The sequence below is a fragment of the Nelumbo lutea genome, chromosome 6 (assembly GCF_056320005.1).
Source record: "Nelumbo lutea isolate HS-2025 chromosome 6, American lotus-T2T, whole genome shotgun sequence".
NCBI classification, from domain to species: domain Eukaryota; kingdom Viridiplantae; phylum Streptophyta; class Magnoliopsida; order Proteales; family Nelumbonaceae; genus Nelumbo; species Nelumbo lutea.
In genome coordinates, this window is record NC_142689.1 from 67300568 (window position 1) to 67372656 (window position 72089).

General features: G+C 40.8%; 3 protein-coding genes across 3 annotated transcripts; 2 read left to right on the forward strand and 1 right to left on the reverse strand.

Annotated features, from left to right (window-relative positions):
• The first annotated feature begins 11142 nt into the window (after positions 1–11142).
• On the forward strand, positions 11143–12477 carry LOC148849388 (SEC14 cytosolic factor family protein / phosphoglyceride transfer family protein). Its single transcript, XM_088948924.1, has 3 exons — positions 11143–11416; positions 11537–11801; positions 12007–12477. The coding sequence occupies exons 1-3, from the start codon at positions 11293–11295 to the stop codon at positions 12224–12226; spliced, it is 609 nt and encodes a 202-aa protein (XP_088805050.1). The 5' UTR covers positions 11143–11292; the 3' UTR covers positions 12227–12477.
• A 13545-nt stretch (positions 12478–26022) lies between these two features.
• Positions 26023–46987, reverse strand: DPMS1 (Nucleotide-diphospho-sugar transferases superfamily protein). Its single transcript, XM_088949657.1, has 8 exons — positions 46639–46987; positions 42992–43091; positions 42835–42868; positions 42685–42761; positions 40093–40118; positions 27443–27607; positions 27251–27365; positions 26023–26330 (listed from the first exon to the last, which is right to left on the reverse strand). Exons 1-8 carry the CDS (start codon positions 46737–46739, stop codon positions 26226–26228), a joined length of 723 nt encoding a protein of 240 aa, XP_088805783.1. The 5' UTR covers positions 46740–46987; the 3' UTR covers positions 26023–26225.
• Positions 46988–58720: 11733 nt separating this feature from the next.
• Positions 58721–59233, forward strand: LOC148849390 (uncharacterized). Its single transcript, XM_088951409.1, has one exon. The coding sequence runs from the start codon at positions 58721–58723 to the stop codon at positions 59231–59233; it is 513 nt and encodes a 170-aa protein (XP_088807535.1).
• Positions 59234–72089: the final 12856 nt, after the last annotated feature.

A 72089-nucleotide genomic window follows, 5' to 3' on the forward strand; every position in this document is an offset into this window, starting at 1 on the left:
TAAAAAATCAAACAAACGTTCAAACACAAAGTATTGATGGGATGTAATTCAACAAAATGTGAATCTGACTAAGACAAATGACTCAAGGTTGTAGTCTAAGAACTATGGAGTGATTAGCGATTGGGGCACATCTAACTGATCCATACAACTATTAAAAATAGTAGAATGATAGTGTAAAATTTTTGTTTGATTAAAATATTCCTATTTCTGAATTTGGTCTCTCTCATTAATTCACATCAAGTCTTATATAAAGTACTAATTCTTATTCTCTCTCATTAAATTCTATATTTGAACTATTTTTTTCACTAATAAATCTTATATTATTATTTTTTGCTTCAAATAATTAAAGTATGTCATTTATATACAAAATTTTTAGCAATTAATATAAAACCAATGTTTAAAACCAACCAAAAAATATAAAAATTAAAAATAATGATAAATAAATATTATTTTACACACAAAAATATAAAAAAAATATTGAAAATTTAGAAACATATCATCATTATCATCATCTAAAATTGCCACATACAAAACACGTACTCACTAGTCACCACAAAAAAGTGCAAATGCTTATTTCTTTAGTAAAATCTGGGATATTATCCAAATTAATCCCCTTCACTCGACCTGTATCGAATATTGCTAGATCAACTTCAAATCTGAACCGTTTAATGCTCAGCACTACTAGATCATCAATTATATGGACCCTTATAATTTATATATTGTTTCCCAGTAATTTGTAAAATTAGATTCTCACGTGAAATTAGGCATGGGATCAGGGATAACGTTTCTTTTTCATTTTATATTTTGTATTTTCTTAAGGTTATGTTTTAGAAATAAATCGTTTGAGAAATAAGGACTTATTTGGATTTTGGACAAGTATTTCGTAGTGTTTGGGGGCCTTTCCCAAACCACATATATATATATATATATATATATATGTTTGGTGAGCTACTTAACCAAGTTACTTTTTTCGGAAATGACGATTATAACCTAAATTAACAAATGCATATATATATATATATATATATATATATTGAACTATTTTGATGAAAATGGTAATTTTAACCCTCATGACACACATGGGCCCTTGTGTTATACATGTGGCATTATTAAATAATTTATTTTAAATAAGAAAATGCAATAAATAACAAAAAAATAAGGATTTTGTACAAAATAAAATCAATTATAATTTTAAAATAATGACAAAAACAGTAAACAAGACAAGAAAATCATTTTCTTTGACCAAATTGCCCCTTTTTGAGATGCCTAAAGTTACTATTCATTGTCTTTCTCCTCTCAACACTCAGACACAAAACTCGATGGGGTAAGTCTTCCTCCTATCTCTTCTCCTACTCCCTCTTCTCTCACTCTATTTGACTTCTCTCTTCCCCTCTCCCTTCGTTCCCCCCCTCTCTTTCTCTCTCTAGATTCCTCTCTCTCTCTCTCTCTCTCTTCCTTCCTCTGCCTTTCCCTATCTCTGCCCACCGCTATAACTCAAGCCAGCAATGGTCCGGTGGTTTTTTCTCCTTTTGGGATTCAAGTTGAGTTGAGTAAGATGATAGCTCAGGAGATCATGGACGCCAAGGCTCTTGCAGCCTCTAAGAGCCATAGTGAGGTTGAGAGGAAACGAAGGGAGAGAATCAACACCCACCAGGCTAAATTGTGCAGTTTGCTTCCTAGCACCACCACAGTAAGTAGTTAAACAACGAAAAAGCAAGAAAACACTCGGTTTCTTCACGCCTGCAACATGTCATGTTTCAATCTTTTTAATTTATTGATTTTCTTTACCTTTTTGTTAAATACTATCTTGACCTGTTTGATTCAAAGATCTCTTTTCAATGTTATATTTTTTCTAAACATCCTCCTCCTTGACCTCGACGTCTTTTCTTCAATTCTTTCCATCAAGAAAAATTTGTCTTGTGTTCTACCCGAGCACATGTGAACTTACTACTTGTCACCTCGTCCTGGATACAAACTGTTGCACGAACTCCCTAATAAGGTCAAAGCTTGGAAGATGCATTACTTTGTGGTCCGCAACATCAAGGGATGGCCCTTCCCGACTCATTGGAGGGCAGCCATTCAAGACCCCAACGTTAGACTAGACCTGAAGACAATGGAGGAGGTTTGGTATTGGGTGGAGTTCGGCCTAAAGTTCGAAGAATTCGTGACCGAGGAGAAGCTCGTGCAGACCGGCCCGAATCCTCCTGGTAGGTCACTGTTTGTTGTACCTTTTCTATTCATTTCTTTGGTACTATATCTGACTTATATCGTTTTCATCGCAGCTGCCATGGACAACATCCTTGCCGATGAGCTCTTCGGGAGCATGAAGAAGGGGAAGAAGAAGAAGAGAGCCTCCAAAAAGGCTCACGTCGAGAGTGAAGCAGCCAGGATTGAAGTTGTTGTTCTTGAGCTCGAGCACCCACGAATTATCGAGCAGCCTCCCGTGACCGATCTGGTCGAGGAGGACTCGAGCAAGCCCACCCCACCCCGCATGCCCAAGGAGGCTACATCTTTAGAGCCCGTCCTAGCGGCTGCCACTTCTCCAGGTAGCAATGCTCCAATTCAGAGCATTTTGACTCACAAGTTCAGCCTTCTCGAGAGCAAGGATGTGGTGTTCACTCATTGGGTTGACTTGCCTGTCGCTCAGCTCGGGGCCCGTACGGCTACGCACTGTATGGTGGTACGTTCTTGAACTTGTCTTTCAAATTGTCACGTACTTAAGATTTTTTTGTATACTGATACTAGTTTTCTTCTCTTGACAGGTGAACTCCTCCATCCATGCCTTGGCTTATCAGTCTGAGGTGAACTTGAAGCATGCTCTCGAAGCCAAGGAGTCTTCCTGAAATGCCCACACCGAACTAAACTTAGCTCGCAATGAAATCAACCAACTGAAGAACAACGTGCGAGCTAAGAAGGAGCTGCTAACTCTGTTGATGTCAGAGAAGAAGGAGCTCGAGGAGCGTGAAACGACATTGAAGAGGAAGGTCGAGAACCTCGAGGCCAACATGAAGGAACGAATCGAGCTACTACTTCAAGCGATGGAGGAGGCCAAGGTTAAGGCTATTGAGCAGTATAAGTCCTCAGTGGAGCTTCAATAAAAGGCTGGTCGAGGTAGGGACAACAGGTTACCGCAAGGGGTTCAAACTCAGCAGGTGGTTGACTTGGCGTGAGTTTCCCCACCTCGACCTCAGCGCCATAACCACATCGAAGATCAACAAGGAGATGGCCATCAAAGCTGCCAAAGATCCGGACTCCGAAGCGGAGAGTGATGATGACCTGCTTGTCGAGGAGGAGGAGACCGGTGCTGGTGAGGACTGTATGGAGACAGATCCTCCTGCCGAAGTCTCCAGTAAGGATGAAGAGCCCCAAACTCACGGGCCTCCGAGCTCGGTAAGTATAGGTTGTTGCCGAGCTGGTGAGCTCGACACTCGTAGGAATGATCTAATTACCATTGTATGCTAGGGTGATCAGACACTGTAGAGGACATACCCAATCTATCTATGCATGGGTCGCTTATTTGCCTAAATGTTGGTTATCCCTAAGTGCCGAAATAACGAGCTTGACTTCATGTGGGATTAACCTTACATTGTTGCACGCCGAGGTGAATTAGACACCGTAGGGTTTGCACTCGAGTTGTCTATGCCTCATAGGCGACTAAGACTTTTCTACCTATGCCGAAGAGGCAAGAAGGACTTGTCAGCTTATGCCGAAGAGGCGACTAGGATTTGTTGTAGTAACGAGGTCTTCTATCAGCTTGACTCCATAGCCCTTAGGCTTCTGGGAGTGACTCATAGTCCTCTCTCCAATCAGTCATCTTTCTTGACTAGTTCGGTGGTCACATAGACTTGAAGAAATTTTGCCTTTGAGTTATGAATTCATAAATAGTACCTTCTTAGGTTATCGATATTCCATGCTCGTGGTACTTGTTTTCCTTCCAAAGTCTCAAGCTCATTTGTGCCTTTCCTGAATACCTGCTTTACTCGGTATGGACCTTCCCAATTCGGTCCAACCTTGCCAACACCAGGCTCGGGTACCATAACCTTCTGAAGAACTAAGTCATCGACGCGGAAGTGTCATTTTCTGACCCAAATGTTATAGTACCGCGATACTCTTTGTTGGTAAATTGCGATCCGAATGTAAGCTAGGTCTTGTACCTCCTCTATTAGGTCTAGGTTGGTATGGAGCTTCTCATCATTCGTTTCTTCATCATAAGCCTCCAATCGTAATGTTGGCACCTCTGTTTCCGTCGGGATCACCGCTTCTACACCATATGCGAGGTTGAAAGGGGTCTCTCCTGTCGCGGTCTTAATAGTAGTTCAGTAGGCCCAAAGGACACTGGCAATTCATCCACTCACAACCCCTTGGCTCGAGCTAAGTGGGCTTTCAATCCATGAAGTATCGCTCCGTTAGTAACTTCTGCTTGCCAGTTCGCCTGGGGGTGTGCCATCGAGGTAAAATTTTGTTGAATCCCCATTTCGACACACCAGTTTTGAAACTTAATATCTTCGAACTGCTTCCCATTGTCGGATATCAACACTTGAGGTAGTCCGAAGCGACATACTATGCTTTTCCAGAAGAAATTCTGTATGTTGCGGGTTGTAATCGTTACCAAGGGTTCGATTCCCCACTGCACGAATGACCACGGGCTAGTGAGGTATTTCAAATCAGTAGCGGGTTAATGGTGAATGTTGGCATGCCTCTGACACTTGTCACACTTTTTGGCGAGCTCGAGTGCATCTGCCTTCATCGTGGGCCAGTAATAGCCTTGCCTCAACACTTTCTATGCGAGAGCTCTGCCCCCCTAGTGTTCGTCGTACAAGCCTTCATGGGTGTTGCGAAGTACATGCTAAGTTTTTTAGGGTCGCAAGCAGCACAGGTAAGTGAGCGTGAAAGATCTTCTGTACAGTTGTCCATCTATCAGAACATACTTAGCTGACTAGAGCTCTACCCTCGGGCTGCGTTGTGTTCTGTAGGTAGGGTCCTATGGAGCAGATAACTCACGAGTGGGTTGATCCATCTCGGTTCCGCTTGTGATACAAGAGCGACCTCTTCTGTCCACCCGAGAATGCTAGGCCGAGGTAAGTCCTTTATGTACAGTTCGCATGGTGTTACTGCTCGTGCTAGCTAGTCGCGATAAGGCGTCGACCTAAGCGTTCTTAGACCTCAAAATTTGTCTGATAAATTAGGAGACGAAGCTACAAAGGATCTCTCTGACTTTGGCCAAGTCACAGGCTTCGTGCTCACCAATGGCTTGGTTAACCACTAGTTGTGAGTCATTGCATACGATGAGGTGATTTGCTTTCATTTCCCTTGCTGAGGTTAACTCGACGACCAATGATTCATATTCTGCCTCATTGTTTGATGTCTCAAATCCGAACCAGAGAACATATTTCAGCTTCACCTCGCTTGGGTCATACAATATCAGTCTTGCACCGCTTCCCTGTTGGTTGGACAAGACGTTGACGTGGAGTATCCAGGGCTCCCGTCGTGTCATCGAGCTCGGTCATCTTAGGGGTCACTGTGCTAAGTGTGCATTCTGCTACAAAATCGTCCAAGACTTGAGCTTTGATTACTGGTCGAGGCTCATACCAGATATCGTATTCGCTTAGTTCGATGGACCACTTCGTTAATCTCCTAGACACCTCTGGTTTGAGAAAATCTACCTTAGAGGTTTGTTGGTGAGAATGACGATAGTGTGGGCCTGGAAGTACGGGCAAAGTTTTTGGGCTATTATGATTAATGTGTACGCTAGTTTCTCGATCTCCGGATATCTAGTTTCTGCATCCTGCAAAATTTTGCTAACATAGTAGATGGGTCGTTGGACCCAATCTACTTCTTTGATTAGTATCGAACTAATCACTTCATCGCTCGCAGAGAGGTATAGCTTTAACACATCCCCTTCTTCGGGTCGAGTTAAAACTAGGGCGGTACCTAAGTATCTTTCTAGCTTGTCAAAAGCGAGCTGACACTTTTCAATCCATTTGAAGTCCTTACTCTTTTTTATAGCTTTAAAAAAGGGTAAGCACCAATCTGCTGATTTGGACATGAATCTGCTCAGGGCGACTATCCGGCCAGTCAACCTCTGAACCTCTTTTATTTTGCGGGGTGGTCTCATATCTAGAATGGCTTTTATTTTGTCTGGGTTGGCCTTGATGCCACGTCGGTTGACTATATAGCCTAGAAATTTACCCGAAGTGACTTCGAAGACGCACTTATTTGGATTTAACATCATGTTATATCTTCGTAAAATTTGAAAAACATTCTTTAAATCATTAAACAAAGAATTTGAAAACTGGGTCTTCACGACCATGTCATCAATATAACATTCTACTTTATTGCCGATTAACAGCTCAAAAATCTTATTTACAAGGCGCTGAAATGTTGCCCCAACATTTTTTAATTCGAAGTGCATGACTAGTATAACCCGAGCTCAGTTATGAAGGCGGTCTTCTCTTCGTCAGCAGGATCCATCCTAATCTGGTTGTAACCGGAATAGGCGCCCAGGAAGCTTAGCAACTCATGCCCTGAGGTCGCGTCAACTAGGCGATCGATCTTTTTTAGCGAGAACCAATCTTTCGGGCAGGCTCTGTTCAAGTTGGTGTAATCGATGCACATGCGCCACTTGCCATTGGCTTTTTTCACAAGAACTGGGTTAACTACCCAACTCGGGTAATGGACTTCCCTGATGAAGTCTGCCGTGAGGAGCTTCCTAACCTCATCATCGACTACCCTCCAACATTCCAGGGTGAGGTTGCGCTTCTTCTGCCTTATTGTCCTGACTAAAGGGTTGGTATTAAGTTTGTGAGCTATAATTTTTAATCAATTTCGGGCATTTCTGCCGCGGACCAAGCAAAAATGTCTAAATTTTCAAGTAAGAAACTTACTACCTGGGAACAAAGTTCGTTGATCGAGGCATCGATCATGAGAGTCTTGGTCGGTTCGTTAGCAGAGACTGGTATGTGGACCATCTCCTCTTTCGGGGCAGCTCGCTCATCGGTATACTCCGCTGGTCGCTCGAGCTTGACATCCTCTACTAGCTTTGCTTTTCCTTTTAGAGCAGCCATGTAGCACTTGCGTGATTCAAGCTGGTCACCTCGCACGACTCCCACTTCGTAATCAGTTGGGAACTTCATCGCCAAATAGTAAGTGGATACTATCACACGTAGACCATGCGTGATGGGCCGACCTACTATGGCGTTGTAGGGCAAGGGAGTCGTGACTACTAGGAATGTGTGCTCAAATCACACGATGTTTGGCCACATGTCAACTTCCACGGGTACTATGATTTGACCAAGAGGTCTGACCTCCTCGCCTCTGAACCCTACCAAAGGAGTATCTGCTGGTTTCAGGTTGCTCTGTTGTAACTATAGTTTGTCGAAGGTCTCCTTGAAGAGTATATCTGTCGAGCTGTCTAAGTCTACTAAGATGTGCTTTACCTTGAAGTCATTAATTCTTAGCTTCACCACTAGGGCATCATCGTGAGGGTCCTGGATCCCACGCGCATCGTCCTCAATGAAGTATATCGGTTCTTCAAGTAGAGGTCGCTTTGGCGGATTTTCCTTCTCGTTCTCTAGTTTGCGGACCGAGGTCCTCCCAACTGCTGATGTGCATCCGGTGATGATGGATCCGTCGGTGATCATGTTAATTACCCCGTTGATCAGTCTTTCCTCTGGCAACTATCGTGGTGGTTGCTCATTCTACCTGTTGACCCCGGGGCCATTCCTCCTCTGGTCCCCCTGTTGATCTGCTTGTTCCCTCTCTTCTCGCAAGATGAAGTTCTTCAAGTATCCGTGGCAGATAAGTTCCTCGATCTCGTCGCGGAGATTCATGCAATTCTTTGTGCTGTGTCCATGATCTCAATGGAAATGATAGTAAACATTTGGGTTTCTTGTTGCTGGGTCTCCCCTTAGCCTAAGAGGCCATTTGATGAAGGAGGAGTCCTTAATAGCCATTAAGATCTCTCCTCGCTTAGCGTTCAGATGCTTGTAGCTCGTTCTCTCCACAGGTGGGGTCCTGAAGCATCGACCTGACTTGCGAGCTCGAGAGGGGGACCGACTTCTTGACTTGCTTCTTCCCCTGCTCGGGGACTTGCTTTTCTTCCTTTCCTGCCCCCCATTGCTCGTTCATTCATTTTCTCTCTTCCTCTTTTTCGGCGGTGGGTTGTCGATCTTTTGATTGATCTCCTCCTCGGTTCTGATGAATTGATATGCTAACTTAAGAAATTCAGTGATGTCCTTTGGTTTGTTAGCTACCACATGCAACTTAAACTCTATGGGTGATTCCTTTCTTTGTTGCAGTGAAGCGCACTGCCGGATCGAGGTCTGGTATCTGTAAGCATCGTTGAAGCACTTTATATAGCTTCTGATTGATTCTCCTTCTCTCTAAACCATGTTCAAAAAGCTTTCCTGTGATTTCAGACACTTCTTGTTAGTGAAGAAACAAGTCGGCAAACTGGGACCAGCTTTTGATGGAGCTTGGCTTAAGGTTTTGGTACCAAGTTCGTACTACCCCCTTAAACGTAGTGGAGAAGGCCACACACATGCAGGAGTCATCAACCCCATCTAGGTGCATTTGAGACTGGAAAGAGTCCACATGGTCATTGGTGTCAAACGACCCATCATACTTGTCTAATGGGGGCATCTTAAAATCTTTTGGCATTGGAGTTGCCAAGAGCTCGAGAGACAAAGGGGATGACCAGAAAAGTAGTGGAGGCGCAGTCTTTGTAGCCACTGAGCTCGCTTCTTCCTTTCCTTTGGTTTGCTCTTCTTGCTGGCCTGGCTTCGCTGGTGGGCTGTTCCTGGGCAAGGGGCGGTGTGTTTTGGGACGTCACTATTGCTGCTTCTTCACCGGCTCGGCGTTGGTGTTGTTGACTTCAGTCTGGTCTGGTACTTTGGCCTTGTTACGAGGTAGATCCCAGTTCCTTCTTATTGGATTCTCTTTGTTGTGAGGATCGAACTGGATGTCGCGAGGGACGGAGAGGCCTTGTCTCAAGTTCGTACCTTGAACCCCAAACTGGTAATTATCTATTTGTGAACTATCATTTTCTTGCTAGGAACACCGAGGTGAATTGGGCTGACTATCTCTAGACCTGTTTCTGAGATTTTCTTGTGAGACTGGAGGAGTGTGCTGACCATCTCTCCTTCAACGGGGTGAAACTTGACTCCTAAGAGGAATCGGTACTTGTGAGGTCTCTTTGCCCAGATGGGGAGAATGGCTAATGTTCTAGTTAGTTCCAGGCCAATTCAGGTTCTGGCCCTTACAGGGCCTTGGGTGCCAAGGTGGAACCGGCTACTAGTTTGGCTGTAGTGGAGGGAATAGGTGTTGATACTGCTAGTACGAATAATATTGTTGGTACTGCTGGAACTGTTGGACCTGCTGCATCTGGATCTGAATTGCCTGGATGCATTGAATGAGGTCATGAAACTAGGAATGCCCGATTCCGGGGGGAACCACAGATGGCTCAGAGAAAGTCGCGCCTACCACTGGAGGAAGTGGGACCCTCACTTGCGTAGTGCTCGGTGGTGCGGACAGTGACAGGACTCCAGACGCTGTGAGCGGAATAGTGAACTGGCCGATGCATACCGTAGGACCTTGGGGGAAGGTTGATTGCTGGGCTTTCCCCCCGGTGACGTTCATCTCAACACTTTTTCCGGTGTGGCTGGAAGATGCCATTGCGGTTGAGATTAAGTTTGAAACTGTAAAGAGATAGGGATGACCTTTCGATTGTTTCCCACTGACGACGCCAATTGATGGTGCGCGATCTGGCTACTACTAGCTGGAGGGCGATCCGAACTCCAATTGGGCGACGAGCTGGATCAATCTGCAAAATAGTGGATCAGAGAACCCGGGGTAGCTAACCCAGCGAGGTCGCTCCGATGTTTAAGTCAGTACTTATGCTATGAATGCGAGCTGAATGGTTGAGAGCTTGAGTTCTAGTGGGTAGAGTAATCACGCGTACTTTTGCCTTGAAGTTTCATGTCTTTATATACTGGAGTAGTCGTGGGCCTTACGAAAGAGCTCCAGGATCTCCGGGCTGTGGAGATAAGGTTTGTTCTATTTTTTGAAGGAGAGTAGTATGTTGATAAGGTTTATTGTTTACCTCCAGTTCAGGCAGAGCCGAGACGAGTTCTTATCGTGATCTCGGGAAAATTGGGATTTGTTGGCTCATCATGATCTCGAGAGATTTGGGATCTATTGGGGAGGCCTTTGGAGTCGGTTATGTAGCGTTTCGATTCATTAGCTCCAAGTTGGAACTTCGATTCTTTAGTCTCGATCTGGATTGAGTGTCGAGGTGCTTCTACACTGAGGTGGGTTTTGGGCCGAGGTGGCTGAATACCCGAACTCCGAATGTTGCAAACTGGGTTCACTTGGCTGAGTTATCACCCCTCGTATCCCCTTCTTGGTAGGTCGTGCCAAATCACCCTTCATCATCCTTAATAGAGCAGCTTCTGCCAATAACATAAATACAATCTTAAGAAAAAACATAAATTAAAGGGCCTTAGGCCAATAATACTAACTAATAACGTTAAATAAAAAAAACAAAAAACTGCTGAATCTCAACAAATATATTAAATAGATTTTTATTAAATGTATAATGGCTCAACAAATATATTAAATAAAATTATAATAAATGCATAATGTTTTCAACAGATTTATTATAATCCGGTCTATTAGATGAAACCCGATTGTCCTATGAACCGGCAGATTGGGTTCTGGGTCTAAAATTAGAGGTCTGATTTGGTTCCGGTTCCTTTAATATTTATTGTAACGTCGATTCCGATTATACCCGGGGCCCGACCCGTTTACAGTCCAATGCACGAAGATCCGGACAATCGTAAAATGAAAAAGTTTAAATTCTTAAATTAGAAGAAACCTAATCACACCCAAAAATCAAAATTATTGGACGGTGGGTCCCTAAGAAAAGGCGTAGTTATAGCTGTAGACTTGTAGTCGGAAACTAGTTATCGCAGAAAGAGATCGGACGGTCAAGAGCGCAAATAGATGAGGATAGGGGCCCACACGCGCCCATGAAACGGAGCGGTTGGGTCAGACAGATATATTCATCTCGGTCCAAAAAGGAAGATGCTTGAGAATATGCCTTAAAATTTTTCAAATTTAATTTTATCACGAAAAAAAAAAACCGGATAATAAGTGCCCCTCCTCCGATGCTGTTATAAAAACCCCTCTCAAATCCCTACCCGTCACGGCTTCCTTCCTTCCGTTCTCTCTCATAGTCATCATAGCGTTGGATTCCTTCATTTTCTGAACAAGGCGAAGCTATTAGCCCTAGCCATGCATACTTACGCCTCTTCCCCTGAACAAGAACAGTTCATCGATAAACTGGAGATTTTCAAGATCCAAGGCAGGGATAAGCGTGGGCGAAAGGTGCTTCGCATCATAGGGAAGTTCTTTCCTGGTAAGATTTCTTTTTCGTTTTGTTTTTTTTTTTTTTTTTCTTTCTAGTAGAATGGTTTATTGTTAAATCGATTGAATCTTAATAGTTTTTTCAATTTTTCTTTGGTTGATTGATGATTAGCTCGAATTGTGAGCGCGGAGGTTCTGAACAAGTATCTGGAGGAGAAAATCTTTCCTCAGTTGGGGGAACGGCCATTCTCGGTGGTTTACGTGCACACCAATGTTCAGAGGAGCGAAAACTTCCCTGGAATCTCGACTCTGCGATCAATCTACGAGGCTCTCCCTGTCAACGTCAAAGAGAATCTCGAAGCCGTTTATTTTGTTCACCCGGGCCTCCAGTCCAGGCTTTTCCTCGCTACCTTCGGTCGTTTTCTCTTCAGCGGAGGGTAAAACATCTCCTCCACTTCTCCTAGTCTTCTTGCCCACATCCCCAGCGCATCTTAGAATTCAACCTAGCTGCCGTTTCTGTTTTTTGCACCTAGATCTACTGCGGGCAGTTACTTTCACAGTTCCACCCTTTTTTATCTCGCATTGATTTGAATCCACGGCGCAAGTTAGTGATTTCCGTTGTACTTGTTTTGTCTCTTTTAGGTTGTACGGGAAGCTGAAATATGTTAGCAGGCTGGAATTTCTGTGGGAACACGTCCGGAGAAACGAAATCGAGATCCCGGACTTCGTATACGATCACGACGAGGAGCTGGAGTACCGTCCGATGATGGATTATGGGTTGGAGAGTGACCACCCGAGAGTGTACGGCGCACCGACGGTTGATTCTCCGGTGTCTATGTACTCGATGAGATGTATCTCATAATAGAATGCGGAGAGGGGGCAGCGGTGGTGAGGAGTGGAGTGGTGAAGGTTTTGAAACTTGAAAAAAAGTCTTGTCTGAGGGCTGGATTCGATTTTCTCTGCAACTTCTGCTAGTCTGCTAGGGATTAGATGGATAGGGTTGTCCTTTCTGGAATTGTTTAGGGGAATTTCGAGGATATACAGAACTGTAAATATAAAAAAATTGTATTAATCACTGTGGTAATAGACAGGAAAGAACCCTGCTTTCTGACACCTCTGTGGCAATCGGGTGATTCCCTCTTCTCTTTTGTTTCCTTCAAAAAACGTAACAAAAGAAGGCCTCGACTGGAAAGCGAAAGGCGTTGGCTTCTTGAGTCTCGATTGCCGATATTCTTGTACTCCAGTTTGGAGGTTGCTTTGGGTTTGCCTTTGCACGTTACCTGTTGCTGTTTGTTGCAGTTGACGAGTTTGCAAGAGGAAAGAATTCTGCTTTAAGTGAACGAAAGGACCGCGGATTTGTCATTTAATAAGCGTGATTTTGGAGTTTAAATAATTAATGAGATTGGGAGAAAAGAAAACTGGGCAAAAGAATCACGGGATATAAACGGCCAAACCCTTTCGGAGTCTGGAATCCAACTTCTTACACGAATCTTGCCACGTGGACAACCATTATTCCATTCCAGCATGGTAAAACAGAAAAAGAAACAAACAAACACCAAACCAGGCCGTTTTTCTTTAGTATTCCAGTGAGCCAAGAGATTCTGAATCGAGGTCCAAGGAATCAATGGAAAAGATTGAAGTATGAATCCCGGCTGGGAATGCATATTCGACGTCGGACGGTCGGAGGGATGTCTATCAGTCTTTGTCCGGGAAAAGTAAAGGAGAGATGACTTTTATCTGTTTATCGAAACCATTGGACCGATGACGTGAACCACTATTACCTGACCAGGGGCTGCGCTTTTTTCAATACACCGACTCAGACCGGATGATTCGGACAATGCTTTATTGACTCGAACAAATCGTTGACCAACGATAAGGCTTGGCTAGTCTGGAGCTTTGTGTGCATGACACATTAGCATGGTGTGTGGGGTAAAAAGTAATTAAATCAATATTCTTTTAATTTGAAAGACAAAGAAAGATTTAGATAGTGTCATGTGCAGGAAGATTCAAAATAGCGACGGGAGAACTGCCACATCTTTTGCAGGTTTCTCAGAAACTATGGTGTTTGAGAGTTTGGACCGATGCGGGTTTCTCGGAAATTAGTGCCAAAAGTTTCTGATTGTTTTGATGGTTGATTGGCTGATTCTTGAATCGATAAAAAATGATTATTAAAATAGGAGAATGACGGTTCAGCGCAAGTTCAGAATTTTTAAGCAAGGTACAGTTAGGGTGGGTGCCAGCTTGAAATTAATGTATAGTATTGGGGTTTTGACATTTTGAATGTTCATATTAAAATTGGGCTGAAAAGCAAAATGTCTAAAACCCACCATCAGAACCAGATCTTTTCAGGCTCATTTCTATTATCGAACAAATTCATAATGTATTTTAAAGGGAATTTGTCTAAAATTCACTTTGAATTTTCAGTACTTTTCTTAAATTCATTACAATTTTTTAAAATGTCTAAAACTCACTATGTCACTAACTTGACTTTAAATAGATTAATGGCTAATGAGCATTAATATATTACCATTTTAATCTTAATAGAAAATAGAAAATATATAAAATAAATTAACAGATGTTAATATATAACTATTTTAATATTTAGACATAAAAAAGAAAAAAGTTCAAAAAAATATTTTTAAATATAAAATACATAAAAACGTAGAAATTACAAAAAATATGAAAAAAAATACAAATTGCAAACAAAATAAAAATTATTTTCAAATTATAGAAACTATAGAAATTGAAAAACGAAATCAGAAAGTAAAAATTGTAGAAAAAACACCAAAAATAATAGAAAAACACAGAAATTGAAAATAAATAACAAAAATACAAGAAAATTTATAATTTGTAGAAAATAGAAAAATGTAAAAAAAACATAAATTATAACAAAACATTAAAAATGCAAAAAAAGAAACAAGAACATTGAAAACTGAAAAAGACCATTTTCCTCTAACTCACCATTTAAGGGTTATTTGGTCATGAAAATTGTTATTTATGTTGACATGGACACCTCTGTTAAGAAGCATTAACGGTGCACTAATAGAAGGTGAATTTTGAAAAAATAAAAACTTAGTATCATTGTGAATTTTAAATATTTTGAAAAGTTATGATGAGTTTAAGAGAAATATTGAAAATTCATTTAGACAATTTCCCATTTCTAAATTCTAAGAAATCAGCTGACATGGCAGCAATAATACTAAACAAATAACTTTTTAAATTTCTAAAAAATCAATGATCTTAAATCACTGATTTTTGAGAAATTTCATCGGAAGAATAATATTGGTCCCAAACATCTCTCTAGTGCCTGTTTGGAAGGGGCCCATTTGGAGGGGCTTTTATTATTAGCGTTGTATGGGGTCCACCTTGCAACGCCAGAAGCCCTGCACCTTCGTGTGTAAATACAGACAGCCGTTGGACTATGTCTGGATTCAAATATGATTCGTTAATAAGAATCTTATTCATCTGATTTTTAGATTAGACTGGGATGAGAATTTGGATATTGAATATTATTTAGTAAATTAAAATTTCTTAAACCATCCTTATCATTTACCTAATTGATTAATTCCATCGTTTATATATTATCTTAAAGTAATTCAAGTTTTTTAATAATTGGCATCACCAATAAATAATAATGAAAAAATAAAATGTTAAATTTACCCTTTACTGCTCTTCGGATTTTTTTAAAATAAGATGGAAATCCATCTGATAAAAATTTTTGTCGGTGAAACCATTCAAGCTCACCGATCTTGAACGAGATTGACACCATATTGAGTCGCAATCGGCCCTTTTAGCTACTCTTCAAATTAGCTTCCTTCCTCCACCGTTTGAACCAGATACAAACCCAGAAAGCAATACATAAGAAAAGCAGCAAATTCAACATCAGTCAAGACAAAAACAAGAGCCAATTGCTTCTTGCCATGATTTTTAAAATCGAACTGGACCAGACGGTTGAACTGAAAAAACCAGAAACCAGTCTGACAAATTGTGGAGATTCGCAATGGAAAGGGGAAGCTCAACGCAGAAGATGAGTTGCGATGAGGTCCCAAAGAAAGAGGGAATTGCGATGAAGTCACGACCAAGATGAGAAATAGAGTGTCTAAAGACTTTTATTCCATGTATTAAATACAAGGGAGGCTTTTATAGGTGATGGGAGTGTCGGTTTAGTTCCGATCTTGAATTCTTCAATCTTGTACTGTCTTTGCTAGGTCAGCACAATCGCCTAACTGTCAGCACAATTTTGTATTGGGCGATTAATCATTTAAACGGTTTTAATTATTTTTTATTTTTTATCAAAACGGGTCAATCATTTGATTCGAACGATCAGACCATTTGACCCAATAACCCACCCCTGACCGATTCAGTCTCCAGGTCGATTTTAAAAACTATGCTTCTTGCTATCTGCAGAACCTTGAACCTTGAACCTTGAATCTAAGAAATAGAAGCAAAATAATGCATGAACCTTGAACCTAGAACCCGACAACGACGCAGGTGGTGCCGATGCTGAGGTTCGTGTCAGACTCTCACCCATCTCTCAAATAGCTGCTCTCCAACTTGAGAAAAAATGATGATACAATTTTGAAGAAAAATCAATAAAATAATCCAGACATCTTGAAGACACGAAAAAAATACATGCAAGAACTTAATGCAAAACAAATTGGTTTAGGATAATTGAAGAGCATGTGATATTGAAGGAAAACGAACCTATTTCAGCATCACCCAGAAATGATGCTGATATGGGAACTGTAGACATGAAATGAGGTAGAGAGCCTACCTCTAATGTAGCGCTTAGGACACTGGTTTTGCTTCGGAGAGATTGAACCAACTGGAAAAGGCAAATGTGCCTGGAAGATGATGGATTTTGGTTCTGTTTCAAATGTGCTTTGAAACAGAGACAATTTAGGATTTTGGCTCTCCTAACGTGAATGCTAAAATCTGCAAAAAAAAAATCACATTTTGGCTCTTTTTTATTTTCGTTGCTTCATTTTTTGAGAAAAATTAGGATTTTACTTCTTTTAACGTGAATGCTAAAACCTGCGAAAAAAAATCGTATTTTGGCTCGTTTTGTTTTCGTTGCTTCTTCCTTCGAGAGTGGGAATGGAGATATTCTCTGCTCTCTGATCTCTACCTCTCAATATAGAGGAGGCTGGAGGCTTATCCTGTTTACGAGTGTGAGAGAGAGAGATGAAGATCTAAACTCAACAGTTTTGTTGATCTCTTTGATTCCGCCAAATCTCCCCGCCGCTGGACGATGAGCATTGCTAAGGTGAAGGTAGTGGAGGAACATTATGACGGTAAAGAGGGATGAAGGATAATATTAGGTTTTAGAAAAAAAAAATTATTACTCATGTGATATCACATGTATACAGAGGAGTAGAACTAAAATAATATATAAATAATAAGGATAGAATTACCATAAGAATAATTTAAAAGATTTGCCCTTAAAATAATCATATAATAATATATCTTTGACTATTTAGTCAACGTACGAAATTAAAAATTATTGATTCCGGATCCGATCATATTGAATCGGATTGCGATAACATTTTCAAATGGAATCGCCTTATTGGGAACGGATGGAGATACACCCCTACATGCTATAACCTCTGAGGCAGGTTTTCTTCCATTTTTTCCCTGTATTTCTATTCAATGTGTGACGGGTGTGCTAGGCGGTGTTTGGCATAAAAAAAAGGTAAGAAAAGGATAGGAAAACCGGTACAAAATTACATTCTCAACATATACTAATAGATATTTACACACGTATAAAGGGATACGTGTGCAAGGAAAAAAGTCCATGAGATCTGAACTCACTTGTCACAAATTCACAACGTCCTATTAGGAAAAGGATTGGGTTCATAATGAAAAAAAAATAGAAAAGTAATAAATGATGGGTTAATAATAATAAAAAAATAAGGTAAAAAGGATGGGAGAATATTACACATCTTGGAATGAAAGTCACCTAAAACTAAAACTAGAAGTAAAATGCTGTGGGAACACAGTTCTAGTATTGGTATATTTTATCAATGCATTACGTATTCATTATTATATTTAAAACTTGTCTGTCAACAAACAAAATGCACCAGTGGTCTAGTGGTAGAATAGTACACTATCACGGTACAGACCCGGGTTCGGTTCCCGGCTGGTGCATGAAAATTTAGTATTTTTACGTGACACCAAAGATAGATATCATGTACCCTGGCTTCATAGATATTCTGTGCGTGTGACCAAATTCTGTTGCTTTTTTTTTTTGGCTCAATAGATATTGTATCTATTTGGTATTGCTTCCATTTATTAAATAAATATTTGTACTTGATTTGTTTTTAAAATTGAGAAAATTACTTGATAAACTGTTTATGGACAATTAGGCGTCATTAGGCGATCAACACAATAGTGAAAAAACGTTCAACCGTTGAGGGAAGTGGTAAAATAAAGTTTTCCCCAATAGTTGGTGCGTTCAAAACCCACTTTTATGAATATCAATACGTACAAATGAATATGATGGAAAAAATATTGATTTGGCAATGCTTTAATAAACACCTATCACGAAACACTCATAGAATAAAGCACATGCATTATGTGTATGCATGACCAAATTCTACTGTTTTTCTTTCTTTTTTTTTTTAAGTTTAACACGGAAAGGTTTTGACTAAGGGTGGAGTTAGTTTTTCTTGAGAGGGCCCAAAAACTAAGGAGTACAAACACAAATATATATAATGCAAATACATACAAAACAATACAAAATATAAGGTTTTGCACTCTACATATTTGCATTTGTACTCCTTCCAAACGAGATTAATAAATAACAGAGAGGGAAGGGGGGCTAAAAACTACTAAACATGGTTAAAGGGGCCAAAATATATGTGGGATTTAAATGGATATTATGGTGAGTTTAGGCTGGGGGCATGGCTCTCCTCCACCACCTCCTGGCCCTGCCCTTGGTTTGACAGATAAAAACCCCTGTGAATTTTTGATTAAAACCCAGCTCATTGATTGGTTAGTACTTTTGTGATGCCAGCTGATTATAAGTTTTTACTGTATTATCTCCTTCCGACATAATAGTTGAACCCTTATATAATATTTTAGCTAGTAACATAAGATTGTACATAACAAGGTTTCAGTTTGACATTTTAAAAGCTTTTTTTTTTCTTTTTTTTTTTGAGTTGGAAAGGCTTGAAGCCAACTTTCATTCACGTATAAAATCTTGATTTACACTAATTTCATTGGGAGATAAATCAGAATTAGGCAGAAGAGAAATACAAGAGGGAGTGTGACCCACCCAAAAGTAATGACTATTTACACCAATTTTAACAAGTTTATGAACAATACTGTTGAAGTTCCTATGGACATGATAAACCAAGACTAAATCAAAGCAAAGGAGAAACTGCTGCATGGAGTCCATAATATGTGTATGGACCACGGTGAAAGGGAAGATTCCACTATATATATATATATATTTCAAAACTTATGATCAAGGGACTGTTTGTAACATGAATGTTTTTATTTTCATTTATTTTTAAAATTGTCAAGGCTTAGTTTCGAAGGAATACAAATACAAATACATACAAAATAATACAAAATACAAGGTTTTGCACTCTATATATTTGCATTTGTACTCCTTCCAAATAGAGTCCAAGTTATATATATATATATATATATATTTCAAAACTTATGATCAAGGGACTGTTTGTAACATGAATGTTTTTATTTTCATTTATTTTTAAAATTGTCAAGGCTTAGTTTCGAAGGAATACAAATACAAATACATACAAAATAATACAAAATACAAGGTTTTGCACTCTATATATTTGCATTTGTACTCCTTCCAAATAGAGTCCAAGTTAATAAGAAGAAATTGAACCATGTTTTTGTTGTGCTTTTGTTTTGAGAAATAAAAGTTTTGTAAATCATCCAAATAAAAGTTTTCCTTAAGGCTCAATTTGAGAAGAGTGTAAATACAAATATGTTCAGTACAAAGCCTTACATGTGGTATTTCTAAACCTTATATTTGTACTATACATATTTGTATTTGTACTCTTTCCAAACTAAGTCCAAGGCTCGATTTGGAAGGAATACAAATACAAATATGTATAATACAAAACCTTGTATTTTGTATATATTTGCATAGTACATATTTGTATTTGTACACCTTCCTTCCAAACTGAGCCTAAAGCTTAGTTTGGGAGGAATACAAATACAAATATGTAGAGTGCAAAACCTTATATTTTGTATGTATTTGTATTGTACATATTTATATTTTCACTCCTAAACTAAGCTTAAGGTTTAGTTTGAAAATAATACAAATACAAATATGTAGAGTGCAAAACCTTGTATTTTGCATGGCATCACCCCTGAATTGGTATGCTTCCCACTTTATGACCCTAGCTCCCAAGAGGCTGAGGTTATCCCCTACCATCATACTTTCACAACCTAGTACAACCCCTCAATTTTTCATAGTAAAGTTCAGATAATGTCTCTATCGATTCGTATGTATAAATATTAAATCCACTCTCCAGGATGTTGTCTCAGAATTCATGAGCCCTCAAATGCCTGTAAACATGAAAGGAATGACTGAGTAGTGTCATTTTCCAAGATATCCTCAAGGTTTTTAAAACCAAATCGAACAATAAACCGGTCAGGGTGTGGTTCCTGGGTCAAATTTTTGATTGTTCTAATCGAACAGACGACCCATTTTGACAAATAAAAAAAAAAAAAAAAAAGCCAAAACCATTGGACAATTCGAATGGTTTGATCACCCGGGTCAACGGTTTAATGACCAAAACAATGATTTTTGACGAAATAATGGTTATGGGGTAAAACAGAATGATCACCTGACCGGTTCCCGGTTTTTCCAGTCCGATTTTGAAAACCATGGATATCCTTATAGTTTCATTACTTTACTTACTAAAACCTACTTTTTTTTATACAATGAAAAGATTACAACCAACAAGAAAGGGCTCTTCTAGCAGTGTTGAGAAAGATAATGAAGCTAAGATCCCACGGATAACCATTCACAGACTCTTCATCTCTGGATGCACCTCTATTTGCTGTGCTAACCAATCGACAGCTTGATTGCCTTTCAGTGGACGTGTACGTAGAAAAATTTTGCATGCATGTCACGAGCTAGCATCTTGCATTCATCTAGGATGAATCAACACATTCAGGGTGCCTCTGGTGTTCCTTATAGAATCTTGATCACTTCAATCACTACAAATGGGTATGGGCTTAGTATAACTAAAAGCTGGGCCAATTTATTGTGGGCTTGAAGGAATGCCCAGTGCCCACATTTGACATTTCTGCTATTAAGATGGAAGTTTTTCCAATACTTCCCATCTTTTTTTTTTCATCAATACCCCTTTGTGATTTTTAACTACATAGCCAAAGCCACATCTCTGCTATTAAGTGGTCCATTTGATCCACTTTAAATCTTAATTTGTCTCCGATAGAGCCCTCTAGACCAATATCCTTATTGGATTCAATGTACTCCATGGTGTAGTTCCAAGCCTTAGCTACGAGGTCTCGGGGGTCATTTCAAGGTTCAGAAAGATTTTATCATTCCTACAAATTTTCCCACAAGAACCAGAATACAGAAGCAATTCTTTCAAAATACCATTGAACCATCCAGTGACCCTTATTCTCGATGGCTCTAGTCCACCAGTCTATTAGATTCTATTTTGGGTCAGCCATTTGGTTACCCAAGTCTTGCTCCGTTAGTCTCCATACCTGTGAAGCCACAAGATGTGATCTTGATCCTCCTCTTGACCGCAAAAGGAGCATTGGGTATTTATATTTAGACCCTTGTGAGCTAGGTTTTCCTTGGCTGGGATTTTGTTTAATATTAAAAGTCGAAGAAAAGCCTTGATTTTTTTTGGACAAATGAGTTTCCTATAACTTTGAACCAATCTCACAAAGGTAGGCTCAATCGTGATATTCTCTCAAAGAATATTGTAGGTAGATTTCATTGAGATTTTTTCCATTTGTATTTGGTCCCCATATGATCTCATCCCCTTCATTGTTTAATGGGAGATGAATATCTTTGATTTGTTGGACCATCTTGAGGTAAGATTTCCTCTAGTTTGGGGAGTTATAGTTCTTGATAGTTATTATCTCATTTAAAGGTCTCTTGTTTGCCCACATATCTTTCTAGAATCCGTAGTTTGATCCATTTTCGATTTTCCATCCGATGCCTTTAATTAGATTTTTTTTTTCTTTTTTGCGTTGGTTCTTTTTTCCTCCTCTTTTAGGTATTTCTTCTTGACCACTTGAACCCATAGGTTATTTTCGTCCTTAATAATTTTCCACTCTAGCTTCATCATGTTTGCTTTATTCATATGGGTTAGTTTCCTTAGGCCTAAACCCCCATTTGTTTTATCCATACAGACCAGATCCCATTTGGTTACAACAAGGTCTCTTCATTTTTTCGGTAAGTTATTTATCCGAGTAAATGCAATTACCTGTGTAAGTTTTTTCTTGAAAACGCTTACCCGAGTAAGTGCATTTATCCATGTTCTTTTATTTCTCAGGTAAATAGGGTAATAACCATTTTACTCATATAAATTCATTATTAAAAGGGGCATTTTTGTTTCATTCAAGTGTTGGAAACTTTCCTCATAGGAGATGGGTATCACTTGCCCAAGTGATACCCAGGAAAATAAACTTTCCCTGATCCCCACATTAATCTGAAAAACGAACATGATATTCTTGGTCAATGAGAATCCCGTTGACCAACTTTCCCCCCTCTCAAAATCCAAAAAAAGAACACCCCCCAAAAGTTTTATTGGTCAATTTGAAATTCTAAAGAAAATTTCTTTGAGCTTTATCTATTTCTTTAGCTAATTCTTTTGGGAAGCTAGAGCTGCTCATATAGCATTGGGCCAAATTACCCACTATTGATTTTAGGAGGGTTACTCTTCCACCTAGTAAGAAAGATTTTCTCTTCCATCCTTCAAGTTTTCCTTTTATTTTTCTAGAACTTTTCTGAAAGTTTCTTTTATTTTTCTAGAACTATTTATGATGGGGGCTCTAGGATATTTTTGTTTTCATTAGATCTTGAGCAATCTTTGGAACCTACTTGGCACATATTTCGAGAACATCTTAGTAGATTGGGTTTATAGAAGATAAGGGTAACTTTTTTTTTTCAAAAATATCAAGGACAATGACATTGTTCATTGTATTTCTCTGCCCTTCATTCTTTGCTTTCTCAGTCTCTCGCACTTAGAAACCCAAACAAAAAAGAGAACCGAAACATAGCGACGGCGCCATTTCTTTCTGTCTCACTCTCTTAGTCTCTCGTTGTTGAGACTTCTTTATGTCTCTGTCCTACCTCCACGATCTCTACCAATACATGGATGCTGCCTTCATCGACCAAAGCGATTTTTGCATATGGTACAGAAATACAGCGATTGCGCCATTTCCCGCGAGAACCTCCGTTAATGCGTCGACCAACTTGGCCTTTGTTCTCCTTCACCGAACACAACGAATAAAGAGCCGTTAATGCGTCCTTTTTTTCCTACGAGAATCACTATTGATGCATCGACCAACTCAGACTTTGTTCTCCTTCACCGAACACAACGAATAAAGAGCTGTTAATGAGTCCTTTTTTTCCTACGAGAACCGTCGTTCTCCAATAGGTATACTAGAAGTGGGACGACGCCATTTCCCGCAAGAACCGCCGTTAATGCGCCATTCACCAAGGTTTCAAATCCTGCCTATTCGGATGAATACAGAAGCAGACAAAGGCGATGAACAATGTCATTGCCTTTCCTTGATATTTTCCAAAAAAAATTATATTATTTTTATTATTTTATAAAATGATTATCTTTTATTAATATTCAAGACAAAAAGTTGCCCTTATCTGCTAGAAACCCTAGTAGATTTCTCAAAGTTTGGTTTTCGTCCCAATGTTTAGTATAGTCTTCCCGGATGTCCTTGACTAAGTGATAAGCCTCAGGATTTGCTTTTGCAAAAATTAAGCATTCATCCGCCAATTGTAAAATTGGAATTGTTGGTCGATTTTTGGAGGTTTTGAATCCATTTATCAAAACTTGATAAGAGATCACACTCCATAATCCATTTGACCCATTTTGGGTGGAAACCAAATTTATTCAAGATTTCTTCTAAATAGTCCAATTCTAACTTATAGTAAACCTTCTCCATATCAGTTTTGAAGGCAATATTTCCTATTTTTCCCTTTCTCCTCGTAGAATGAAAATTTTGATGTGATATGAGGACATTATTCGTGTAAACAATAATTTTTGCAATTATTTTTTAAATAATATTGCATAAGTTAGTTGGCCTATATTAATATGGAAATACAAAATTATGAACCTTAGGGATTAGTGCCAGGAAGGTTCTGTTTAAATCTTGAGTCATTTTCTCCGAATGAAAAAAGGCTCTAACTACTTCCTTTCTGGTATCCCGATTTTTTATTTTATTTTTTAAATCATGCATTTAAACCATCTGGTCTCGATGCCTTAGAATCTCCCATGTAATTTAGGGCCTCGATGATTTCTTATTCTTGAACTTCTTTTAGTAGTTCGGCATTTTCCTCATCTATCGCTGTTATGCTTGAAATAGTACCTTCGCGCCTTAAAAAAAAAAAAAAAATAGTACCTTCTCTTTTGAATCTTTTTATACATTTGACTAAATTGACTAAACAAGAACCCTATTATCTGATTCTTGTTTCTTTTAGTTAAGGGCTTAAGGCAGTTGTGTAAAAATTTAGCCTTCTTATCACCACATTTAATCTAATCATTCCTCGACTTTTGGGCAAAAAAAGTTCCTCTTTTTCTAAAATTTTGTTTTATCTCTTTTGGAGGGCTCCTTATTTCGAAGGATTCAATTCTTTGGTCTTTTCTCTCTTTATTTTTGACAATTTTGAATTTCCTCAATAATGTTTTGTTTTTGAATGAAAATGATTTCAAAAGGGATTTTATTCCACTCCCTTAGAGATTTTGCAATCATTTGGACTTTAGATGGAATTGTTGCCCCTTGGATCCTTTACTTGAAACATTCTTGCTGCGTTTGGAAATGATGCAAATGGAGTGTAAATCCCGGTTAAAGTAAATTTATACTCCGGTTCACTTTTGCCTGTGTTTGGCAACAAATGACGCGTTTGGAAACGATGCAAATGGAGTGTAAATCCCGGTTAAGGTAAATTTGCACTCTGGTTCACTTTTGCCTGTGTTTGGCAACAAATGACAGACCAATGCATATTTACACTGATAATAAGATGTAAAACTACATGAATAAAAAAGAAGTAAATTTGCATTCAAGTGGGCTTTTGATAAAAAAAAAAAAAGCATATGCTTTATTGGAATTCATGTTTGCATCCATTACAACTAAAAGTGTTTTGTAAGAAGGTAGTTTTGTCGGTGCAAAACTAACCCAATTTTACAATTTATATGAACCATTTTACACTCTACATATTTGCATTCACACTTATTTGGGTTATTTCCAAATGCAGCCTCTAGGATTCCTTAATAACTTCTTTGAGGGAACCTATTAGCTCTATCAAGTGAGAGTGTATTCATCAAATTTGATAATGGTGCCAATTTCCTCTAGGATAATTTCGGAATACTTTTGATCCCAATATTTGAGGGGAAGCCTAGGGATCCTAACCCAGATACTTGCTAAGTTTAGTTGGGAACTGAATGGGTTAAATTCCACTCTCCATTTTGCTAGGATCAGATGATTCCCGTTGATGAACAATGGGCTATTCCCCAATACAGTCAGTCTTCTTTGGAGGCAATCAGGTAAATGATAGTAAGAAAAAACCATTACCTAGAAGCTTGATTGATAGACGATAGGTAATGTTCCAAGAAGATTCAGCTCTGTGCATTATTGCATCAATTGAGGTTTTTCCTCCATGCACCATGGAATGCAGACAAAGCACCCATTTGTTGTGATCATTTTGGATCTTCCTTACGTCTAGGTCCACCAGAGTTGTCCTTTTCCATTCTTCGTTCGAGTTGTCGATGAAAATCACTTCCATTTTTTTTCTTCCTTTTCTCTTTATCAAACAATTCAACCAATTAATCGGGAATTTTCCCTTTAGTTGCGTTTTAAAATTGAGGGACCAAAATGACAAAGCCTAAATTATAAGGTATTAATCGAGAATTTTCCCTTTATCTAATTAAGGGACTGAGGAACAGAGACAATTCCATTGCTCATCACTGTTTACCTATTCACGGGCCGGGCTTTAGGCCTGACTTTACACTGTTGGGCTCGGGCTTCGGGCTCGGTCTCGGGCTTCGGGCCTGGCCCATTGAAATTTTGCCAAAAACCAAGCCCGAGCCCAGCCCATGAACAGGTATACAAGTCATCAATCATCACTTTTACCTGTTCACGGGCCAGGCTTTAGGCCTGACTTAATACTGTCGGGCTTGGGCTTCGGGCCAGGCCCATTGAAATTGACAAAAGCCAAATCTAAGCCCCGCCCATGAACAGCTATACAAGTCATCAGTCATCACTTTGCATTAGGAATTTTAAACACACCCGACCTAAAGTACAGGGGGAAGGAACGCCTGACCCCTACAGTTCGCATAAACACATACTTTGCACATACACGCTAAGCAAAATGGGTGATTCATTTGTACCCATTTTGCTTTAGTGTGTATAAGAAAAAAAAAACTTTTGTGAGAACATTAGGGAAGCGCAGAATTATGCAATTAAATTGTACACATTGGCTACCTAAATGAGGAGGCAATTCATAAAACTGAATCCAGAAATGAAAACATTAGGCAAAAAGCAGTAAGAAACCTGGTAGAGGAGAATGTTTCAAAAATTGGTTAAGGAGACTCCTATTGTTTACTTTGGTAAAGAACAAAAAAAGGGATAAGTAAAATAATATCCGCTTCAGTTTTTTATGTTGTAACCAGTAGATATGCAAGGCCCTTCAGATATTCAACTATTTCAGATCCTCCCAGCTTTGAACTCCCATAAACTCTATCAACAAAAGTAATGGGTACCTGTGCACATACACAAGCTCCAAGCTTTATATGTGAAGAAAAACAGACTTGAACCACTAATAATAGTCAAAATAAAATTAAATTCATATACGATAAATGCAACATTATAACACATGCAAAAATATCTAAACGATAGCCCAATTTTTAGGGATCAAAATTAAAAAAAATTAAAAAAAAAAACTGCCTGTCTAGAACTTCCATATTTGATGCTGTTTCCGTAGCAGTATACAAGTGCAACCTCTATAAATGGTGATATAGACAAGACGGGATCTGCTCCTCACACTCGGGCGCCTCACATGCACATCCACCGTGCATTGGGAACATCTCCCGTGAATAATAACTTAAAGTATGGGAGATATTCCCAATGCATGGTAGGATGTGTTTGTGAGGCGCGTGTGAGGCCCCTTTTGTGAGGAGTAGATTAGGTCTCGATATAGACCTCGTTAGGACATGTGGCTAGACAGAGAGGCAATGTAAAGTTAAATTTGGTTTATTCTGTAGAACAAGGAAACGTTTCTATCTAATTTAGGCAGACTACATATAAGTAGGGCCAAAGGGCCATTACCCCTAATGTTGGTTTTGGCATCCAATACATGTATCAGTAAGCAAATCTATATATGAAATGTAACCGCAGGCCTAATTGCAAGTAGAATGTAATAACTAGGGCTAGGCGAGGCTTTTTTTTCAAGGCCTCAACTTGGTTAAGGTTTACCTAACCTTTTCATCATTCTACATGTCCAGGTTAAATCAGTACATGGAATTTTGAGTTACCACACTGAACTCTTTTCTCAATATATACCAGAAAAGTACTTATGAAGTTGCTGAACATTAGGCTAGCCAAAGCTCTACAGCTCTGATGAATCATTCATTGTCAATATTCAACCTGAAAGAGTCGCATTAAAAAGATACTAAAAGCATACCTCTTCAATATGGTACCCTTTTCTGGAAGCACGGACAATCATTTCCATCTGAAAGACATATCCCTTGCTAACACAGGAGTTAATGACATCCTCAAGGACAGATCTTCGATAAAGCCTTCAAGACAACCGAGAAATGTTAGTTTTTCAATCCTAGGCCTTGAGCAGGACCTGCTTATACTGAAACTGATTTACCGGAAAGATCCAGTCAAATCTGACACGCCAGGCCATAGAAGTGTTTGGGCAAGTACATTGGCTCCTCTACTTGTCAATTTGCGCATAAGGGTCCACCCATGCACACCACCACCTCCAACATATCGAGTCCCAGTAACTATACTTGCACCAGTCTCTTTTTGCTTCCTAAGAAATGTGTATACAAAAACACAAGTCAAATATTTATTTTTCAACCAGGTGATAGAAACCTATACCGACTCCTGAACTTTTGTTTTCTCTACTACATGATAAAACATTCAAATAATAATGCTAACCTATTGAATTTGCATATAAACAGAAAAGGTAAGGGGAAAGCAACAAGCAAGGCCAAAAATTAATTCATGTGCCAGTATAGATAGGAGAACTTAGTGAGGAAGGAGCTCCATGGAGGGAAGGACGGTTAATCGCAAGTACAGAATGGCTCAATTTGATTGAGACTCCAAAATCTATCTACTTGTCGTATATCTGCATGGAACAGAATCATGAAATTCCACAGGAATTTGTTGCTAAAATTAGCTTTTTGGTGGGCAATGGGGAAAGGGGATTTCAGGAAGATTAATAGCTTGGTGGATCTGTGTAATTTATGTCCAAGGTCCTATCATCTTTAGCTCCAAGGATACTGGCTAGCCATTGTTTTGAAAAGGAGAGTAGGGAAAGCATCGTGTGGTGTGGTACCAATGATTTAAAAAGCAATCCCTTAATAAAGAACTGGAAAAATGTACCACATTGTCATGTTGCCTAGAAGAAGCAATAGCAGACCCATCTGAGGCAGATTATAATGGTGGAAGAAATGTTATGAATGGAACTTTTGGTGAGACCTTTCCATAATGTTCTCTTTAGAGGGCAAGTAGAACACTCAGAGGATGGAGGTGTGGATAAACACCAGATCTCCAAGAATGGGAAACTCTGCTTGTCAGTCTCTTTGGATAGTTTTTTTATGGTCACCTAAATAGAAGGGGGTATAGGATGGTAATTAGGTGTGTACTCTATAGTCGGGAAGTAGAAAGTAAATTACAATTAACTATATTGATATAAAAAATATGGAGGTGCCTTTCCACTAGAACCCTTCACCAAAAGTGGAGACAAAAAAAAAATGATGTTTGTTATAAATCATTTCAAAGCTCGCTGAAATCCAAATCTGGAATCCCTGATTTTCTCATAGAGAGTGATTGAACAATGATCAAGACAAAACAGAAAGGTATTTGCTTGACTTCATAGAGACGGCCCTTCCAAAATCTTTATTGACTTGAAGGCATATCCCTAGTAAGAGCACTTGGGGCTGTATCCAGTCTACTCCCAAGACTCCAAATAGCTGGGACCAACATTGGATAATGGCCTCTTTTATAGATGATATCTATAGCTCTACATCAATCATGGCAATTGAACTTATACCATTTGCATTGGTTAAGGGTGAATTGATTAGGCATATATCAAAGGAGGTTTGATGGTTTCTTTGATTGATTAAACCGGATAGAACAAAAATACAGGGGATAGAAACACATAAAAGCACTAGAAAGTAGAAAGTTCAAAACAATATTGAAACAAAAAATGGGTTACAATTTTAGAAAAGATAGGAATAGAAATACAGAAGTAGTCATATTATTCAAACAATTCTCTATGTACTGGTTTAATTATCTATTAACAAATTAATCAAAAAAATTATCTATTAACAAAGAGGGGTCAAACAGAATGTCACCTAGAAAATTAGAGACAAGCAATGTCCTTCAAGAGTATTTCAAAAGCAAGACATACCATTAAAAATGATGAAGAATGGGACAGATGCAACATTGGGCATACTTCACAAAGTCGAATTTTGGACATCGAAGAAATAAAACATCTATAATATGACCTTCAGTGAAGATGGGGATGTTGAGATTGAAGGTTGATAAGATGGGGAGAGATGAAACCAGAAATGTAGTGGAGAAAGCCTAGTTGGAAGTCTCACCAATTAAACTTCCCCTGAGGCATCTGACAAACATTTAAACCACCCCTATGTTATCTTAAAGGACTAAAAGTACCCTTCTCAGAGTTTCAAGCCATTACCTCTGATGGAATCAACTCAAATTCAATTATATCCCTGTCAGAGAAGCTCACTGTTCATCTTTCCTCCCCTTCTACATTTAGTCAATGATGGAGAATAGAGAGAGAGAGAGAGAGAGAGGGAGAGAGAGAGGGAGAGAGAGAGGCAAAATGGAGTTATGACACTTAGAGCTCAGTGGCTTGAGTTTGAAGCCTCTGTTCTGCTCTTGTTGTCCTTGGACCAGGTACAGTTGTTGACGCCATCAATGGTGTCAAAGGTGCAACTCAGCGATGGGCCCCCTGGGTTCCGATTGTTCCTTTGGGATATAAACCTGTAAAGCCTGCGTCATTCTTTCTAGGCTTTCAAAGCCTTTAAATGGAGGCGGGGTTCTGGATTTTGGCAATTCTGGTTTGAGAGAGGTGTTAGCTTGTTGATTATGCAACTGAAAGGTTGCTTGAAAAGTGGCCTAGTCCCCCCCCCCCCCCCATCTTTCTGTTACTGACCGGTAATGTTGAAAGAAACAGGGAAGATCAACAACATGACAGAAAAGGGGAAGTACCAACACTGATTACCGGTTGTTCAGGTGCCTCCTGTGGAGATATATTGTCATATTCCAGCATCAGGTGTAAGCTTGTTGAATATGCAACTGAAGGTTTGCTTGAAGGGTGGCCTGGCTCCCCTGCATTTCTGGTAATGACAGGTAATGTCGGAGGAAACAGGGAAGAAGGCCAACAACATGATGTAGAAAAGGAGAAGGTAACATTGATTCCCAGTTGTTCAGGTGCCTCCTGTGGAGATATATTTGTCATATTCCAGCATCAGTGGAGCTCTTACACTACACCCTCCCCACCTCCTGGTAATCACTTTGCCACACTCTTTACTTCCACCACTTTCTGACTTTCCTCTCACCCAGAAACTCTATTGCCTGAGGTTGCACTCGAGGACAAACACCAAGTAAATTTCACAGTTGGAAAATCTATAGAAAGAAAATTAAAAAACTGTTGTTTTGTTTCACTGAACGTTCTGGCATTTCAGAAGTAGAGACTTTGTAAGTTGTTTCCTTTTCTTTTTATCTCACTTTTTCTGCAACAAAAAAAAAAAAAAGTTATTGACTGACTTTTCCTTGTTCCTTTCCCCTTTCGTGATTTTTTTTCTTATCTTTTGTTTGCTTTGCTGTGGAAATTCATTCATTTCAATCTCTGAAATGGATTTTTGTTACATTTCTGTATTTGCTAATTGGTGTTCTAAGATCAGTTTCCCTGCTTCTTTATGTTCCACTTTAGATCCTATGCAGCTATTTTTTCTTTCTTATCTTTAATTTTATCTTCCTGATCAGGTTTCTGTTCATTGTTACATCGGTACTTCATTTAACAATGGCTGTATAGATTAAATTTTCATCTCTACAAAATCAAAAGTTTTTTCTCAATCGGTCCTTTCTTTTCATTTTAATTTCATTTATTTGTTTTTGTGTGATTTTCTTAGGAACTGTTATCTTTAGTATGCTGTTCATTGGTGTTTCAGAGACATTGATGAAGTAAAAGGTCTGATTCAAATTAATATTGCTACATTAGGTGAACTGGGTTTGTGCAAAAGTTTTCCAGGTAAAGTTCTTTTTTTTTTTTTTGAAAAAAGGTAAGGTAACTTTTATTGATGAAGAAACAGCATACAAATTACAAAGGGCCTTTCCACTAAGGCCCAAAACCAAGAGTATCCCCAGCCAGCAGCTGGGCTCCTAAAGTCCTTGGTTGAATTCCTTTCGCAGCAGCCTTCCAGGATATTAGCTTTTCAAATGTATAGGAAATAGTTGATCCATTCACTATGTTTGTTTTGGAATATTTTGTTATTCCTTTCGGCCCAAATAGTACTTAATACCGCAGCTGGGATGGAAGATCAAACACTCTTTGTGATCTTGGACTGTCCCTAAAGTTCCCAACACCACAAAAGATCACACACAGTCGCTCGCATTGCCCAGTGGAGCTGCCAAAGAGACAAGAAATGGCTCCAGATTGCATAAGACAGAGCAGTGCAGAAAAAGGTGGTTATTCTCCTCTTCCACTTGATTGCAGAACACACAACACAGGTTCTAGAGCTGGATTCCTCTACTCACCCGATTGTTTTTGCTGAGACATTTGTTTAAAGACATTTGTTTTAGGTGAGAAATTTATCTTTGACTAACCAAATAACAAGCATGTTATATCACATGAAAACAGAAGATGATGGACAACTAACAGAAGGGTACTATGTGTCCAGTGACATCACGCGATAAGGGATGTTAGAGTCCTTCAGGAAATAGAGTGGAGGTTCAAATATTTGTAAGATACCTCAGGGGTGGTTTTTAAGTTCTTTTCCTTTTTTAATAAAAACACGGCCTTCAGCAAAGTCATATTACACATTAAGCTAGGTAGGTGATAATGATGATGGAACATATTTCACAGAAATTTCAGGGATTTTTCTTAAATAATTAAGGAAAGCATTCTTAATTTCTGGAACTTCTTTAGTTTTTGTTTCATTCTCCACCAGCACCTCTCTCTCTCTCTCTCTTCTTTTCAATTTATCCCTTGTTTTACTTGTATACATTCTCCATTTCCCCATTTGTGCATTTTTTCTTTCATTTTTAATTGATGCATTTCTGGAACTTCATTAGTTGTTTTTTATTGGTTTGCTTTTCAATCTGTCGATGGATTCTGATGAGGGCAGATTTGGCCCTCCAGTAAAATTGTGACACGTGGCACCTCGTGACAACTAGGAAAACACCCAGCCAACAAACTTACGAAGTTGGTGACCCACCCAGGCACCTGTCTGGCCGGCCTGGCGCGACCTGCGCGCGGCGCGCACGAACTGCACGGCGCGCGCGCGGCCTGCGCGAACTGCGCGCGGCCTAGCACGCAGCCTGCGCGAACTGTGCACGGCCTGCACGACCTGGCCGACCTGGACCAGCCTAGCGCATGATCCGGCCAAGGCGCTAGCTTGACGACCTGATCTAGACACTGACCCGCCGACTGACACAGGCGCCAGCTTGACGACCTGATCTAGGCACTGTCCCGCCGACTGACATAGGCGCCGACCTGACGACCTGGCCTAAACACTGACCCGCCGACTGACGCAGGCACCCCTTTGACAACCCGGCCCAGGCGCCGACCTGGCCGCCTGACACAAGCGCCAGCCTGACGACCTCGAGGAGTTCACCACCGTACCCCGGTTCTGACCGGATGCGACGAGTCTTACCGTTTAGAGGCTTTTCACCCACCTAACCCGCGAAGACTCCGGTATATAAAGACCTCACCCCCCAAAGGGGAAGGGGATGGAAAAGAAAGGGAAGTAACCCTGCTCTCTAGCTCTCTCATATTATCTTTAAAGCTCTCTACAATAAGAGTGCTAACTTAAGCATCGGAGAGCCCCCACCGGGAAAGTACCCCCGGGACCTCTGATTCAGTTTCGCAGGTCCTTCAGCTCCCGCCACTTACGAAGAGGAGGAAAAGATGCAGTTCTCGGAAGTCCCTCAGCTCCCCCCACCTACAAGGAGGAAGAGATGGAGTTCTCGGAGGTCCCTCAACTCCCGCCACCTACAAGGAGGAGGAAAAGATGGAGTTCTTGGAGGTCCCTTAGCTCCCGCCACCTACAAAGAGGAGGAAAAGATGGAGTTCTCGCAGGTCTCTCAGCTCCCGCCACCTACAAAGAGGAGGAAAAGATGAAGTTCTCGCAGGTCCCTCATCTCCCGCAGCCTACAAAGGAAAGAAGACCGCCTCATGCTGAGGGCAGTCGGATTGCACCGCACCAGGGAGCTCCAACATTCTCTAAGGCATCGACCGCCTAGTAGGGAGTTCGCCACCAAGGCAGTTCGCCCCCAGGCAGTTCGCCACCAGGGAGTTAGCCTCCAAGGCAGTTCGCCCCCAAGCAGTTCACCACCAAGGCAGTTCGCCCCCAGGCAGTTCGCCACCAAGGCAGTTCGCCCCCAGGTAGTTCGCCACCAGGGAGTTCGCCACCAGGCAGTTCGCCACCAAGTAGCTCGTCACTAAGGTACGCCACCACCGGGTCGAATAACGAGGTACTTTGCCAAAAAATTTTACATCACAAAACATTGGTACGTGGCCGAAAATGGTTACATCAGATTCATTGGTCTATCTTCTTTTTCGTTGCAGTCCCCTTTTTTGAGGAAAGCAATGTCATCAGTTCTAGTTTTTGTTTTATTTTATGTTTAACCATCAAAGGGCAAAACCAGAATTACAAAATAAAATAACAAGCATGTTATATCACATCAAAACAGAAGATGATGGATGACTAACAGGAGGGTACTATTTGTCCAGTGACATCACGCGATAAGGGATGTTAGAGTCCTTCAGGAAATAGAGTGGAGGTTCAAACATTTGTAAGATACCTCAGGGGTGGTTTTTAATTTTTTTTTTCCCTTTTTAATAAAAGCATGGCCTTCAGCAAAGTCATATTACACATAAAGCTAGGTAGGTGATAATGATGATGGAACATATTTCACAGAAATTTCAATGAATTTTCTTAAATAATTAAGGAAAGCATTCTTAATTTCTGGAACTTCATTAGTTTTTGTTTCATTCTCCACCAGCACCTCTCTCTCTCTCTCTCTCTCTCTCTCTTCTTTTCAATTTATCCCTTGTTTTACTTGTATACATTCTCCACTTCCCCATTTGTACATTTTTTCTTTCATTTTTAATTGATGCATTTCTGGAACTTCATTAGTTGTTGTTTATTGGTTTTTTTTCAATCTGTTGATGGATTCATTGATCTATCTTCTTTTTCGTTGCAGTCCCCTTTTTTGAGGAAAGCAATGCCATCAGTTCTAGCTTTTGTTTTATTTTATGTTTAACCATCAAAGGGAAAAACCAGAATTACAAAATAAAATAACAAGCATGTTATATCACATCAAAACAGAAGATGATGGATGACTAACAGAAGGGTACTATGTGTCCAGTGACATCACGCAATAAGGGATGTTAAAGTCCTTCAGGAAATAGAGTGGAGGTTCAAATATTTGTAAGATACCTCATTTAAGTTTTTTTCCCCTTTTTAATAAAAACATGGCCTTCAGCAAAGTCATATTACAAAGCTAGGTAGCTGATAATGATAATGGAACATATTTCATAGAAATTTCAGGGAATTTTCTTAAATATTTAAGGAAAGTGTTGAATTGGGCCTAGTTGTTTTTTATTCTTATTTTAAGCTATTTAGTTAGGAAGTTGTTGGGCTTTAGGCCCATTAGTTTATGTTTTTAAGTTGTGACTGTTCAGCTATTAGTAGCCGCCCTACTAAGGGCATCCTTGTAATATCTCATCCTTTAAGTATAAATATAATGAGGGGTTGGCGGCTAGGGTTAATTCAAGAATCCTGGTTGACTTCGTACTCTTTTCTCCCTCTCTTATCTTCTCTACTACTGAAATCTTTATCTTCCTCCCATTTTCCTTTCATAAGAAATTCAACTAAATCTACAATCAGTGATTTCTACTTGGTATCAGAGCAGGCCGAAGGTTCCTTGAGTTGTTTCCTCGTGCAGCCCTAGATCGGCCGACTGCATGGTGATTTAAGAGGCTGATTAAAGTTCTTAGGTAAGCCCAGTTTTTGGATTTTTTTGGTAGATTTGTGTGCCCTGTAGCTGGTCTAGGGTTTCTCATCAAAATCAGGAAAAACTGGAGAGAGGGGAAGAGTCTTGTTTTTGTTGGACTCTTCAATTTTGACCTAGGAAGTAGGAAGTGGCGCCCTAATTTTTTAGGGTTCCTTGGAGTTTTCTATAAGGGGCGGTTCAAGTCCTGCCTGATGTGGAGGCTTGTAGAGAGAGCGGCTGCCTCTTCTCTCTCTTCTCCCGTCCCATAGAAAATGAATCTTTTGTGGGAAGACAGTCTAGGACACCAGAAAGGTGTTGTTGGTTCCAGAAGTGTTTCGTTTGATCTTGTTACATATTTCAGTTATTTTCTTTACATTTTTTGAGAAGCATTGAGGGTCACGGAGTTGAAAATAAGCCCGAGAGTGAAATAGGATCAGTGGGAGGAGGTGTTGGAGACCTTTTCGGGACTAGGACAATTACTACAGTTAGGTTGGATGGTGCAAATTACTTAGAATGGTCACAATCTGCTAAGATGGCCATTGGTGCTCGTGGGAAATTAGGGTATATCACTGGGGTGAGGAAGTGAAACCCGAAACTAGCAACTCCTAGTGGGTACAGGAGAATTATATGGTGATGACTTGGTTGTATAATTCCATGTTGCCCCATATGGGATGGGATTGCAGAAACCTATTCACAGAGAGAGAATGTTGCTAGGGCTTATCAGTTGAGAAATCAGATTATTTCTACAAGGCAGGGAGATAAACCTGTTGCAGCCTATTTTTCAGCCCTTAAAACCCTGTGGCAAGAGATGGACCATTTAGGGACATTTGCTTGGTAAACCACTAAGGATGCAGCTACCTATCAGAAACATCTAGATAAGTATAGGGCGTTTGAATTTCTTGTTGTCCTTAATCCTGAGTATGATATTACAAGACAACATCTTCTTTCCAGGGACAGTGTTACCCTCTCCCAGGCATATGCCTGTGTCAGGGGATGAGAGATGTGATAATGAAAAATCATGTTTCTGATCAGTCTACCATAGTGAGTACTATGAAACCTAAACAAAGTGGAGATCGGGGTGGCAGTGAAATCAAGACGGAAGATAAAAGAGATTTGATCTGTGACTACTATAAGAAGCCTAAACACACAAGAGATACTTGCTGGAAACTTCACCCACACCTTGTGCCAGCTAGACTGAAAAATAAGAAGGGAAATGCACACATGGCAGTCACTGGTGACATTCCGGCCCCACCTACTACAGCTGCTTTGGAGTCTACTGCAGTTGCTGCAGTAAGAGCCGAACTTGAGAGGTATGGGCAACTTTTGAACCAGCGGGATACAACCAGTTCCAGTTCAGCAGCAAGCGGACAACAAGGTGCAGGTGGCACTAGTGGAGTCCACTCTACTACCTTTGCTCACACAGGTAGTTCACACGTCACTGCAAATTATGTTCCTACTTCAGGTAGGGAGGGACCTCCTTGGATTATAGATTTTGGAGCCTCAAAGCACATGACCCATAGCTCTACTATTTTTTCTTCTTACCAACTCTGTTCTGGCAGAGATAGGGTCTCCACAGCTTATGGATCCCATGTTTCTATTGCTAGGAAGGGATCTATCAAGATTAGTGATTCTATTTCTCTACCCTCAGTCCTTCATGTTCCTAGATTGAGCACTAATTTGTTATCTGTTAGTAGTTTGATTAGGAACCTGCTGCTCAGTAATTTTTTCTCCTGGTCATTGTATTTTGCAAGATCTGGATTCAAAGAGGACGATTGGGAGTGGTCGTCAAGTGAATGGGATCTACCTCCTGGATGTTCTTCCTCCTCATCAGAGTCATTATGTCAACAGGGATAGTGAGTCAAGGTCTATTAGTTTGTCATGTTTGGAGTGTGAAGGTTGTCAACTTGGAAAGCATTGTAGACATTCATTTAAACCTAGTAATAAAAGGTGTTCTTCTTCTTTTGATGTTATTCATTCAGATGTGTGGGGACCTTACCATGTTCCTTCTATGGGAGGCTATCGATATTTTCTCTTATTTGTGGATGATTTCTCACGATACTCTTGGATTTACCTAATGAGATCCCGCGATGAAGTACCATCCTTAGTGAGGCAATTTCATCATATGGTGCTAACACAGTTTGGAACAAGAATAAAGGTGTTCAAATCAGACAATGCCAGGGAATATTTTGAAAAACACCTTGCTTCATATCTATTAGAATATGGTGTTGTCCATCCGAGCAGTTGTCCCTACAGTCCACAGCAGAATGGTGTTGCAGAAAGGAAGAATAGACACATTGTTGAGATTGCAAGAAGCAATGATGAGCACATCTACAATTCCAGTTCGGTTTTGGGGTGATGCAGTTCCCACAGCAGTATATCTGATTAACAGGATGCCCTCTCGTATACTTGGATTCAACACCCCATTCAGTCTCTTTTTCCTGAGGGGGAGATGTTTCATATTCCTCTCAGGGTGTTTGTGTGTGTCTGTTTTGCACATGTCATTGGTCCTCACTGCTCAAAGCTTGATCCCAAGGCAAAGAAGTGTGTCTTCCTTGGATATGCAGAAAATCAAAAAGGGTATTGCTGCTATGATCCAGTCTCTGGGAGCCGGTATGTTACCATGGATGTCACTTTTTTTTAATCCACACACTTCCTTGGTATGTCCTCAGGGGGAGTGTTTTGAGGAAGTGAGTCAGCAGTCTATTCCTCTCCCAGTTCCAGTCCCAGTGTCTACTCTTGTGCTTGACCATCCTGTGTCACCTACCTTACCACCTCCTTTGCGTCCTGCTTCTCAGCATTACTTACGACAGAGACTTTACGAGGAAGTTGATTCCATTGCAGCAGAACTCACATCACTTTCTGTCGATTCCTTGGAGACTCCAGATTCGGCTGGCATGGATTCAGGTATTCCTCTTGGTCCCGCTACTGTTTCAGTTCCCATTGATTCTACTAACCCTGTTACAGATAACCTTGATCTTCCTATTGCTCTCAAAAAATGGAAGAGAAAGTGTACTGCTCATTGTATTTCACAGTACTTATCCTACAGTGGACTTTCTCCTTCCTACCATGTTTTTCTTTCCTCCCTTGACTCAGTGTCTATACCCAAGGGTGTTAGTGAGGCTCTCTCCAAACCTGAGTGGAAGACAGCTATGTAGGAAGAGATGGCAACTTTGATTAAGAATCAGACATGGGACATTGTGAATCTACCAGAAGGCAATGAGACAATTGGATGCAGATGGGTTTACACGGTAAAATATAAGGCAGATGGAAGTATAGAAAGGTACAAGGCAAGACTTGTTGCAAAAGGATACACATGGACCTATGGTGTTGATTACTTAGAGACCTTTGCACCGGTTGCAAAGATGACCTATGTTCGGATACTTCTTTCTCTTGTTGCCTCATACTCTTGGCCCTTGTTTCAACTTGATGTGAAGAATGCTTTCCTAAATGGGGATCTTCAAGAGGAAGTGTATATGAATCTTCCTGTTGGCTTTTACAGTGATACTGAAAAGGGAAAGGTATGTAGGCTTAAGAAGTCACTTTATGGCTTGAAACAATCTCCCAGAACATGGTTTGACAAATTCAGAAAGGCTTTGATTGCTTTTGGATACACTCAGACTCAATCTGATCATACATTGTTTGTGAAGCAAAGGGGATCTTTGGTGTCAGTCCTAATTGTTTATGTGGATGATATTGTTGTCATGGGGAATGACCTAAGTGAGATTGATTGTCTAAAAAGGAATCTACATAAAGAATTTGAAATTAAGGATCTTGGAGAACTGAGATACTTCCTAAGTATTGAAGTTGCAAGATCAAAACATGGAATTTTTATCTCTCAAAGGAAGTATGTCTTGGATCTTCTTCAAGAGACAGGGAAGCTTGAAACGAAGGCAATCAGTACCCCTATTGATCAAAACCATAGAATCAATGCATCAGAAGGCGAACCAGTAAAGGACATTGGGAAATATTAGAGACTTGTGGGTCGGTTGCTATATTTGTGTATGACAAGACCAAACATTTCCCATGGAGTAAGTGTGGTAAGTCAATACATGCATGCTCCACGAGTCTAACATTGGAAGGTAGTTGATAGGATTCTTGCTTATCTGAAGGGACACTCGGGCAGAGGCATATTGTTTACTGATCATGGACAGTTGAAACTAGAGGCTTATACAGGTGCAGATTGGGCAGGATGCCTTGATGATAGGAGATCAACTTCAAGAGTGTACACCCTTGTTGGGGGTAACCTTGTCTCGTGGAAGAGTAAGAAACAAATAGTGGTGGCAAGATCAAGTGCTGAAGCTGAATACAGGGCCATGGCACATGGAGTTTCAAAATTTCTCTGGATCCATTCCCTATTAGAAGAAATTGGTGTACAGGTAGAAGAACCTATGATGTTATACTGTGATAACCAGGCAGCAATTAACATTGCCCATAACCTAGTCCAGCATGACAGAACTAAGCACATTGAAGTGGATAGACATTTTATTAAAGAAAGAGTAACTTCTAGAGAAGTTTGTCTTCCATACATTGCTTCTAATCTACAGCTCGCGAATGTTCTCACAAAAGGTGTTGCAAAGAACAAGTTGGAGCATGATCTACGCAAGTTGGGAATGTATTACATTTACTCCCAACTTGAGAGGGAGTGTTGAGTTGGGCCTAATTGTTTTTTATTCTTATTTTAAGCTATTTAGTTAGGAAGTTGTTGGGCTTTAGGCCCATTAGTTTATATTTTTAAGTTGTGACTGCTCAGCTACATTAGTAGCCGCCCTACTAAGGGCATCCTTGTAATATCTCATCCTTTAAGTTAAGAATAAATATAATGAGGGGTTGGCGGCTAGGGTTAATTCAAGAATCCTGGTTGACTTCCTACTATTTTCTCCTTCTCTTTTCTTCTCTACTACCGAAATCTTTATCTTCCTCCCCTTTTCCTTTCACAAGAAATTCAACTAAATCTACAAACAGTGATTTCTACTAAAAGCATTCTTAACTACTCAATCTTCAATTGGAAAATAAGCAAGAAGATTGATTTTTTTATTCCTTTACCTGATGAAGCTCGGCAAGTACTTTGGCTGTCACACAAAAAATTGAACTACATTAAGAAAAGAAAGAAGAAACAGGAAAAAGGAGAAAAAAACATCAAGCAAAAAACAAACTTAAGTGGAAGCCTGTAGCATCTGCATAATAGAAAATGATATCTGCCAACTGCACTAGGCAGCATCAGGTGCATGTATGGAAGGGATGCCATCTTTCAGATAATGGTAAATTTCTTAAACTACCCTTGTGGTTTAGCTAATTGACTAAGTATACCCCTACTGTTTGACTGTTGTCTAACACTACCCTTACTATTTCGAAAAAATTGTCATTGTCGTTAAAAGATTGATGGCAGGACTGAAATGTCCATTTTGCCCTTATGTCAAATTGGAAGCTCCTCCGGTTCTTCTTCATCTTCCTCAATATGGTCATCGCCGCCCAATCCTTCACCAACATCTCCTCTCTTATCTCTTCCCTCCTCTCCCTCAAAATCTCTATCCCATCACCATCAGGCTAGTCAATTCTTTCTCTTCCTCAGCCACCTAAGGTTCGAGTTCTTCTGTTCTGATGAACAGGGGAGCTGGTGTTTTGACTTCTAAAAAGAACGTTGGTTCACATCCAGAGGGCATGGCTTCTCAGTAAAGAAAGGAAAGGTACAAAAAAAACCTTGTAAAAGGGTCCCTATGTTAGTGTTTTTTTTTATTCACAGTGAGAACTTAAAAGGGTCTATCTGTTAATCTAGGTTCTTAACATTGTACCTTGATTCTGGTCTCTATTGTTTCTGTAGAGAACAATGATGTGGACCCCACTGCTGTGGACCCCACTGTGTTCGTATGGCAGCATATTTTTTGTTAGTTATTTCAGTTTGTTATTACAGCTTGTTATTTCAGCTTTATTATTAGTTTATTTGCCATGTAAGCAATAAGGGCAATTCGACCCTTTTACAATTAGTCAACATATATAAATATTAAGAGTGCCATGTAAGCAGATCAACTGATCAACCCTCTCTCTCTTTTCAAAATCTCTTTGTGTGATTCTTCTCTTTTCTCCCTCTCTTCTTCTTCTCTTCTAAAATTTCTTCTTTCTTTTCTTTTGAATTCAAGACTGATTGTAGTCTTGATCGACTACTGTTTCTTCCATGAAGAGAGACTTCGTGGTTGAGAATAAGACCTCTGAAGTTCCAATAGAATGATTCTGATTCCGTTGTTGCTGATCATTTCGTAACCTTTGCTTTATGAGAAAGTTCTGTATTTGCCAGGATCGTCTTTTAACTGACTTCAATCTCGGGAACCAATCCACCTGAATATCTGGGTTACTTTTTGTATTGAAAGCCAAAATGAAGCTAAATAGTTAGCATATCACCAAAGCTGATTCTAGATGACTTTGGACTGCGAAACTGAGGTTCTTGGGTTTCTGGGTTGATTTGTTTTCTTTTTCTCCTTTGATATTTTGAACCTATCCTACAACTCGAGTGGAGGAGGTCTTTGGGTTTTCAACATTAGAGCTCGATTAGAGTCCACCCATCTTGTGTTCTATTTAACCAGTTTAGATTTTTCAGGAGTTGGACAGTATTTATAAGGTTTTTTTTGTACCTAGACTAGAGCTATCGAATTTGGCCCTGAAACTGTAATCCTTTTCTTTCTTCTAAAGAGCTCAAGAAGCTAGATTAACGGATGGACCCTTTTAAGGTATCCATCACCGAAATAGCAAAAATAAACTAAAACAAAAACCAGTGAAAAACAGTAACAACAGAACACAATAGTTTGTTTTGCTGCGTTTTTTCTGCAACACCTCAACCGTGTGTACGAGATTTTGAAAGGAAGACAACAGCTCGGTTTGCAACAGAACACAACAGTTCGGCTTGCCACTGTTGAAAGGAAGACAATGGTGAATATGAAGATGGATGGAGGGTAAAATTGGGTTTTGCAAAAATTTATATGTCAGGTGTGTACGAGTTTTAACGGAATATTAACGGATGATGACGGTAAGGGTAGAGTTAGTGAGTTGTCAGAAAACGTAGGGGTAGTGTTAGACAATAATCAACCAGTAGGGGTATACTTAGTCAATTAACTAAACCATAAGGGTAGTTTAAGAAATTTACCCTTCAGATAATGCCTACTCAAGAGATCTAAGAAAAAACTAATTTGTTTAACTGATCCTAAGAATATGAAAAAAAATAACAGATTAGATGGTAGGGATAATCTTATCTGGTCAAAGTTTGACCTAGAAATTATACTCTAGGAATCAACCAGTAGGGGTATACTTAGTCAATTAACTAAACCATAAGGGTAGTTTAAGAAATTTACCCTTCAGATAATGCCTACTCAAGAGATCTAAGAAAAAACTAATTTGTTTAACTGACCCTAAGAATATGAAAAAAAATAACAGATTAGATGGTAGGGATAATCTTATCTGGTCAAAGTTTGACCTAGAAATTATACTCTAGGTCTCATCCCCAGAATGTGGGACACATACTACTGTACAGTTGACAGATCATCCATATGGTCAAATGGCCAACACCTTAAATTTCCCAATAGAACAAAGTCTACATTTCCAGAAAACAGAATCCACAAATCAACCCAATAAAAAATCAATTGAACTCACATGGTGGGATAGATCAGCATCCATGATTACAACAAATTCCCCAGATGCATGCTTCAGTCCATGAGAATATGCAGTTCCTGAAATTAAATACAGATAAATTATTTCTTCCCAACTACGTAATGCTTTGTGCAGAAAAGAATAGGTACATACCTAAGCCAAGCTTCTTTGGTCTAGCTCTTAATAGCTGCATCATCAAAGAATAAGATTAAGGGGTGGTTATTACAAGAGTGACTAAAGAAAAATTCATTGAAAGGACAGGGAAGAAAATGTCAAACATAGATTCAACTTCTCTCCTGGAAGTTCTTACAATGCGATCTTCTCCATATACTTCCTGTAACTGTCTTACAACTTCTTGAGTCCCATCAGGACTTCCATCATCCACAACAATTATTTCAAAATCCTCATCCCTAAACCAAGCAGAAAAGGGTTGTCAAAGTTACAGTGATAAAACACAATCTGGATCTTACAGAAGATAATAACAGTACCTTTACATAGAATATCTTTATACATAACAGAGGCATGTTGTCTGACTACCTAAGAGATCATAGACCACAATTCAGCCAGTTCAAATAACAGTATTTTCCTGGGCCTTGAGATATACTTTTTGAAGCATCTAAAGAAGCACACTGGCATAAAGAATTTATGTGGGTGGGATGCACCACACATGTAATAGACTCTGTTATGACAACGTTAAACAATAATGCCAGTTTAATTAAACTAGCAACTAAGCACCATCAAAAAGTCAGAGATTGGGAGTTATACAATTATTAGAGAACCACTGTGACTAATTAACTTCAGTTGTTCATTCTTAGAATTTCTGTTTAGAATCCCTTACAGGAGTACCTCATGGAAAATCTATAAACTGGAGGGGATTCTCCACAATTTTTGTTTGGATATTTTTTTTATATTTTTGAAAGGTAGAAGTATAAATTTATAGATCAAAAAAGGGGAACAACCCATAGATTCAATATCAGATCCTTCGAGGGAAAAGGGCCACTGTGAACTATGCACATCATTTACAATCAAGAAGAAGTGCTAGAGCAATCGCATAAACCAATAATTTGCAGCCAATGATTGCAAAAACACTGAAATGAAAAAACCCTGAACTCCTTTCTGATGCTGGCCTATTTGATTAAGATGCTCTCTGATCTGCTGATCACTGATTCCAGTTGAGAAGATGAACCTTTAAAGATCTAATTATTTCTTTCACCCAACAAAACCCAGCAGATTACTAGGGGTGTGGAGCACCACAAGTATTTGTTTGGAAAATTTATTAGAAGGATTACTTGGGCAGTTTAGACATTTAAAAAGACCTTGCTAAAATCTCAATACATGTTTTCTTCATTCTGAAGATAAAAACCACAACCACCAATTTTGCAGCTTCCGCTCCTGAAGGAAAACTTGCTCCTGAAGGAAAGCATTTCTGTACCTCAATTACCAATCACCATTTAAATGTGGCAAGTGCTTTTTACCCTAAAGGAAGCAACATAAGTGCTACCCAGGAGCAAATCCCAAACAAAGAACTTAACTTACTACTTTGCCTAAGGTCTTTCAAGGCTCCAAGCCATTAAATCATTGTGGTTAAGATGTTTGAAACTTTTAGGCCCCTATAAAATATTGCAGAAAACCACATATAAATCTCAGCCTCATAGGAACCAGGCTAATCATTTTGAAGACTTTCTCCAGACCAACCTAGAAGGCAAGCACTAAACATAAAGTCTAAATCTCTTAAAGAATGTTTGAATAGATTCTTCAATTTTCCTTTCGAAATTAAGCCAAGGAAGAGAGACACTACAATTCATATTTCAAGCTATTAGTAGGTCAGAAGACCCATCAATACTAACCAATATGACAACCCAGATTCCTGGTTTCTCAGGAGAAAATACAAATGTTTTTAACTACCCATTGTAATACAGGCTATCACCTAATTATTTGGTCCATTAGCATTATAAATACCTTCACAGAGGGAATTAAGTGCATTCACTTTATTTATTAATGAAAACTCCAAACCTTAAATACATGAAGCACAATAGAGCTGAGGACCAGATATAAATTCCAAAGGTTAGAGAAGAATTGACAGTCAACATGTTAAATGACCAAAATATAATGTCGTGTATCCAAAACCAAAACTTTTAAGAGTAACTACCCCAAAACAATGTTACTAGTACAAAACATGTGAATTTAAAGGTGGAGACGATAAAAGCCAGGCCATGGTAGCTTCTTGAGGAAGGATAAGGATGTTGTCAGGAAAGAGATAAGTTAGACATGGCATAATAAAACAAGACAACTAAGGTAGAAGCTTCAAGGCTTATTCTGCAATAAATCATGAAAGAAATCCATGAACAGGACAAATCTTATTTGCGTTCTGAAATATAAATTTGAAGTTCATCTTGCAGTTTTTCCCATAGGCTTTTTCATCTGGGGATGCTTCCTTAACTTACATGAATTCTTTGTTTGTATATTTTTGAGAACCCCATCATGTTCAAAGCTTTGTCCCAAGTCTGGCTGACGGCAGAAATCCCACTCCGTTCTCCCATACCACATAGGATCATAATGCATGTGCCAATACATCCTTTCTCACTACCTTGATTTAACTTGTTTGACATAATGTTTTTGGTAAGGGTTTCATATAATTTTGATTAACTAAAAAAGTGGTGTAGCTATCGCTATATCGTAAAAAAACTTACATTGATAAATCATCATCACCTATTTTTCCTGAGAAGTGAGAGTCAAAAGAATTTGTTTTAATGGGAAAAATAAGGTGTAGAAGATTATGGACATTGGACAAAAAATAATAGATCATCTTGAACTGTACAATCAAATCAGTAATGCACAAAGAGAAGTGAGAGTCAATATAAAAAAGTGGTGTCGCTATCATTATATTGTAAAAAACTTACATTGATAAATCATCATCGTGAGAGTCAAAAGAATTTGTTTTAATAGGAAAAATAAGGTGTAGAAGATTATGGACATTGGTAAAAAAGTAATAGATCATCTTGAACAGTTGAACTGTACAATCAAATCAGTAATGCACAAAGAGAAGTCAATATATCCCCTTGGCCTTCATCTTTCTGGTTATTCATTTCAAAGCAGTAGCACAAAAACCCAAAACTTGTCTAATCTCGTTTGTCATGCAACAGAACTTCCATGGACCTCTCTCAAATCACTTGCACTATCTCACTACCTTTATGCACTTTTGGAATATCGCCATGAGATGGTACACCTGAAACCAACTAGAAAAGGCCATGATATCTGCCCTTACCACCACCTTCATCATTGTTAATTATGATTATCTCCTACACTAACTAGTATGTAAGGAAAAATGATAACCTGTCGATTTATTGAGATGTGAAGGAAAAAAGTACTTCGCTATATCACACACTCCCCAATATTACGGCATATTTTGATTTTGTGGATCTTCTACATACTACTTAGGAATTTAAACAGAAAATACGAATCCTACAATCTTACGGTTGAACCCTAATTTGATTCGAATCCCACTCCCCTTACTAATTCCCGATCCAATTCAACCACAAGAACAGCAAATTTTCTCTTCTCTATATAAATTCGATGCCACATAATCATGGTCAATACTGGAAAATCTAATTTTGGGTCTTATATAAGTTTTAGTTGTGATACAATTTAACGCTCTTTTCCTTCTATAGCTCAAACTCAATATCATTGCTTATACTGGGTTCAAGTTATTGCTCATAGAATCGTTCTTTCAAAGTTGAACTGACAACAGTTCTATATTAATGCTATAGCAAGGACCTTACAAACAAAGAAGAAGAAGAAGAAGAAGAAGAAGAAGAAGAAGAAGAAGAAGAGTATGAGAATATGTATTAGTGAAGAAAAGACGGGTTTTCTGAATTCCAGTTCGGCCATCCATGGTGGAAAACTGGAAAAATCAAGAAATAGAAAGGAAAGAGAGAGGGGTTTTCACTTTTCAGGGACCTGAGATGCTTGAAGATGAGATAGACGAGGAGGGAAATGTTGAGACGCTCGTTGTATGTAGGAACGATGATGCTGTATTTGTTGCTCCTTCGCTGCTCCATTTTTACTCTCTCTCTCTCGCTTTCCCCCTTTGTTTTACTTTTTTCTAATAAAACCAACACGGATTCCCGTTTCCCGACCCCGACTCTCCTTAACTTCCCTGAGAAGAAGAATACGATTCTTCCAGGAGATCTTGCATTCTGCACAGCCTTCTTCCAGCGTGAAAGTTGACGTAATTTCCAAGTAACATCCAATGATAATTTGACACGTATAGCTTTCGGAATTGCAAAACCGCCATTCGACTCACAGAAATTCAATGCCCCGAGCCCCTCATTCTCTCTTTCATGATCATGATGCAAACGGATCGTACCGGATTCGAATCTAATTCGACACTGTTATTCTCTTAAGAACCAATCCGAAAATCTGATCGAATCTCATAAGTATGGATATGACAAGTAGGTGCCATTAGGCGCCACATCAACAGAACAGTGAATAAATGCCTAATTGTTGGGAGAAGCTTCAAACCCAACGGTAGGCACACGCATAAATTAAGGCCAACTTTTGTGAGTATCTATGTGTACGGATCATTATGATGGGCTAAATGCTAATTTGGCAATGACATGGTGACGTTTTAATAAATGCCTATCACGAAATGCCCAAAGAACAAATGTGTAAAATGACGTGCTAGGTGCTAGTATGATAAAAGGGAAGGAAATGAAGCGGGTGATACCGTACATGACCATCATCATTGTCGAAGCTTGAAAGGTGTGGGCCAAGTCTGAGATCCATGACTTTCTCGCCTTTACAACTGCCATCAATAGGGGTGGATTCAAGCCGAGCTTAGCCGAATAATTGGCTATTCGAGCTCAGCTCGCTGGAACTGTGCTAGGCTTGAACTCGATATGAGCTAGAGACTTGAGCTCAAGCTTGGCTCAGTTCAAAGCTTGCAAGTTCAAGCTTGGTTTGGCTCGAGCTAGACTACAAGCCATGTTTTTTACTAAAAAATAAAAATTATATATATAGTTATTTTTTTATTTTACATACAAAAATTAAGAATTATAAAAATTATTTACTAGTATACGTAAAAAATATATAAATACAATTATTTATTATATGTATGTATTAGTATAATAAAAAATTATTTATTTATTGCACTAGGGTCGATTAAACTTACGAGCCTCACGAGCTAAGCTTCATTAGGCTCAAGCTCGGCTCAATTAGCAAATGAACCTATATATCAGGCTCGAGCTCAACTCGAAGCTCGGTTTAAACCGAGCCAAGCTGAGCTCGAATAATTCATGAGAAGCTCGACTCGTGGCCACCTGTATCCATCAACATAGGCTACACAACATCTACTTCATCATTATCTTCTAAACCCACCTACTAACAGTGCAACCACTTATTCAGTCCCATGGGATCAACCTCTCTACCAAAATAAGGGATGTAGTCATCATGCATCAAATGCTTGTACGATAAAATGACAAAGAAGTCTAGTTTGAAAGCTCAAAGAATAACCAACATTACCAACCACCAAACTTCTCTTCCTCCATCCCCTTTCTTCTAAGTAGGAATGGCAACAGGGCGGGGATTATATTCTCTATCCCCGACCCCAACCCCCAAATCACCCCCATCCCCGTCCCCGATCCCCGGTGGGAAAAGGAATCCCCCCTACATCCCTGTCCTCAAAGGGTTTTACTATCGTGTAATTGAGTGTTTTATTGTTTAAGCGTTTTACTTCTTTTAAGTTTTAATCTTTTAAAAAACGAATAATGATTATTATAATATATAATATATATAAGTATAATATATAATATATATAATTATATAATATAATATAATATATATAATTATATATATTAATCGGGGATGGATCGGGGCGGGGATTACATTTCCTGTCCCCATCCCCGACCACAACCCCACCAAGGTACCCCCCATCCCCGATCCCATCGAGTTGGGAAGCCTAGGTACCCATCACGGACGGGGGAAAATTGCCACCCCTACTTCTAAGATTTTAAATTTGATTCCCACCAATTCTAACTTAATGCCCTACAACTTGCAATCTATATCTAAAGGTAATCTCTTCTATAAATTATATATCCGTTTGTAACCGTAAGAGCTATGTTGTCTTCACTTGGATTTATAGCCAATTTCAAACATCTTCTTCATACATTTTATGCCGAGTATGATACTTTTTATGGTAATAGAGAATGATCCACTCCCCTTACATGAAATCTCAGGAAGCGACGTAACATGCTAATCGATGATTAGGCTACAAACTTTTACTTAACTCACCCACTGACCATGCTCGTTATGAGCTTAGAGACAGCGTGAATGTTAACACCCGAATCCCCAAGGAACTGAAGACTGAGAGTCTGAGCCTCTGAGAGAATGAGAATGAGAGTTAGAGAGAGAGAGAGAACCGTTGCGAGAGTTAAGGTCGGCGATGAGAGAGAATCTGAAGGGCGAGGCGACGACGATGGCGATGGCAGCAGGAGATGATGACGAAGGTTGAAGGAAAATTAAAGAGCTGAAACTCTTCTTTGAGTATCTCTTCTCTATCCTCTGTCAAGACTCGAGTATCTCTGTCCTCTGTTCAATGTCCAACGGTGACGGGCAAGTGGTGATAGTTAGCGATGGTAGTCGATGGTCGACAAATCAGTGACAAAGACGAACTGACGAAGGAAGATGAAGTTGGGGTTCTATCAAAGACTCGAAGTCAAAGGGTCTTACTATCGAGTCATTGAGTGTTTTATTGTTTAACTGTTTTACTTTCTTTAAGTTTTAATATTTCAAAAAATGAATAATGATTATTATAATATATAATATATATGATTATATTATACTATATTATATAATTATATATATTAATCGGGAACGGGTCAAGGTGTAGATTACATTTCCCATCCCCGTCCTTGTCCCCGATCGGGGATTTAGGGGTAGACCCATCCCCAACCCCAACCCCATTGGGTTGGGGAGCCCGAGTACCCGTCGGGCAGGGCTGTTTATAAGAAGGCCCAACCCGACCAAACCGACCAACCCGGACCAACTCAACCCGAGTTGGCCGGGTTTTCATAAGCACCGGTCGGTTTCAGGTTGTACAAATTCATAAACCGATGGTTTGGGTCGGTTTTCGGTTTTCTTGTGTGAAAACCGAAACCGAACCGATTTAGTTCCTACTTAACTAAGTTGCCTCTATCCTAATTCCTAATTACAATTTAACCTAGTCTTCTAGTTCCTATTTAACTAAGTTGTCTCTATCCTAGTTTCTATAGTCTTTTATACCAAATAGGCAACTAATTAAGCAATTACAATTAGAATTAGGTGTCATTTTTTACTTAGATTAGAACTTAGAAAGTTTCTTGAAATATACAAATTTCAGCATTCTTTCTATAAAACAGTTTGACTTTCTATTTTCTTGATAACTTTTGTCTTCTATTCTAATTCTAACTTTTTTAAATATATTTCTAGAAAATATCTTAAAAACTTCAGTTTTCAGTTTTCAAAATAGATATTTCCTTCTAGGCTTCTATGTCCTTTTTGTACAGGAGCAAAAATGAAACCGACCCAAACCGATCCAACCCGACTCAAACCGACCAGGTCGGGTCGGTTGGGAAAACCCCAATAAACCGACCCAACCCGACCCGTGAACAGCCCTACTGTCGGGGACGGGAAAAATTGCCACCCCTAGATCTAAGATTCTAAATTTGAATCCCACCAACTCTAACTTATGGCCCTACAACTTGCAATCTATCTCTAAACGTAATCTTTTCTATTAATTGTATATCCGTTTGCAACTGTAAGAGCTATGTTGTCTTCACTTGGATTTATAGCCAATTTCAATCATCTTCTTCATGCATTTTATGACAAGTATGATACTTTTTTATGGTAATAGAGAATGATCCACTCCAGTTACATGGAATCTCGGGAAGTGACGTGACATGCTAATCGATGATTAGGCTACAAACTTTTACTTAACTCACCCACTGACCATGCTCATTATGACCTTAGAGCCAACGTGAATATTAGTTATTTGTGCCGATGAAAGGTTGAATCTACAAGAAACTTGGTTATACGATGTTGGGATTCACGTATGAGTAGTTGAAAGAGAATCCCTTGGAAAAGAATGAAATGTATAAGGGACTTGTATACAAGAGTGGCCCATAACACAATAGCTTAAGCTTTTGGGTTGTATGTGGTGTCCCTTTCTTGTACATAAATCCTAATGTGTATGTGTACAAGAGCCTAGTTTTGATGACTCCCCTCAAAGCATAACATATGTGATGAGGGGCGATTTGGCCCCCTAGTGACATCACACTATGTGGCATTCTAGAACCGTCGCACGACACCCTGACACCACGTAGGCAATGACTTGCCTTAGCCAAAATGATGGTGACCTCCTTAGAACCATGTCGAATGCACTTTGCACACCCTAAGAGCGCTTCGTCACCACCTCGCCATAGCCGACCTGTAGACACATCTTCAGGATTGGACCGACCACCTTAGGACCAAACTAGAGACCTTAATATGAAGGGCAACCTCCTGCCGAGGTCTCACTGACCTGACTAAGGTCTAGATAGCGACCTGCACCTTGGCTAGGGCTGACCTGTCGGCACCTCACACACTTAGGGAAAGCACACTGAGGTCCAGTTAGCGACTTGCATGACGTGTTGGCCAACCTCCATTACATGTCGACTATCATCTCCAAATCCTCTGAGATCATGTCGCCTCACCAACGGAGCTAACTCCCACCCCGCCCACTTCGAAGGCAACCAAATAGGCTCTATCACTTTACACGAAAGCAAACTCCGAGTGAGGCAGGAAGGTAAACCACGTCCTCCTAGAGGTCTTGGACGGGCTATGTGAAGTTTACAACAACCTGCACCTATATAAAGGCATCTCATTAATTAGGGAAGGTATGTGCGATATAGCTCTATTGCTCTCTCGCTTTCTAGCATTCATACTCTTTGTTGACTTAAGCATCGGAGTTCCCACCCTGGGTACTCTAATTACTATTTTCTTGCAGCTCAACCAACTGACCTCACCACTTCGATGCTCGAGTTGTCCTCCATTAGGGAGCACCAGATCGTGCACCATTCATTGACATTGTCTGTGGGAAATGCTACAAAAGCCTTCTCACTCCTCCTGCTAAGTACTCAATGGTCAACTAGTGACAATAACAGCAACACCTAGATCGAAGGAACCCCCGCAGGGAAACAAAATCAAAATAACCAGCCCAAACAAGTTCCAACAGTCTTACCCAAGCAGAATCTCCCAACCCTGATTGTGGAGCCCACAAGTCAAGCCCTCCATGGATCCCCTAGGAGTTGATGGCCAACAAATTGTGGAGCCTCCCTTGCAAGTTAAGCCATCCATGGTTCCCGTGGGGGTTGATGGCCAATAGACTGTGGAGCCGCCCCCGCAAGTCTAGTTCTCTATGGCTCCTGTGGGAGTTGGCAACCAACAGTTCCCCGAGCTAGCATAATAAATCTGCAGCATCGACCTACAAATGTACAATTGGGAGGGTCACCTCGCCGTGATGGCATGGATGCAGCTTCAGGTGCCCCCGCAACAACACGATGACCCATCAGTTCACGCAATGATCAACATGATCATTAACATGCCCATAGAAAGTGGGTTGCAATACTTCAGCTAGTCAAACCCCAGTTCGCGAGTTGAACCTTGAGGAGAACCCACCGAAGTAACAAAGAGTGGAAGAGGTGATCTACTTCACCGAAGACGACACACAAGGGGTCCATTACCCCCACGATGACACCCATGTAGTTGAGCTCATCATCCATGACTACGAGGTGAGAAGGATCCTTGTCAACTCTGGCAGCTTGGCAGATATCTTGTTCCTCAGAGCCTTCGAGCAAATGGGACTATAGAAGAAATACCTAGTCCGAGCCGACGTGCCCCTAGTAGGCTTCAATGGAGAGGAGGTCCGAGCTCTTGAAACAAACCTGTTTGTAATAGCGGGGACCACGTAGAACAGGACGAGGTTTTAGCACGACTTCCTAGTAGTGGCAACAACATCGCCTTACAACGCATTCTTAGGCCATCCAATTCTACACGCCCTCAGAGCAGTGGTCTCCACATACCACATCGCAATTAAGTTCACCACCGACTACAGAGCATGAGTAGTGCATTGTGACCAAATCGAGTCGCAGAAATGCTACACGACATAATTAAAGGGCAAAGCGAAGCTGGAGCTGCTCCCAGAAAACGACGATGAGAGAGCTCGCCTAGTAGAGGACACCGTCCTGGTGTTGATCTCTGATACCGACACTAAGAAGACAATCCAGATCGACTTGCAACTCAAAGAACCCCCGTGCTCTGAACTGGTAAGTTTTTTTTTTAAATAGAATATTGATGTTTTTGCCTGGTCAACTGCCAACATGCCTGGCATAGACCCCCTTGTAATAACCCATAGACTGAATGTAAACCTTCTAGATAGACTAATTAGACAAAGGAAAATGAACTTCGTCCAAGAGAGGTGGAAGATAATTGATGAGGAGGTTGAGAAGCTCCTCGCAGTAGGCTTTATTAAGGAGGTCGAATACCCAAGCTAGATTGTGAACGCAGTGCTCATAAAGAAGGCTAACGGGAAAATGGTGCATGTGCATCAACTACACTGACCTGAATAAAGCTTGTCCAAAGGATAGCTTCCCACTCCCTAAGATTTGACCTGTTCCCGGATGGGCCTGAACACGCAAATGGGCGCGCGGGCTTAACCTCGGGCCAGAAAGCCCGACCCGCAATAAAATTGAGTCAGGCTCGAGATTTGCCAAAATAGCCTGACCTATAATTAAAGTTAGAAACCCTAGTCGAATACCCCTCTTTCTTTCACCTCTTTGGCTCTTTCACCTCTTTTTCCAGCCGAACCTCTCTTCTCCACATCCTCCAAAGATCTCAGTCCTCAGTCCTCACACTCTCAGGTAGCCACACAACCGGTGAGGTGGTGAACATTCACCGGCACAACAACTCCCGCAGTGAGTCATCTCCTTCTCTCTCTCTCTCTCTCTCTCTCTCTCTCTCTCTCTCTCTCTCTCTCTCTCTCTCTCTCTCTCTCTCTCTCTCTCTCTTTCTCTTCCTCATTCCTCTTCTCAAATCTCACTTCTCTTTCAAATCTCAGATACCGGCAACGGCGAGGCGGCGAATATAGGCAGCGGCAGTGAGTTCTCTCTCTCTCTCTCTCTGATGCGAACTGATCAATGCTAAAATCGTAGGTCGCAACTCACAGTCACCATGAACTTAAGCTCCGACGAACATAATCACCGGCGACGAACTCAGCTCGGGCTTTGGGCTCGGGCTCAGGCTCGGGCCTAACAAATTTCTATTAAGGAAGAGTAAAAGCCTGGCTCGAGCCCCCCGGCCTGTTAGATAGTTGTATGCCTTAGCTTCTACCAGAATGATGTACATTATGAATTTATTGTAAATGAATAAAGTACATATTTGATTCATGTTCCTGTGGTGTGTTTCTATGTAATACCCTTAAATTGGACACTTATGAGACTCGTGTTAGTTTAGAATGTTCACAGCCATTGGATAAGTCTGGGGAGATTTATCCTGCCAAGGCTAACACTTGTGTGCTACCAATTGTTGGGGTGGCATGTCTCAGCCGCCAGGGTGAGACCCAAGACACATGTAGTGTAGGATTAATTGAATCTTTGAACCGAACCAGATTTCCAATATTGCCCTGGACCTTGAAGATTGATGGGAAAAACTGGAAAGTTACACCTGACCCCTAGACTCGATTATGATACTACACTAGGTGTTGGATTGGGCTGTCTTTGACATGCCAATCAGTGAGATCCTTAGTGGGGGTCAAAACCGGGGTATGTTGGGACAGTTTGAGAATTCATCTGAGTGGGTGATCATAGTGACATGATCAGCCCCTTTGTTGGACAAAGGTAATGATTGGGGATGCACTCTCTCTGATGGAAACCAAGACTTCCGGCAGCCGATTTCAATTGTTGAGATTTGTTTTGCAAAATATATTTTATATGAGATATAAAAGTATATATATTATGGTTTCCAAACTTTTGCAAAAGGTTTTAATTCTCGGGATCCATGTGAGTAAAGAGTGCAGCACTGTTCCTTGCAGCCGAGGGAGAGGTCCTCTCTTGTCGGGCAGTGTTTGATCATTATGGGCTGAGAGGTTAAGTGTAAAACCTTTGAGGGTAATACCTGATGGGATAATCTTGCATCTGCCCACAGTCCATTGGTGTTATAAGGTGGCTTGGCCCAAGGACCACTTAGGGTAAGTGTTGGGCCCACAGAGCCCATGTGATGGGTTTCAGGGGCTGCACTGTCCATAACATTGTATTCGGCTAGGCCTTGTAACAAAGGCTGGGCTGAACCCATGTGGCTGATGTGTAGGTCAATGTTTGGGTCCCATGCCATACAAGGAAGTCCAACTGGGTAGCAGTTTGGAAGGCTAAGTGAGCACATAACCTTAGTGGGCCTAAAGCCCATTTCGAACTGGGCTGATTTGATTAGTTAAATAAGGGGCGAATTTTGGGATTGGATTAGCAGATAGGATTGGGTCTTAACCCTATCCACTCAAAGAGTCCAGATCTAAATGTGATTCAGATCTGGAAACCTCCTAATGAGATTAGGAGAAGGTTGATTTAATTTGTAGATAAGATAAGGGTTTACCCTTATCACTTAAAGGGAATTCTGATCCAAATTTGGATCAGCAACTCCTAATGGGATTAGGAGCTGATCCCTTTAAAGTTATAAAAGGAGGAGGGGGCGGCAGCCTTTAGAAGACACACATTCACATCCTCTTTAGAGCTGAAATCACAGAAGGAAGAATTCAGCAACCCTGCGAAATTCTTTCTTGTCGCCGCCTCACCTACTAGTTCGATCTCCAGTTAGGTGGGAGAAATCAAAATTGGATCTTGATATTAGTTTCTTGTGAAGGGACTGATAGGAAGTTGTGCTTACGTGTCATCCTACTAATTCTTGTGAAGGATTAGGTTCTTGGAAAAACACTACTGATTCTGCTCCATCCTGCACTGCGCCATTTTCAGTGGGAGTAGTCTTTGGATCCTTCCTTGGGCGTGAACACCTTCGTTGGGAGATATTATTTCTCCGTATCAGGTATATCCCTCTCCTACTGCTTTTGTTCATATATGGTTCAGTTCTTGGTTCAAGATTGATCCTTGAAAAATATGATTTTTCTAAAATAGGGAATACGATTCCCAGTAGGATGGAGAGAGATTTTTGAAATTCACCCATTCCATTCCGCAAGATTCGGGCATCCATACGATGGATATCTCATCCCTTCATGGCCCATGAACAAGTCTACCTAAGATAGATCGGCTGGTAGATGTGACCTTGGGGTGTGAATTATTGAGCCTCATGGACACCTACTCCGGCTATAACCAAATCCGGATGGATCCTGCCAACTAGGAAAACCAACTTTTGTAACCAAGACAAGTCTCTACTGTTATAAGGTCATGTCCTTCGGCTTAAAGAATGCTAGGTTGACCTACCAACAACTTGTAAATAATTTTTTCCCCTTTAATTGGAAGCAAGGTAGAAGGCTATGTCGATGACATGGTAGCAAAGAGTAAAACCTCTAAAACATTAATTACCCACCTAACTGATGTATTCACCATTCTTAGAAAATATAACATGAAGCAATCGAGCAACGTCTTCGGTGTCACATCAGGTAAGTTCCTCACTTACATAGTAAACCAATGTGGCATCGAGGCTAACCCCGAGAAAATCCAAGCCTTCTTAGACATGCGCCCTCCTAGGGCCATTAAAGAAGTCCAAAGGCTAATAGGTCGGATAGCCGCCCTGAACCGAATTATGTCCAAGTCGGTTGGGCGATGCCTTCTATTATTCAAAGTAGGGCTGCAACTGAGCCGAGCCGAGCCGAACTTTGGCATGTATTGGCTCAACTCGAGTAAAATACTGTTAGGTTCAAGTTTGACTCGAACTATATTTTTTGGTTGGAGATTGATTCGATTAAATATTCAATGAGATAGAGTTTGGCTTGAAAGCTCAAAAATAAATATATTTGTATATTTTATATGTACGATATTTTTATAATATATAGTATATTCTTGTATTTTATAGAATATAAAAATATATTTCTATTTATAGAATATAAAATATATTTTATAATATAATATATATGATATTTTTTATAATATATAATATATTCTTTTGTATGTATGTTATGTATGTATGTATGTATGTATGTATGTGTTAATTAAGCCAAGCTCACGAGCTTTTGAGCCAAACTTTTTATTGGTTGAGCTCAAGCTCAAATAACTAATCGAGCTTACCCAAGGTTCGAACTTGACTCTAGCTTGACTAAAATCGAACTCGAATCGAGCCTAATCGAATTTAAGCCCGAATTGTACGATTAGAGCTCAATCCGATTGCGACCCTAATTCAAAGCCATTAAGAAAGCCCAAGACTTTGGTTGGATCAAAGATTGCCAGTTCACCTTTGACGCGCTCAAAATGTACCTTAGCTCCTCACCTTTGCCAACTAGGTCGGAACCTCGAGATGAACTGAAGGTCTACCTCTCTACAAAATGATGAGCAGCTTAGTCTTAGTCTGAGAAGTGGACAATGTGCAGCAACCAGTCTATTATGTAAGTAAAGTGTTGCACGTCGTTGAGACTAGGTACCAAAATATAGAAAAATTGGCCTTTGCCTTAGTATAGTAGCCTGGAAGTTACACCCGTGTTTCAAACCCCACACCAATATTTAGGGTGGGGATTATATTCCCCATCCCCGACCCTGACCCCCAAATCACCCCCCATCCCTATCCCTGATCCCCGTCGAGGAAATAAATCTCTCTCCATCCCCGACTCTAACAAGGATGAATTCCCCATCAAAGACCCGAATCCCTGAGGATTTAGCCATTAACAAAGAAAAAATGGCGTTGCGAGTCTGAGAGGTTGAGATTGAAGAAAGAGAGACTGAGAGAGAGAAAGAGAGAGAGAGGGAGGACCGTTGCAAGTTGAGGCCAACAACAAGAGAGAGAGAGAGAGAGAGTCCGACGAGCGATGGCAATGGCAGTCAGCGATGATAGACTAGTAGTCTGAGAGACCGAGACTAAGTTTCAGTTCTTTCTTCTTTGAGTATCTCTTTCCTCTATCGAGACTCGAGTGGTAGACTAGTAGTCAATGACGATAGTTGACAAATCGATGACAAAGGCAAAGGAAGAAGACTAACTAGGGCTCACGGTTTAGAGTTCTCTGTTTGTGTCTGTTGAAGACTCTAACCTCTAAGTTTCGAGTGTTTTTGTTTCATAAGTTTTAATCTTTAAAATAAATGACTAATAATATAATATATAATATTATAATATTATAGTTTAATTATTATATAAATAATATTAATATTATATATTTATTAATTGGGGATAGGTCGGGGCAGGGATTGCATTCCCCATCCTCGTCCCCAAACCCGATTGGGGATTCAGGGGTAGCCCCATCCCTGACCCCGACCCTGTTGGTTCAGGGAGCCTAGGTACCCGTTGGGGATGGGGAAAATTGCCACCCCTAGTCGTCCTGATCGATTGATCTCTAAGGCAAGTTCTATAGAAGCCTGAGGTCTTAGGGTTGACGAAGTGGACAATCGAGCTTATTGAATATGATGTACAGTTTGAGCGCTGCCCGATGATCAAGGCGCAGATCTTGTTTGATTTCGTCGCCGAGTGTAAGTTCAGCACGCTGACCCTTGAAGCTGGAGAACCTACAACCACCTCAGAGGCTTTGACTAGCACCTCACCTATCTCGACTTAGGATGAAGAGCCATGGATCTTCCCTGTGGATGATTCATCCAATCAACGAGGAAGTGGGACTAGACTAATCCTCTTCGAACCTAGCTTGGTCAATCTAGAGTACGCTCTCTGATTCGAGTTCTGAGCATCAAACAATGAGGCTAAGTATGAGGCACTCATCAGGAGCCTGTCTTTGGCCAAAGAAGTCAGCGCAAAGCACATCAGCATTTGCAGTGACTCCTAGCTAGTGGTCAACCAAGTGAATGGGCAGTACGAAGCTTGGAAGCCGATGATGTTGGCCTACCTAGCCAAGGTCAAAGAGCTCCTCTTGAACTTCTGCTTGTGGTATATCCAACAGATTCTAAGGTTTGAAAATGCTAAAGTCGATGCACTTTCTAAGCTAGCCAGTGCAATGGATAACACTCGAAGGATCGTCTACATCGAAGACCTAGTGCGTCCAAGCATAGAGAGTGTAGTAGATGAGGTCACTCCTATCTTGGCAGCAAAGCGGAGTTTGATGGATCTATTTGTTGATTATCTGCGCCATGGGACCCTACCACCATACCATAATGCGGTACAGAGGGTTGAACAACAATCAGCTCACTATGTACTCATTGGCGAACAGCTGTATAGAAGGTCATTTACGCTCCCCTACCTGTGTTGGTTGCAGCCTATTGAAGCAAACCAAGTGCTACGAGAGATCCACGAAGGTCTCTGCGGTGAACACTTGTGGGGCAAGGCGCTAGACCAAAAGGCGTCGCAACAAGGGTACTATTGGTCGACGATGAAGGCGGATGACATATAGCTCGTACAGAAGTGTGAGAAATAATGGCATGCCAACATACCTCGACAACCTACTGCCGACCTGAGGTACTTGATAGACTTGTTGGGCTAGGTACCCTGACAGCCCGACCCCAAACGGGCTTGGACATATTATCAGCCTAGCAAGCCCGGGTTCGGGCTCAATGATCTAAGTTTGACTTAATTCCGGGCTAAAATCGGGAGTTTATATGAAAGCCTAGCCCGAGCCAGCCCAACCCAACCCAATAATATTAAAATATATAAATAAAATGTATTCTTAAAAATATAATAATATTTTTTTATTATTTTCTAAATCTAACCCTAGTTTTCACTCGATACTCTCCCCCAACCTCTTTCATACTTTTCAATTTTCATTCAATAGCACCCTCCTCAACCCTTCTACGTAGTCGGCGAGCATATACCAAGACTATCATCAATAGCAGCAATCGGCGACTGGTGACCTATCCTCAACACTCAACAATGGCGATCAATGACCCCATCCTCAACAACAGCGACTTGCGGCCCATCCTCAACACTTAACAATGACAACCAACGACTGGGAAAGAAAATTCATCTCCCATCTCCCAACAATGATCGGTGGAACTTCAACACGCGACAACCAATGGCATAGGTTACTTTCTTTCTCCCCCTCTACTCCAATTCATCAAAGAGATTGGCACAAAGCACGTTAGCATCTTTAGTGATTTTCAGTTGGTGGTCAACCAAGTAAATGGGTTGTATGAAGCTCGGGAGCCGATGATGTTGGCCTACCTAGCCAAGGTCAGAGAGCTCCTCTTGAACTTCCACTCGTGGTACATCCAACAGATTTCGAGGTCTGAAAACGTTGAAGCCGATGCACTTTCCTAGCTGGCCAGTGCAGGGATAACATTCGAAGGATCATCTACATCGAAGACCTACTGCGTCCAAGCATAGAGAATGTAGTAGATGAGGTTGCTCTTGTCCTGGCAGTAGAGCTAAGCTGGATGGATTCGTTCGCTAATTATCTGTGCCACAGGACCCTACCAGTAAACTGCAACGTGACACAGAAGGTTGAGCTGCAGTCAGCTCGCTATGTACTCATTGTCGAGCAGCTATATAGAAGGTCATTCACGCTCCCCTACCTGTGCTGCTTGCGGCCTATCGAGGAAAACCAAGTGCTACGAGAGATCCATGAAGGTCTTTGCTACGGACACTTGTGGGGCAAGGCACTAGCCCAAAAGGCGCTACGACAAGGGTACCACTAGCCGACGATGAAGGTGGACACCATATAGCTCATACAAAAGTGTAACAATTGCCAACAACACGCCAACATCCCTCAGCAACCCACCACCGACCTAAGGTACCTGATAGACCTGTTCATGGGTCAAGTAGCCTGACGGCCCTACCTTGGATAGGCTTGAACATATTATTAAGCCCACAGGCCCGGACTTGGGGTCCAATGATCTAAGCTTGACTTAATTTTGGGCCAAACTCAAGATTTTAAATGAAAGCCCGACTCGGCCCGATATATATATATATAATTAAAAATATACTAATATTTTTTGTTTTCTAAATCTGAACCTAGTTTTCACTCGATACTCTCCCCTTAACCTCTTTCATACTTTTCATAGCTCCCTCCTCAGCCCTTCTACACAGCTGGTGAGGATCTACGAAGACTATCATCAATAGCAACGACCGGCGATCAGTGACCCCATCCTCAACAGTGGTGACCGACAACTCCATCCTCAACATTGGCGACCGACGACCTATCCTCAACACTTAACAGCTACAACCGGTGACCCCATCCTTAACAACATACCTATGACCCATCCTCAACACTCAATAATGACTGGGAAAGCAAATTCATCTCCCATCTCCCAACATCGGCTGGCGGCACTCCAGCAAGTGGAAACTAGTGACAAAGATTACTCTCTTTCTCCCCCTCCACTTTTATTCGCCAACCAGTCACAAGAACACCATTTGATATCATTTTATTCGAATTTATATATGAAATTATTTGGTTTTGTTCACTTTATATCTGAAATCATTTTACTTGATTGATTTTTTGTTCATTTTATATCCGAAATCATTTTATTTGATTGTTTTTCTTTGTTCATTTTATATCTGAAATCATTTCATCTTGGAATTTATATACGAAATCATTTTATTTGATTGATTTTTTTGTTCATTTTATATCTAAAACCATTTTAGCCTGAAATTTATATTTGAAGTCATTTTATTTGATTGATTTCTTTGTTCATTTTATATCTGAAATCATTTTAGCTTGAAATTTATATCTAAAATAATTTTATTTGAATGATTTTTTGGTTAATTTTATATATGAAATTATATTGGTTTTGTTCATTTTATATCTGAAACCATTTTAGCTTGAAATTTATATATGAAATCATTTTATTTGATTAATTTTTTTGTTCATTTTATATCCTAAATCATTTTATTTGATTGATTTTTTTGTTCATTTTATATCTAAAACCATTTTAGCTTGAAATTTATATCTAAAATCATTTTATTTGATTGATTTCTTTGTTCATTTTATATCTAAAATCATTTTATCTTGAAATTTATATCTGAAATCATTTTATTTGATTGATTTTATATCTAAAATTATATTGATTGTTTGTTCATTTTATATTTAAAACCATTTCAACTTGAAATTTATATCTGAAATCATTTTATTTGATTGATTTTTTGTTCATTTTATATCTAAAACCATTTCAGTTTAGGTTATTTGATTTTAGTTGATTTTTCATGTATTTGATAATTTAAATGTCAATGGCAAGTGAAAGTGCAACTGTAGGAGTGGAGGTCCCAGACCTAGAAAATGACTATCAAGAGTTTTTTGGTAGCACCCTGTTGTTCGGACTACTTCCAGGTGGTCGATGACTCAGAGGCCGAAGTGGAGGATTTTTGCTGGATGATGACTTGGATGCCGAGCTGACTAGGCCGAGCTGGGGGTAGATTGGGTGCCGAGCTAGGTTGATTGCTGAGCTGGGTAGCTATTCAGAGAAACTTGCAAGGAATCAATGTTAGGGGACCCAGGGTGGCTAACCCGGCGAGGTCGCTTCGATGATTAAGTTAGTACTCTCGTAGTAGATCGCGAATTAAAAATCATAAAGTATGAGAGCTAGAATGTGCTTACTCGCCTCTCTCTTGTGTCATTGGGGTTGGTGCCATTATATAGGCATTGTTTGGTTTGGGCCTTATGCATTGTATCCAAGATTTTCGAGAGGTCGTGCCTAACTGGTCTGAGATCCTCGGAGGTAACCGCCATGCACGTTGACCATCCTCTGGAACATTCAGTATGTGGGCCAATTTCTAGGAAACCTGGGAGCGTTGAGATATGCATGCCGAATTTGGCGGTGAGCACATTTTGCAGGTCACCGCCTGGTCCCCAGTCAGGTCGGTAAGCCCTCGAGGGAGGTCGCTCCTCGCATCGAGGTCACTTTGGTTAGTGAGAAGGTGCTATAAGGTGACCCTAGATGAGGTGCTACAAGCCGACCTAAGTTGTGGTCGAGGTCAGTAGGTTGGCGTAAAGGCAAGTCTCCAGGTTGGTGGTGAAGGCAAGTTGCCAGGTCGGCGGTAAAGGCAAGTCGCCAGGTCAGGGTAAAGACGAGCCGCAATCTGGGACTCCAAATCATCACTTAGGTGGTGTCTAGGTGTCATCTAGTTATTTTGAGATGCCATATGTCCCAATGTCATTGGAGTGCCAAATCCGCCCTCATCAATTGCCCCCACTCCCGAGCTGAAAGTAGCTCAGTGAAGGGAGTAGATTGCTCCTTTGGCCCGAAATGACTGATTCGATAAGCTCGTAGTTGTAAGTGTCAGTCCAATTTGCTTCTGAAGTTGGAAGAGTCCAAGTGCTTGCAACCTTACGTAGGACCTCTCCGTCTTGATTAGGGATGCGACCGTCAAGGGGTTCTACCATCCAATTAAGTACCTCAAGAGCGTAGCTCATCATGCCGTCCTGAAGAAGGGGTTCTGTGTGGTTGTTTTATCAGGTTACTCCACCTAGGTAAACTTCAACGTAGTGTTTCTCAAGCCGGTTATCAAAAGAGTATCTGGTGAGTTCGATGCGGATCTAGGAACCAAGGTGGAGGTTGACTGTGAAGAGATCAGCCAAGTTTGCGTAGTGTTTCTCAAGCGAAATAGTCTTTTTGTCGTTTCTTTTTCTCTCTTTCTTTTTCTCCAAAAAACTTTCTAAGTGTGGATTCACCTGAGGTGCCAAACTGGTGGGCTAGTCATAGTTAGGAATAATCCAAGGTTGATGTAAGCCGAGAGGCGTGAACATTGTAGAGAATGTATCCGACATGTTTGCACACCAATGAACGCAAACTGCTTTTTTATTTCACCCATGCTAGAGAGGCGACTAGGGTTTAGGTTATCCCTGCTGAAGTGACTAGGGTTTAGGTTGCCCATGCCGAAACAACTGAGTCTTGTGTGGTGTCGAGTTCTTCTGTCATCTCACCACCATAGCCCTTAGGCCTAGGGAGTGACTCATAGTCCACTCTCCTTATTCTTGACTTTGCCCATGCCGAAGGGGCGACTAGGTCTCAGGTTGTGCCAAGGTCTTTATCAACTCGACACCTTAGCCCTTAGGCTTTGGGAGTGACTTCGTAGTCCACTCTCCTTAATATTATTTGGCCAATGTGCGGCCTGACCGGGTGGTCATTCTATAGTAACTTCTCATATGGCTGATTCTACGTCATCCTGTGGGATTATCTTCTTGGGTGAGTGCTTGCGAGACCACGACATACATGTTCTACCCCCCCCCCCTTGTGATGGCATAATGTTGTTATCGGTGTGAGTTGGTAGTTCAGGGCCACGGCTGCATTGCATTAGCCTTGTAATGACACTGGTCGTCCACTCCTACAAGAAGCCACAGGAAGCTCGACCTGCGGGAGCAGCTCTACTAACTGTAGGTCGCCGACTGCTTGGAAGCCTTGAGAGGCTTGACCCGCAAGGGCGTTCGCATAGTTCGTAGTTATTTGGCCAATGTGCGGCCTGACCTTTCCACCTACGCGGGTGGTCATTCTATAGTAACTTCTCATATGGCTGATTCTACGTCATCCTGTGGGATTATCTTCTTGGGTGAGTGCTTGCGAGACCACGACATACATGTTCTACCCCCCCCCCTTGTGATGGCATAATGTTGTTATCGGTGTGAGTTGGTAGTTCAGGGCCACGGCTGCATTGCATTAGCCTTGTAATGACACTGGTCGTCCACTCCTACAAGAAGCCACAGGAAGCTCGACCTGCGGGAGCAGCTCTACTAACTGTAGGTCGCCGACTGCTTGGAAGCCTTGAGAGGCTTGACCCGCAAGGGCGTTCGCATAGTTCGTAGGCCGCTAACTCCTACAGGAGTCGTGAAGGGTTCAATCTATAGGGGAGACCCCGCGACTCGTAGTCCACTCTCCTTATTCTTGACTTTGCCCATGCCAAAGGGGCGACTGGGTCTCAGGTTATGCCGAGGTCTTTATCAGCTCGGCACCTTAGCCCTTAGGCTCTGGGAGTGACTTTGTAGTCCACTCTCCTTAATATTATTTGGCCAATGTGCGGCCTGACCTTTCCGCCTACGCGGGTGGTCATTCTGTAGTAACTTCTCATATGGCTGATTCTACGTCATCCTGTGGGATTATCTTCATGGGTGAGTGCTTGCGAGACCACGACGTACATGTTCTACCCTCCCCCCTCCCCCTTGCGAGGGCATAATGTTGTTGTCGGTGTGAGTCGGTAGTTCAGGGCTACGGCTGCACTACATCAGCCTCGTAATGACACCGATCTTCCACTCCTACAAGAAGTCACAGGGAGCTCAACCTGCGGGAGCAACTCTACTAACTATAGGTCGCTGACTCGCTTGGAAGCCTTGAGGGGCTCGACCCGCAAGGGTGTTCGCATAGTTCATATGCCGCTAACTCCTACAGGAGCCATGAAGGGTTCAATCTGTAGGGGAGACCTCACGAAGAGGACTGATGAGGCTTATCCAGGCTAAAATAAACTTGACAGAGCAACTTAGTTTGTTGGCCATCAACTTCCTGCGGGAACCATGACTGGCTCGACCTACGGGGACAGACTTACTCCAAGGTGCTTGTCGCCAGACTACTGGTTGTTAAGGTCATTCTACTACTTCCTATTCTGCATCGACATGAATACATTGAGCTGCTCCCATGCTCACATCTGGAAATTCATGCTTCATCTCATGGAACTGCCGCACTTCAATTCATCGGGAACTGTTGATGGCTCTATTGTGGGAAGAGGGGCATTCACATGCGGTAGCGGGGTATTTATCTGGGGCACTGGGGATGCTGAGTTCGGCCTGAACTTGTCTGATTGTCATAGGATAGTTCTCCAGGTTCATCACAGATGTTTTTACCCCCTAGTAATTGGTATTTGTTCTGTGTTGATGCTGCTCAAAAGTGCCTTTGAGTTCACAAAAAAATGGAAATTAGAAAGTAAGAATTTTAATTTCTAAAAGGTGAGATCTTAGCTTTCTAGAAGATAAGTACTTAGCGTTTTAGAGATGAGAACTTAGCTTCTTGTAGCATTTCCCACAGACGATGCCAATTGATGAAGGGTTTTTTGGCAGCACCCTGTTGTTCAAACTACTTTTAGGTGGGCGATGACTCAGAGGCTGAGGTGGAGGATTTTTGCTGGATGAGGACTTGGATGCCGAGCTGGGGTTAGATTGGGTAACGAGCTAGGTTGATTACTGAGATGGGTAGCTTTTCAGAGAAACCTACAAGGAATCAATGTTAGAGGACCCGAGGTGGCTAACTCGGCGAGGTTGCTTCGATGATTAAGTTAGTGCTCTCGTAGTAGACCGTAAGCTAAAAATCATAAAGTATGAGAGCTAGAATGTGCTTACTCGCCTCTCTCTTGTGTCATTGGGGTTGATGCCTTTATATAGGCATTGTTTGGTTTGGGCCTCACGCACAGCATTCGAGATTTTTGAGAGGTCGTGCCTAACTGGTCTGAGATCCTCAAAGGTAACCGCCATGCATGTTGACCAACCTCTGGAACATTCGGTACGTGGGCCAATTTCTGAGAAACCTGGGAGCATTTGGATATGCATGCTGAATTTGGCGCGAGCACATCTCGTAGGTCATCGCCTGGTCACCAGTCAAGTCGGTAAGCCCTCGAGGGAGGTCGCTCCTTACGTCGAGGTCACTTCGGCTAGTGAGAAGGTGCTATAGGCTGACCCTGGACGTGGTGCTACAAGCCGGCCCAAGTTGTGGTCGAGGTCTCTAGGTCGATGTAAAGGCAAGTCGCCAGGTCGGTGGTGAAGGTAGGTTGCCAAGTCAGCGGTAAAGGCAGGTTTCTAGGTCAGGGTAAAGACGAGCCACAATCTGGGACTCCAAATCATCACTTAGGTGGTGTCTAGGTGTCATCTAGTTATTCTGAGATGTCGTGTGTCACAATGTCATTGGAGGGCCAAATCCGCCATCATCAAAGAGTATGGCCAAACTTCTAAGAAAAGATTGACATCTAGGGTATGGGAAAAAATGGAAACAATTAATTCAGAAAAGGCACGATGCAATCATTGTAAGAAGATCCTATAAGCTAAATCAAGTAAGGGAACCACTCACTTAGAGCGTCATTTATCACATTGCCCTAGATGTACAATGTAGAGTAGGCAGTATAAGGTAACCACACAATCAAATATTAACGGGAGTACATCTTTTAAAAATTAAAATTTTGATCAACAAGACTCTCGTAGGGCACTTCCTGTTTTTCTTGTGTGTGAAAAACACCATTTTACCATAATTGAAGAACTTGGTTTTAGATTTGTTATACATCATAAACCCTAGTTTAAGAGTGCAAGTAGGCATACAGTTAGAAGATATATCATGTTTAACTATGTGAAAGAGAGAGAGGGTGTGAAAGATGAATTGTCTCTTGCACTTGGTAAGATTCGCTTAACATCTAATAATTGGAGATCTGAGTATACTGATGATGAATTCATGTGCATAACTCCTCACTAGATTGATAACAATTGGAAATTATAGAAAATGATTATTCATTTTAAATCTTTGACACTTCCTTTTGATGGGATATCTTTAGTAGATGAGGTGGCTATGTGCTTAAGTGAATGAAATATTGATAAAAAAATTTTTAGTATCACATTAGATAATGCAAGTTATAATAATGTAATGGCTAATATTTGAAATTCAGATCTTCAATATATAAATCTTTGGTGTGTAGTAGTGATTTTTTTTTAAAGATTTGTTGTTGTAGCCATATTTTGAATCTTATTGTGCAAGTTAGTTTGAGACTTGTTGATTATGTTGTTGCTAAAATTTGTAATGGTGTGAAATATATAAAGAAATCAATTGCTCGAAAAAAACATATTTTATGAAATTGCTGAAAAAAAGTTTTCATTTGAACACCACCAAAAGGTTGAGGATAAACATGTGTGTGAGATGGGATTCAACTTATTTGAAGCATGAGCATGCCATTTTTTATAAGCAAGTTTTACAAAATTGGTGGTAAAGGGATAATAGTTTTAAAATGTTTGTGCTTTCAGGAGAAGAGTGGGGAAATGTTAATAAACTTCACAAATTCTTGAACATTTTTTATGATGTTACTTGTATGTTTTCTGCCACCAAGCACCCTATTTCAAACATTTATTTTAAGGGAGTGTGGATGGTTCATAGACATTTGATGGCAATGAATAAGGTACCTGATAATTTTATGTCTCACATGGTTAGAGATATGAAAGAAAATTTTGATAAATATTGGGTTGAATATATTATGATTTTGTCTTGTGCTGTTGTGTTGGATCCCCATTGCAAGATAAGGTTAGTGAAATATTGTTTTAATAAGCTTTATGGGGATGGTGCTGAGAAGCATGTTAATTCTATTTTGAATACTCTTCATACCTTGTTTGCCAAATATAAGGAAAATTTTTCTTCCACCTCTATGGTTGGATCTTATAGTCAAATTAACATAAGTGAGGACAATGATGATGGTGATGGATTTGAGGATAATGAGCAGTTTTTAAGTTCAAAAAGAAAGTCTTAAAATGAGAAAACTCAATTAGATCTTTATTTAGAGGAGCAAAACCATGATATAAAGGCAGATGTTGATGTTTTGGAGTATTTGAGTAAGGGTTCATTTAGGTATCCTGAGTTGGCATCAATGGCTTAGGATATTTTAGCTATTCATATCTCCACAATTGCATCTGAATTAGCATTTAGCATTGAAAAGAAGGTAATCAATCCATGGAGAAGTTCACTTAAGTCTAAGACAATTCAAGCTTTGGTTTGTCTTGTAGATTGGCTTCATGCACTAGGCTTTGCAATAGGTGATTTCTTATATATTATTTATTCAAATATATTATTACTTATTTCATTGAATTTATTTTAATAGTTTTTTCGAATTATATGTAGGGGGATTAAGCTTTTTGGGCACTCCTACAAGATCTTCAAGTTTATTAGAAGAGGAGAAGGGATCAAATAGTAGTGATGATGATGAAGAAGGTGTTGAACTTGATGATAAGTTTTAGGTATTATATTACCATACCTTTCATTTATTTTTTTGTTAATTGACATGAATATGATAATAAATTACTTAGATAGTATAAGCAATGACAATGAGCTTTTTCCTTTTGTTTTTTTCTTTTAGGTTTTGATGGCTCAAGAATGAGGGATATTCAAGCTTGTTAGTGGATTCAAGAATGATGGATGGCTGAAATATTTTATTTTTGTTGGAACAATATGATTTTGTATTGATGAATGGTTGTTTTCAAGAACATATAAATGGATAAAGTCCTAAAACTTCTTTTGGAACAAGTTTGGTATTGGTTATGTTTTATTTTGTTATATTATACTTGTGTCAATGTGTGTTTTCAGGTTAACTTTATGGGAATGGTGATGGAAAATTTTATTTTTAGAGGAATAGTATTGATGCAGCACAATCTGAGCACTCCTAGCTGGCTGAGAGTTTGCTCCTAGCTGTGACGGATGTCACCTGAGATGAAGAGGAAGGTGAAGGGTTCCCGGGGAGCACTCCCGGCGGGAACACTCCAATGGCTAAGTTAGAACTCTGAGGAAATTTAAAGAAGACATAGAGAGTTAAGAGTGCTGAGAGTGCTAGCTTCAATACCTTTGCTTTGTGAGGGTCGAGGTCCTTTTATACCAGAGTTCGGTCACATCAGGCGTAACCGCCACTGTCCTAGCCGTTACTGCCAGGACAGGGGTGGCAGGTGCAGGCTGCTGCTATAGACTACTATTATAGGGTACAGAACGCCACCTGGCAAGGGATCCGAGCACTGCCATCGGATCCGGCAGGTAAAGATGTCAGGAAGATCTCCCTACAGTTAGACATGTTCATGGGCCGGGCCGGGCTGGGCTTCGGCCGGGCTTTTACTATGTATTAACAAATTTTTTTAAGGCCCGAGCCCGATCCCGGCCTGACCATCGGGCCTACAACTTGGGCCTTATCCCGGCCCTCCTAAAAAGCTCGAAGCCCGAGCCTGGGCTCAGGCCCGAAATTTAGCCTATACTATTATTATTATTAATGTTGAAGCAGCTGAATAGAGAGAGAGAGAGATTGAAATTATAAAGAAAAGAATAATATATATATATATTAAATTATAAATATATTTTAATAAATTTTATATTATTTATATATTTTATATAATATATAAAATACATATTATATATTTTATAAAATATATAATACTGAGTCAGGCCAGGCCGGGCTCGGGCTGGGCTTTTTTGACAAATCCCGAGCCCGGCCCGAAACACAGTCGGGCTTACTATGTTAAGCCCGAGGTTAGGCCCGCGGGCCTAATTATATGACCAAGCCCGACCGGGCCATCGGGCTACCCGGCCCATGAACAGGTCTACCTGCAATCTGCCGAGCTACTGTGCACCGAACCACCTAGGGCAGGTTTGCCTTGCACCAAGGTGCCGAGGTACACCGAGGTGCCCGCACTGGAGGGGAGCCTTAAGCAAGTACGAACAGGAGTCTTGATGGTGCTATCCCGAGGTGTTTCTCCCTCGGGACACTTAGCCAAAAGTTGGGGTGCTTCCTTCTTAGGAAGGGGGAGCTCGGGTCCCTTTGCATGGGGGAACTCAGGTTGCTCCACCCTCAAGTTCGGCGTGAGCTTTGCTTCTTGACGAGCTGTCACACCCGCTGAGTCATGTCCACGTGTCCCTGTGCTACGAGGTCAAGCCAAATCACCCTACATCAATTGCCCCCCACTCCCCATGCCAGGGGTGTCGACCTAGCGCGGGGAGTCCGCAGTCTGCCAGGTGGATTTGGCTCGGAGTCTAAACTGTCTTGTCTGCCAGCTCATAGGTTAGACCGGTTTTCTGCTCTGTTCTGCCAGGCGCAGCTCGGGTCGCATACGGTCTACACGCGGATGTCACGCGAGTTATAGACTTCGTGGGTGTCAAAAAATGCGCTAAACTGATTTTGCCTCAAAGGGCGTGCAACCGGTTTTCATGAAGACTGTAAGATCATTTCGATCTCAACTATTGATGCCCGCATATAGTGGCTATAAACAGCGGGGGTCCTGTCCATTTTCCTTCGCCACAAATCTTCAGTTGTAGTTTTGAGCTTGCGTCTAAAGCCTTCAGCTCGGGTTAGTTCTTCCCAGTCTGGTCCTTCTCTTTTCGGTGAGTCACCCTAGCTCTTCTTCGGTTTCGTTATCTCTTCCTTTGATAGCCAATTAGATGAGTCCGAGGTGCCCGAGGTGGGTACCTCGGCTCAGGGTAACCCTACTGGAGTCTAGTCCCCCGAGGTGCGGGTGGCCTCGGATAACTAGGCGTCCACCTCTCACCGAGGTCGGATGCCGGACAGGTTCGAGCCTTCCACTATGACCCTGGAGAGGCTCCGTCAACTCATTCAACAGTACAACCTGCCCAAGGAATACACCTATAGTATTCCCGCGGGTAACTTCCCATGGGAGCACGGCCCTGACGAGGTCGTAATCTTCCGGGAGCAGCTCATAGCTGGGCTGCGCCTTCCCTTCCATCCACTCATAGTGGGGGTCTTGAATCACTTCAATGTTACGATAGACCAGCTTCACTCGAACTCGGTCCGTAACGTGGTTGGGACCATCTCCCTCTGCTATGAGTATGTCCTCCCCCTTAACTTGGACATATTATGTTCTATCCTCACCATCAAGAAGAGCGCTTCATGCGTTCTCCCCGAGCACAGGAGGGCTTACTACTTGTCCCCTCACCCAGGGTTCAAGTTAATGCATAAGCTTCCTAGCAAGATCCCGACCTGGAAGCATGACTACTTCGTAGTCTGGAACCCTACGGGGTGGTCCTTCCCTATTCACTGGAGGGCAGCTATACAAGACCTCAACATCATCCTCGACACGAAGACTAGGGAGACATTCCAATTGTGGGCTGAGGTCGATTGTAGTTTCAAGGGCTTCATCACCGAGAATATGCTCATCCAGGTCGGCTTGAGTCCGGGTAGGTAGTTAGTACCTTAGTTGTCTGGCCTACTCCTTTCTTTTACTTGAGTACTAATGCCGAGCTCTGTTGCAGGTCCCATGGAGGCAGACAAACTTAAGGGAGATCAGCTCTTCAAGCACATGAAGGGAAGGAAGAAGCGGGCTGCTAAGAGAGCCCGTATCGAGTCACCTCCAGCCCCCACTCCCAAGCCCAAGCTTCCGTCGGCTCCAACCTTCGAGCCCGAGCTCCCTAGGGCTCCTCCGATTATTGACTTGGAGGAGGAAATACCGCTTAGGGAGCTCGAGACTTTGGCCGAGCCCATTATGGGGGTGGCAGTTAAGCCAGAGGTTGCCACCGGGGCTGCCGACATAGAAGCCGAAGTCTCTGTCGAACCCATTCGTACAACCGAGATGGCAGACTCTAGCTCGGGGAGCCCGGATGGGGGCC

Excerpts from the sequence above, each read along its gene's own strand:
- LOC148849388 (XM_088948924.1), top strand. The coding sequence starts at position 11,293 with ATGCATACTTACGCCTCTTCCCCTGAACAAGAACAGTTCATCGATAAA. Across the intron at positions 11,417-11,536 it reads CATAGGGAAGTTCTTTCCTG|CTCGAATTGTGAGCGCGGAG; the intron begins GTAAGATTTCTT and ends ATTGATGATTAG. Across the intron at positions 11,802-12,006 it reads CGTTTTCTCTTCAGCGGAGG|GTTGTACGGGAAGCTGAAAT; the intron begins GTAAAACATCTC and ends TGTCTCTTTTAG.
- DPMS1 (XM_088949657.1), bottom strand. The coding sequence starts at position 46,739 with ATGGAGCAGCGAAGGAGCAACAAATACAGCATCATCGTTCCTACATAC. Across the intron at positions 42,762-42,834 it reads ACCAAAGAAGCTTGGCTTAG|GAACTGCATATTCTCATGGA; the intron begins GTATGTACCTAT and ends ATTTAATTTCAG. Across the intron at positions 40,119-42,684 it reads ATGCTGATCTATCCCACCAT|CCAAAGTACTTGCCGAGCTT; the intron begins GTGAGTTCAATT and ends TTTGTGTGACAG.
- LOC148849390 (XM_088951409.1), top strand. The coding sequence starts at position 58,721 with ATGTTGGCCTACCTAGCCAAGGTCAAAGAGCTCCTCTTGAACTTCTGC.